General features: G+C 35.5%; 2 protein-coding genes and 1 pseudogene across 4 annotated transcripts; all 3 read left to right on the top strand.

Moving 5' to 3' along the window:
• The first annotated feature begins 5,402 nt into the window (after positions 1–5,402).
• On the top strand, positions 5,403–23,894 carry HAP6 (ribophorin II (RPN2) family protein). 2 transcript variants are annotated; one of them, XM_022299393.2, is made up of 20 exons: positions 5,403–5,512; positions 5,688–5,832; positions 6,845–7,034; positions 7,506–7,595; positions 7,829–7,891; positions 8,439–8,508; positions 9,419–9,483; positions 12,330–12,384; positions 17,690–17,817; positions 17,889–18,004; positions 21,182–21,251; positions 21,507–21,611; positions 21,762–21,851; positions 21,976–22,124; positions 22,262–22,373; positions 22,443–22,526; positions 22,786–22,866; positions 22,951–23,175; positions 23,372–23,494; positions 23,613–23,894. In XM_022299393.2, the coding sequence occupies exons 2-20, from the start codon at positions 5,690–5,692 to the stop codon at positions 23,727–23,729; spliced, it is 2,076 nt and encodes a 691-aa protein (XP_022155085.1). In that variant the 5' UTR covers positions 5,403–5,512; positions 5,688–5,689; the 3' UTR covers positions 23,730–23,894. The 2 variants fall into 2 exon arrangements, with proteins under 2 accessions (XP_022155085.1, XP_087973562.1); XM_088117436.1 differs by having other exon boundaries at positions 5,449–5,573.
• Positions 23,895–38,627: 14,733 nt separating this feature from the next.
• On the top strand, positions 38,628–44,937 carry LOC111022222 (NAC domain-containing protein 21/22-like). Of its 2 annotated transcripts, none has more exons than XM_022299398.2 (4): positions 38,628–38,678; positions 38,766–38,936; positions 43,431–43,696; positions 44,420–44,937. In XM_022299398.2, the coding sequence occupies exons 2-4, from the start codon at positions 38,768–38,770 to the stop codon at positions 44,744–44,746; spliced, it is 762 nt and encodes a 253-aa protein (XP_022155090.1). In that variant the 5' UTR covers positions 38,628–38,678; positions 38,766–38,767; the 3' UTR covers positions 44,747–44,937. The 2 variants fall into 2 exon arrangements, with proteins under 2 accessions (XP_022155090.1, XP_022155089.1); XM_022299397.2 differs by having other exon boundaries at positions 38,650–38,678; positions 38,755–38,936.
• Positions 44,938–48,515: 3,578 nt separating this feature from the next.
• On the top strand, positions 48,516–52,017 carry LOC148208929 (uncharacterized; annotated as a pseudogene).
• Positions 52,018–72,089: the final 20,072 nt, after the last annotated feature.

Genomic DNA, 72,089 nt, shown 5'->3' with positions numbered 1-72,089 from the left:
AGATCAAGTCTCACTTGAATGATCCTAAACATGCAAGATATCACTAGATTGCAAAATACATTAGCTCTTAGCTAAAAGAAAGGCTCAAAAGCTCATTTCATTTCATTACATCTCAATTCTATATTCTATCATCTCTGAGCTAACATACATCGCTATTTATAGGCTTCAAAATGGTCTTTAAAAGTAACATATGGGCATGTGAAGGGTTGGAACACTTAACTCCATCAATGCCATAAACAACCATTAACTAAATGTAACCTAAAAAGTAAATGGAAAGCCTTAAAACTTAAAATACTTAAAAATACACCATAAATCCGAAAATAAATATTAACCAGCAAACCAAGAGTTTTGTAACTCTAAAGGATTAAATGAAGCCTCATTTAATGTAGCATGAACTTGAAATCCATAATTGATGCTTTTGTCTTGAATGAAGCTTGAGTTGACTTGTATTTGATTTGAATTTATATTTGATCTCAAACAAGACGAAAAGAAGAATGGAAATGACACTTTTTTTGTATTTTAGATACGTGAACAGAATGTAATGAGATGAACAATAAGAACAAAAATTTCAAAACAAAGAACAAGAAGAGCAATACGAAAATGGAAACATATATCCGATCTAGAGCCTAGTGCTCTGATACTAAATGATAAGAAAACAATAGCAAATTGGATCTAAGAACCCTTGTACAGGATACCCTCACTCGCATGTCTCCACACGAACAACCTGGATCGAGTCGTCTGTAACCTTTACAGAGTGGGCCGTATCCATAGTGTTGCCAGGATAAGGTACCCAGCCTTATCTATATACTATAGACCCTTTAGGTTATTCACGGGATATTATCCATTCATATATCAGGGGTATATCAAATATATACTCCGTATATCAAATATAGACCCAGTATATATACTGTCCCGATTACATTCAAATAACCTTGGATGTTTAGTTTATTGGATTTGGACAATGTCATGCTATGTTTCAACAACAAATTTATTGAATAAAAACTTTATTGAATATACATTTGTTTTTACATAATACAAACTACGAGTTTAGGGCAACACACCCAACAATTACATGATGGTCATAACATCCACTAGCTAAAATGTAACTTAAAACACATAAATGAAATGTTTAAAACTGAAAATATAATAAAAATAGGTTTAAATCCGAGAATTGAAGTCTTGGTCACCCTTCAAAGTCTTTGTAACCTCCCAATTGTAAATGAAGCTTCACTTGAAGTAGTTTGAAGTGTAGTTCCATTAATTGACGTATGACTTGCAATAAATGAAGCTTGAGATGTACTTAAGTTCATTGAATGCAACTTGAGTTCAACTTTGACTTCCATGAATGCAACTTGAGTTGGCCACAAATGAAACTAGAGTGCATTTAATGCAACTCCAATTTGTTGTCAACTTGGACATTGGATTCTCATCCTTTAAATCCTTGAGCACTAAGATACTTTGGTTCATATCACCACGTAATGATCGGGCGCATACTGATCGACGGAGGTGCATCCGCTAACATCCTACCCCCCTTGTCGGTTTTGCAGGAGAATCAGTTAGCCAGGAAGGATGCGTAAGTCTCCCCATAACCTTGGGAGAAGGGGAGCACCGAATCTAGAGGATGGCAGAGTTCGTGGTTGTAGAACCTAGGTCAGCGTACAACGCCATATTCGACCGACCTATCATCCACAACCTGTAAGTCGTGCCATCCACGTTCCATCAGGCGATGAAATACCCGACCCCCAAGGGGTAGGGATTGTGAAAAGTGAGCAGAGAACTTCAAGGGAATGCTATGCAGTAGCCCTCAAACCAACTTGCAACGCCATAACTAGAGCCCCGAACTCCAGGCGAGCAAGCCATTCGACCAGTGAAGGCGCGGCGAGCCCTTAAAAGATCTGAAACTTGTCCCGCTACTCTGCCAGAGAAGTGCGCAAGTATCGACACGAAGTTGGGGGCAGCCGAGAAAGAAGAGCTCGTCCATTTCCTCAAAGACAACGCCGACGTGTTCGCCTGGTTGCATGAAGACATGCAAAGGATCGACCCCAGCGTTATGGTCCACCGTTGAAACATAGATCCTTCTGTACGACCTGTGAAACAAAAAAGACGACCTATAAACGGTGAAAGAAGCACACCGATTGTAGGAGAAGTCTAAATGACGTGCAACATATCTACAAAAAAGACCTGCATGTCAGCTAAAAAAACGAAGCAAAAGAAGGTGAGGTGATGCACCTTCAGAATGAACGGGGGAGAGAAGTGGAGAAATAAATATTGAAGGGCTCGGAGTGCAGGGGTTCAGGTCGGCCTTCGCAATGACGTGCAAGCTGCAGTCGAACAAATTATCGTCCACGAGGAGAGCTAGGTAATGACGAGCACCCCGAGGCAGCTACGGAATCCTCTGAAGGTACTCGAGGGTCAGCTCGTCTGGTTTAGGAACAAGTCAAGGACGAACTGCACAAAAAAAAAGTTAGACACTGAGAACACACGCAAACAGATGGCGACTAGGGAAGGGCTTTACCTAAACAGCTGAAGCTGCGCGGCACTCGACAGCTCAGCTCGCCCTCTGGTCCCCTCGCCAGCCAGTCTTCAAAAATGTAAAACTAGTCCTCCTTCCAGTGGTGAACCGAAGAGGGATCCCGAACTAACTTCCCAACACCCTAGCGAATTGTCAAGTACTACCGACTTGGGTGTTTAGGAATGAGTTTGTCGGTATATCAAGAAAGAAACTGAGGGATGGACAAGTACTCTACGCCCAGGGTGTCGACACCGAGCCCCCACCATAGCATCCAATAGCCGAGCAGGATTCCCCAGCCATTGAGGGTGAGCTGGGTTGGGGCCAAGTTCACGGCGGCAAGGAACTCCTAGGCGATGGGGTGAAGAGGGAGTTGAACCCCGAAGTCAAACATTTTTTCATAGAAGGCGACGTGCCCTTCGGGGGGTTCTCTACGGTCTCGTATCGCCTAGGGAATCTCAGGCCTATGGACTCGGGAATTTCGTATCTCGCCCTAAAGAAAGCTAAAGACCCCTCCTCCAGCTCGGAGGGGCTGTCGACTGGTTTTTCAGTGGGTTTTGGGGGGGAGAAATAAGGTTGGATCTCCATGCATACGGGTAGGTCGTCCCCACCGACATGGGAGGGAGACCTGTCACTAGAGGCGGCACCCAGCCCCACCTCTCCAGCGTACACCCTACTGTTGGGAGAAGTGACAAGAGGTATTCTCCCATCAGCGACGTAAAGCTCTCCTCCGAGCTCGCCTTCCTAGACCTAGAGCTACCACTACACCTATCAGAAATCGCTAAACTACGACGAATGTACAAAGAAGGGACGAGCTACTAACTTCGGTGCGAGAGTTGGAAAAGTTTTGAAAATGTGAAATGAAGAAGAAACCCTCAAATATATATTTACATATATATACACAATAGGGCGAAATTTGAGCCGTACACGTGTCTCTAAGCAAGCGGTGTAGATTGATGGACAGAGTGACGGTTGCGTGCTTGAGAGTTCCTCGAAGGCCGCGTCGCGCATGAGATCTTTCGGCGGCCATTTAATGCTCCTGTCGGAGCCCGAGATTGGCCTGCGTCATCCACTCCAGCTCGGAGACAAGAGCAAACCTAGACCACTCGCCTCCCTTTGGCATGTCTCTCAGGTGGGTAGCCCGCCACTCGATCTGAGAGGGGGCCTCTGTTAGGGGTTAACCGCACAAAGTTGACCTGGAGGCAGCGAGACCAGACAAGTCGGTCTCAACTACCTTAGCGAATAAGGAAACCGCCAAGCCTCATCATCCAGAACAGGGGACAGACCAATCATCGCCAAGGACTGACAGTCGCTCGATGGGCCCCTGTCCGAGCAGTGAAATACACCGATGGGACATACATCTACTCCATTTACCGCTATAAATACACCATTCATCCATGAGCCCAGGTAAGAAAAATCTGTCTGATGCTTTACCTATAGAGCTCGACTAGAATACTGACTTGGGCGTTGGAGTGGATACCTCTTTGCAGGTACCCTGGAAAATAATCTAAGTGTAGCCGGCCGACCTCCGAGGCCGCCTTCCATACCTCGGCTCGATCTTGCATCAATACTATATTTTTGTGCCATTTTTTTAATTCGAAGGTGGCAATTTTGTAAACAAACAAACACCTTTTATAAACAAACAAAAACCTTTTATAAACAAACAAAATCTATCCATTGATTTAGGAAGTGGCAGTATTGTAATAAAAAAATCAACGATGGCTCTCTTAAAATGGTGAATCAAATCAACTATGAGCATGATGGACCACAACTATTAAGAACCGAACCGAATCAAATCGGATTAGGTCTTATTATTTTCTAGCCCTATCTCAAGTTCTAACCAAGGTCTTAAATGTCAATGTGAATGAAAATATTGATAAAATGTCAAATGTCGATAGATATATTTTGAAAAGGTATATAAATAAAAAATTTGTACAAAAATGTTTTAATTAACAAAGGAATATTTCCCAGTTAAAAATGATTAATCTTAATATTACGTCTATTAGTGATATTTTATTGATATTTTTCATATTTTGTCGATTTTTTTTCAATACTATAGAAATGTCGATTTACGTTGATGTTAAACACACAGACACATGGAAATGTCGACATGCTGACAAATATTTAATACCTAGGTCACAAAGAAAATAATAAATTTACTAATACAGACTTTTAATTTTATTTCTATTTTTTTAAGAAATAACACTTGATACACAAAAAGTAAACAAATAACTTTGAACTACATATTTAATCCAAAAAGGAAAACAATCGTTCCATTCCACATCCCTTCCACTGTTCATTGCCTCCTTTGCCAACTCGACAGCAACTTCCTTCTAATATGGGTAATGGAAACTACCACTTTCTCCTCAGAAGGTTTGCCTCCGCTACGAATCACAAAATCTCCGTAGATCAATGCCCTCTTTCTTTAGCAATCAAATAACTTTAATTGAATCAGATACAAGATAAATTGGACATCGAAGTCTTCTACATGCTCTTCTCCTGACCATCATGAGTGACTCATTGGTCCAAAGAGATTGTGATTAATTAGGAGGGAATGAGTTCAAATACATGATGGGATCTACCTTAAAAATTAGTAATTTCTATGTGTTTTCTAGTCGGATACACACAGATCTAAAAAATAAAATATGGCTATTCTCTTGATGTTAAATAATTAATTTTCCTTAAAATTTATAAACTCCTGCGAAATTCGATGATTTTAGTTACATATATATATAGAGACAAATTTAACGATCCAAAATCACCCTAAATAAACAAACTGTATGCCATAATTTGGTTAAATAAAAATCGAATTGGGGCTGATTCGAACCGAAAGCGAGTTGGTCGACAGGCCAATAGAAAAATCGGTTTATGGTTCGGTCGAACCGAACCGACCGTGCACACCAGTGCATTTTATTGCTCGGGAGAGGCACTTGATCCTCAGTCCGACGCCCGCAGACTCCACATTTCGTCAACACTCAAAATTCTCTCTTCCAAAACCTCTCTGTACGATTCTTGATCGCAACTCTAGGGTTCTACGAAGCACATTTCTGTTTCCCTTTTTCTTGTTCGTTCGTTCGTTTGTTTGTTTGTTCAATTGAGCATGGATTAACTTAATACATTTTCAGGAATTGCTTGATCTGTGGTAGCGATTGGATCATAATTAATGTTTCTTTTGCAGCAATGGCCGGAAACCTAGTTGGTTTTCTGGTACTACTTCTTGTGGTTTCGATCTGCCAAGCTGCGACCGTTTTCCAGCCGATCTCAGATTCGCATCGATATGCAGCTCTGGAGCTCTTCCGGCCTACTTATGGAGCATTTGGAAGGTAGTCAACACATTTATCACTTTTGTTTGCGCCTTTTTTCTCTTTGGGTTAGTTACTTTCTGTGCAGAAAAAAAGTTATTGGGTGGGAAATTCTGCCATATTTTTCCTTTTCTTTTTTTTTTTCCTCCCTGTAATTTTCTTGCTATTATCTTTGGAATATGGTTCGTCTCTAGTTTTAAAAATAGAAAGCTGTTTCGAACATGATTTCCTGTTAGATCCTTCAATTTCTAACCAAATGCTGTTTTCGGACATTATCACTTACCTAGGTTATTGAATTACTACAAGGTTTCTATTGTTGGGTTAGATGATAATGTCATGATAGTGATTTTTGTGCGAATTTTCGCTTGAAAGGAAGCATGGCGTTCCCAATTGTAAAGAGTGAGACGAGGAAGAAGTTTTTGAGTTGACTTAATTTTATTGTTCTTTATGGAGTTCTATGTCTAAGCACTTTTATGATGATCCTCCATTTGTTATAAATCTTGATAGCGGTAGTCTTTCATTTTATCTCAATGAAAGCTTGATTTCTTATAAAAGAAAAATGATGCATTTCTTTGTAATTTGGGTTATCGTTTTTTACTTTTAAACTACTCATATGTGTAAATTTTCATATCATCAATGAAAAGCTTTCCTTCTTTTTTTTTCCCTCCTAAAAAGGGAAAAATAATGTAATGCAATTTATGAAGGTGTTGCGCATGCTGACATGGGCAAGTACCATTATTAAATTAAAAACTAAAAAGTAGATATTTAATATGCTACCATGCTTAAAGTCTATTTTTGGTTAGTTGTGGTGTATTTTTATTTTGCTTATTCTACATTGACTCCTCAAAAGTGTTTTTGGTTTTTGAAGACTATTGCTTTTGAATTGGTGGTTTTGGGTTTTAATTTTTTTTTACTTTTCTAAGCTGCTACTGTTGTGTGCGGTCTCCCATTGAACTTGGCATCTCTTATTGGAACTCTCTTTTTCTACAAAAATGGAGTTTTGAAAAATATTCCCCAATTTTTTTTTTCTCAGTCTGGAAGAGACACATGAAGCACTAAGAACATTTGACATTCTTGGAATTAAAGAGAAGCCTGACATAAATACGGTCACTTGCAAGTCTGTGTCAGAGGTTCTTGGTTCATCTGAAGTACTAAAGGATCTGTTATATGCTCTGAAAGTTAACAATGACCTGAAATGTGAAATTCAGGAGGAGATTTATGAGGTATCCATAGATTCTTGGTGCTTAGTTTATAAGAGGATGCTTGTGATTTTAAAAAAATTTGGTTTTGGAAACTGCTTAGCAAACTGGTTTTTAAAAACGTTTTCAACTGTTTTAAAGTTTAAAAACTATTTATAAAAACATTTTTTATTCTTTTAATTTGGTTTATTTTTTTCAATATATTAATTTAAAATATAACAGATTGGAGTCAAATTTTACTTCAACAATGGATGATAATATGTGAAAAGTTAACATAGAAGAACACTTTATATAATACCTGAAAACGACAAAATACTACTACCGTTTTCTGCGATTTTTTTGTTTTAAAAACTATCCTGTGGGATATATATCTTTTTCCAATAAAGAAAATACTATTTCTTTCTTCAACACTACTTCCAAACAGCCCCTATGTGATTTATTGTGATGCATGTTTATGACTTGTTATTAATGATTTTTTTTTTTCATTTTGTGAAGAGCGTTACTTCAAGACTTAGATCAGTTCTGAATGATGCGCGGTCACTGCTTGACTTCTACTATTCTATAGGAAGTTTATTACTTCTAAAGGTAAATTGCTATGCATAGTCCAGACTCCACCTTTACGCCACATAGATGACAATTTAATTCGTTTCCTATCTTATTTTTGGTGATTCAAAATTCAAATGTAAATTGCTTACAAATATTTTTTTTCTCTATTCTCATTTATCTGGTGAATGGTCTGATGAGGAGACATGCAAATTTTTAGAAGAATCTATCCTCCCATTTTGTTCTTTTGAATAAGTTCCTTTTATTACTTGCAGGAACGAAGTTCTGAAGTTGATCTAACACTTAAAGACGCTGATGGTATTTTCCATTCAATCAAGGTTAGTTTATTCAGTATTTTTTTTTTGGTTGAAAGAAGCAATTGCATTGATGATATGAAATTTCAAGGAAGTGGTCCCAATACAGGGGATTACAAAAAGCTATTCCAACTGGACATCAAGGTAGAAAAGCTATAAAGATGAAAAGAGGGGTAACATTTATACCAAGATATAGCCAGAAAAGATATAGATTAAAAAAACGGTCAAAGGATTGGTCCTTTCCTTTGAATAAGCTTTGGTTTCTCGATTGCCAAGTGATCCACAAAAAGGCTCTGAGTTAGTTTATTCAGTATTTAATATATATATTTTTGTCTAGGAACAGAAAAATCCTAGGGTCTAGTTTCCATTTGGGGCTTACATATCAATTAAAACTGCATCAAGCTCTGTAGATCAGATTGCAATATATTAGAATGTGCACGGTATTGAGAAATCAATTGTTGATATTCTACCTGGTGATGGTCACATTTTTTTCTACTTTAACATTAATGATTATTAGTGATAAATATCCATATTATTTATACTTGGGGTCTACTTCGTGCATAATTTGCAGGCATTGAGCCAAAGCGATGGAAGGTGGCGCTACAGTTCTAATAATCCTGAATCTAGTACCTATGCTGCTGGTACTAAATTCATACATAATTCCACATATTTTTGGTTAAAATGTTTTCTTTTGACGGTGTTGTTTGTATATGATTGTAAAAAATGATAAAGTCACCCTTCATCGCTTCAAAGAAGTTTCTTAGGTTTCTCACCATATGTTATCATTCCTTTTTGTTCAAGAATGACAAATATTACATGTCCGAATTGATGCAAAAGACAGAACCATAAATATAGATTCAATAAATGTGCTTGTCATCTTAGTTGTAATTATAACTTAAAGTAGCTTAAAATAAATAGTCATTCTAGAAATAAAAGGGTAGTTTCCTGTGTGACTGGAGTCCTGTTGGAAATCCTATATGAAGTATGGTTGCAAAGGAATGACAGATTTCAATGATGAGAAAAGTAGTAAGTGATAACTCTGTCCCATGGAGTTCATTCTTAAACTTCTTTATAAGCTTCAAACACAAATGAATCAAGAAACAACAAAGATTTATTTTTTCTTGATTGTTTAACAAGTGGGAGGCCTGTTTGTTGATTACCTTAATGTGATTTGTTTTGGGAGGCATGCCTGCATTTCTCATCTTTTTATGTAGGTTCATATTTTAAAGTTGTATGTCCTATCCAACTTGGAAATTTTTTTGGAATCTCTCTCTCTTTCTTTCTCTCTCTCATTGGAACCTCTTGTTTATTGCTGAAAAAAGATTTAATAACCATGAAAAGTTTTTGAAAATGAGGTTTGATTTAAGGAACTTGGGTTATGAAGGAGTTCACATTATTTCAATACGATGCTAGGCTATCATTCTTCACGTGATAAGTTAGCACTCTATAGGAGCTTGGTGTTTTCTATTGACTTTATGAACATATTTGTTTTTCTTTGTCTAGATTGCATAAACCTGGCAGCTTACATTATATAGTTTCGATTCTCTATAGGGTTGGCACTTGAAGCTCTTGCTGGTGTTGTATCGTTAGCATCCTCTGATATTGATCAAAATACGGTATTTTGATTTGTTCTCATATTTTTGTTAAGTGTCAAGTTTACATTCCTTTATTGTGTGAAACTTCTCTACTTTTTTTATTAGTGTGGCAACTTGTGTGATTATAGGCATTATTAGACCTCAATTGAGGGTATTTTGATCTCAATTGAGATTCCGGACCATTTGACAAAGCTTATTCTGTTGATCTAGTTCTATAGAGGTTTCGTTGTGAGGACAAATCTAGACCTTAAGTTTGGGAGGATGGATGAAAGGGGAATGATTCTCTCTCAATTACCTTCGCTGGACTTCATACCATCTCTAGTAGTAAAAATCTCTTCATTATTTAAGTTTGTGGATCCCCAAGAGCTTCTTGAAGACCTTAACTTTCGAATAAAACTCATTGATTTGGAGATTTAAGATTGAATATTTTCTCACCAATTTTGCTTTCAACCTCCTCAATGATAGATGGAAGCAGACTTGTGATTATTCTGGTAATTTAGGGTGCGTTTGGTTGGTGATCAAAAAACAGAAATCTGAAAACAAAGGGATTCAATGAAAAACAGGTTGTATTATTTGTTTCCAGATATGTGTTTGGTAGCAAATTTGAAAATTGAATCTCAATTTAAAAAATTGTTCAACGTTTATTTGCAATTTATTTGTAACTAGTAGTAGTTACTAACTAATTATTTAGTTCAATCCAAAGAATATTAATTAATTTATTAACATTTTTGTTATAAATTTTGATAATCATTATTTTACAATATTATATTTTACATGTTTTAATTTTAACAAAAATGAAATGAGTTTATACCCAGTATATTTATCAAATTTTTTATATTTTTTAGTGTAATTTTTCATTTTAAAGTTTCAAATTCAAAATCTGAAAACACTGAAAACATAAAAATGTTATTTTTAGAATTTTCATTCTTAGAATCATAGAATCTGAAAACAGTTTAAAAAAAAAATCTGTCAAACGCTGCCAAATGCATATTCACTGAATCTGAAAATAAGAAATAGAATATGGATTGCCAACCAAACAGGACCTTATTTGTTAAATCCCTATCCCGATATTTGAAAAAGCATACAACATTGTCCAAATTTATGCAAGTGGGTATCTCGAGGAAGAGATTTTTAGAACCCTGGTTTTGGAGTTTTAAGATATGGTAGGCTAAGCCAGAAAGGGAGAGAGTGGAGTTGGACCGAAGCTCATTTGGAACCTGCTTTTAGGAAGCATTAATGTAGATGACGAAATTCAAAGGAAAACACCAATATGGATGGTTAAATTCTTTGCTTGGTAGGTTTTACATGGGGTTTTAATGCTATGGATCGAATTTAGCGGCACTTTTCCTTTTTAGTGGTACATTCTTGGTAGGAAGACGTTTGAAGATTTAGGCCATTTACTTTGGAGTTGTCGGTTTGCTTGTTTGATTTGGGACCACCTTGTTCGAGGCCTTTGGGGTTTGTAAGACCTGTAACATGGATTGTTGTCTTATAATGGAGGAGGTTATGCTTCATCCTCCCTTTAGAGAGAAGAGGGGTAGTGTTCTCGGGAGGGCTGGCTTTTTTGTGGTTTTTGAGGACATCTAAATCGAGAGAAATCATATTCTTTAGGGGCATGGAGAGATATTGGAAGGAGGTCTGGTCCTTAGCTAGATTTAATGCCTTGCTTCGGCCGTCATGCCTGTTTCTAAAGATTTTCATAATTATTTGTTAGGTGTCATCTTTTTGGATTGGAGCCCTTTCTTACCACATTATGTTAATTCTTGTTTGGCTCCTTTTGGCCTGCCCTTTATGCATGCCATTTTTTTTGTTGGCTGGTTTGCTGGCCCCCGTTTGGGCCTTTTGTATTCTTTCATTTTTTCCCCCCAGTGAAAGATTGGTTTTTTGGGAAAAAAGGAAAAACACCAATATTTCTCTCTCCAAGCTACTGGTCAAGTGCAAATAGCGCAATGACTCACAAAGCCACCTTTTCGTTAACTACACTACAGTTTACCAGTTTCGGCTGCACCTAATCAACTCCTTTGAATGGATGGCCGGCCAATTTGTAGAGATACCAGAAGCCTTCTCCATTCTTCCTTGGTGGCCACTCTTTTAAGGACAGTGAAAACTCCTCGGGTGATCATGAGAGCTTCGTATAGACTTTTTGGAATAAAAGAAACAATTGGATTTTTATCGTTGGGAGTAAGATACGCCCCCCTCCTTTTTATAGGTTTAAGATTTTTTTGGTGGCTGCTTCTTGGTGCAAGCTTGGACTTCTGTGTAATTATAGTTTGTGCTATGTACTAGTTGACAATTACTTTTGTAATATTTTTCTGGGGACTATTTCCCCACTTTTGTAATTTAATCCATCAATGAAATTGTTTCTTACAAAAAAAAAAGAAAAAAGAAAAAATCCTTTTTTGGGGGTATAGTTTTTCTCTCCCCCTCGATTGTAATTTTATATTATCAATGAGATTGTTTCTTATAAAAAATGTGGCCAGTTTGTTGTCTATTACCAAAAATTATGATAAGTACCTAATTTCCATAAATTTTAAATTTAAGCAACTTGGAAAGCATTGAGAAGATGCTGGATCCTCCCAGTTTTTAGTATCTCTTTTGACAGTCTTAATTTTGTATTTTGACCGAGTCTTCAATTGTGCTCTGTGGCGAATCGAAGTGGTTTTGGAATACATTTGAAGAAAGCTAATTCCTTTCCTACCACAAAGTCTTAACATCAACACGTTTGGTACTTCTGTTTGGCTGTTACAGTTATAAATTTTGCTACTGTAATTTGTTTATATTATCATGTTCTCATTCTAATTCCACTGCTTATTGTCAGTTAATGTAGGTATTTTAGCCTACCAATCTTTATTTATTTATTTTTGCAGATTGGAACTGTAAAGAATGATATACTGAAACTTTTTGACAGTATTGAGAAATATGGTAAGTAGACCTTTATTGCTGTGTTGTTGATTTTGTTTAAAAGCATGTGTAATTTGCTTCCTCCATATTGAATTAATTATTTTTGTTCCAAATTATGGAGTATGGTGGGTGGCCCGAGTTTGTTGAATACACTTTCCAGTACGAAATTGGATGTTTGCTGGATTTTTTCTTACTGTTTTAGTAGTCCTTTATGTTTTGGGATATCATTGCTTTTGGGTTTGTGGAAATAAAAAGTATTCACGTCTCCCTTTGGGCCTGTGGTGTCCAAAGTCTTTTTTTTCCTAATTTTTCCTTAGGTTTGATCTTGTGATTGGAGCCTGTTGTTTTAGTTTGGCCTCCTCTTACTGAGCTGGTTTTTTGTATGCCCTTTTCTATTCTTTCATTTTTCTCAATGAAAGCTTTGATTTTCATTAAAAAAAAATGTATATACATATATATATATATTTTTTTTATAAGAAACCGAACTTTTCATTAAGAAAAATGAAAACAAAATAGAAATACAAGGGCATAAAAAAACACAACCCCGATAAAAGAAGCCAACCTAGAGAAAGGGCTTCCAATCCAAAAAAATATGACCTAACTGATAATTACAGAACAAATTCGAAACTGACCCCATAAAGAGACATTAAACCTTATGTGGTCCCAAACAAACTCCCACTCTCTTTCCACTCCCCTAAAGATTCTAACGTTTCTTTTCCCCCAAATTCTCCACAAAATCCCAAAGAACCCATCCCCCCAAAGGAATCTCCCTTTCTCGCAGAAGGGGGAATACAACAACACTTCCTCCACCATCGACACCCACTCCCTATGACGTGCCCAAGAAATTCCAAATATCTCACAGAACTGGCCCCACATCTTCTGGGAAAACTGGCAGTGCCATAAAATATGATCAAGGTCCTTGGAATCCCGCTTACCGCTTACAAAGAACGCACCAATGCGGTCTCAAGTAAGAAGAAGAGCGCTTTTGAATACGATCCATGGTGTTGACCTTCCCAAGTAAGACCTGCCATATGAAAATTTTAATATTCTTCGGGATCTTCATTTTCCACCGTGAGTAAACACAGGGGCCGCAGGGGGAGAAGCAGGGGAACATAAGAGTTTAAAGAAGGAACTAGAAGAGAAGCCCCTGGACGGGTTAGGGGACCAAGCACGGAAGTCCTTCCTATCGCAAGAGAGAGATACTTCAGAGAGCATGTGGCTCAACTTAGAAACTTCTCGAATCTCCCTATCAGTTAAAGACCGAGAGAAGCCCAGGGATAAAGACAACCCATCCCCCTCATTCCCCAACACCGAGGCCACCGAGTGTAACCTTCAGTCTGACAAATGAAAAATGCAACGAAACAAAGAACAAAGAGGCTTTTCTCCCACCCAAGTGTCTTCCCAAAAATAGGTATCATGCAGTGTTTTCGAGGCGCACTCGGGCGCTCACCTCAGGCGAGAGGTGAGGCTTTTTCGCCTAGGTGCGCCCCGCAAGGTGCCCAGTTGAGCGCCTTCAATCGGGCGCTTGCCTTTGGGCGCGACAAGGCAACCTTGCCTCCTTCAAGGGGGAGATCTGCCTTATTTATTTATTTATTTTTAATTTTTTGTGTTTTTTTTAGAACACCCTCCCCTGAGTGACCCAAACCCTATCTCTACCTCTCCTCCCTCTAGACATTCACCTTCACGGGCTTCAAGCCTCACCACCATCAATCTCCGCCGTTGCTTGTCTTTATTTGGAACTAAACTTATAGAATTTGGTTGTTTTATGTATCTTGTTGACATTTACTATTTTGATATTAATTTTTTTAAGGTAATTTATGCACGATATATATAATATTTACTTATTTATTAAGGTGAGCCTCGCTTCAATCGGATGTCGCCTTTGTATCGCCTCTCGCCTCAAGGCGATCAAAAGGCTTGTCGCTTTGCGGTGTGCCTTGCGCCTCAAAAATACTGGTATCATGACCATCCCCCACTATACAGGTTAGGAATTGAGAGAAAAAAGGAAAACCTGAGGAAATAGCCTTCCAAGAGTTATTCGCACTAGCCTTAAGCCATTCGCCAGCCACCCAATCGAAGGGATGAGGACCGTACTTACTCACGATGACCCTCCGCCACAAAGCATTAGGTTCATGGAAGAAACGCCATAACCATTTATCCAGAAGCGCATCATCTCTTTGCCTCAAGTTCCCAATACCCAAACCTCCAGCCTCAGTCGGCTTGACAACTATCTCCCAATTAACTACACGAGCCCCATCCCCCTCGTCCACTACCTCCACAAAAAATCTCATGATTTTTTCCAAATTCTTACAAACCGCCACAGGAGCTTTAAAAAGAGAGAAATAGTACGTCGGAATCCCACTTGAATGAGAGTTAATCTCCCTCCTTTCGAAAAAAAGCTTTTCTTCCATAATGACAAACGCTTCTAAACCTTCTCTAGCACTGGGGGTCCAGAAAGATAGGATCTTAGGATTATGCGCCAGAGGAAGGCCCAAATAAGAAGTTGGGAAAGTACACACAGAACAACCAACCGCAGAAGCCCAACGCAAAAGCAAAGAGGGATCACAGTTAATACCCAAAAGCGAACTTTTTCCTGGGTTAATCTTAAGCCCTGATAACGCCTTGAAAAAAGACACCAGACTGATCAAGTTCCTAAAAGAGGTTTCCTTCCTTAAGCAAAAGAGAATCGTGTCGTTAGCAAACTGAAGATGGGAAAGACTAATCTGATCTCTTCCCACCACAAATCCTTCTAAAATCCCCTTATCCACGCATGAAGAAATCAGGATGCTCAAAATATCCACCACAAGGATAAAAAGGAAAGGGGAGAGAGGTCTCCTTGTCTCAGCCCTCTTGTCGCTTGAATCTTTCCCTTGGGTCTCCCATTAACGAGGATAAAGGATAGAAAAATTGACCGACTGGAGGCAATTCCACATCCAAAATCTCCATTTGAAACTAAAACCTTTCTTTTCCAAGACTCTATCAAGAAATCCTTAGTCAACATGATTCTAAGCTTTTTCAAAGTCCAGCTTAAAAATAACACCCTCTTGCTTTTTTTATTTTTATTTTGTAGTCTTCAATTGCCTCATTGGCAATGAGCACTTGATCCAAGATTTGCCTACTCCTTGCGTACTAGAAATAGTGCTGGGAGGACTTGCCTAAGTCTATCCACTAAAGTTTTCGCAATAATCTTGTATAAGCTCGTTACAAGACTGATAGGCCTGCTGAATCCTAGTAACATTTTCTTTTTTGGGGATTAAACAAACATATGTTTCATTCACGGAGTTGTCAATAATACCCCTCTCAAAAAATTTCCGAAAAACCTAGAGAACCTTCGTAATGAATGGATATTTTTTACATATAGCCATCAGACCATATGGATGATGGTAAATCCTCCTTAATCCTATCCCAATTGTCGTGGTAGAAAGTCATGGAGAAACCATCAGGACCAGGAGATTTATTCCTTTCAAAACCAAAGACCACTTTTTTAATCTTCTCCAAAGAAAAAGGCTTCTCCAGCCCTTCTCTGTCTTGTCTCGAGATAGGGTTCCAATCCAACCTCTCCAAGAAGGGCCTCGATCCAATCTGCGGGGCATAAAGCTTAGCGAAGAACGAAACCACCTCCAATTCAATCTCCTTCTCCTCTTTCAAAACTCTCCCATTCTCGTTAATTAACTGGGTAATGACATTTTTGTTCCGTCTCCCATTAGCCACCGTGTGAAACAACCTTGTGTTATTATCCCCATCCTTGGCCCAAGTAACCTTGGCCTTCTGTCTCCAACTCACATCCTCTCCACGAAGGATATCTTCAAAGGCTCCTCTGATGGCCATCTTTTCCTCCCTCAAGTCCAACGATAACAAGCCCTCCACCTCCAGACAATCTAAGGTCTTTAAATGTTCAAGGATCTCAAGCTTCCGCACCCGAATATCCCCCAAAATCGAGACATTCCGAGCCTTCAAAGAATTCCTCAGAGAGCGTAATTTTCCCATAAAGCGATAACCCTCCCACCTACCTGGAACCACAACCTCCCACCAAGAGGGCATTGACACCTTAAAAGAAGGGTGCTCAAGCCACATGTTTTCAAATCTGAAGGGACAAGGACCCCATTTAAAAATACCGACATCCAAACAAACCGGCCAATGGTCGGAAGTCAACCTGGGCCCCAAGAACTGCTCACTTTAGAGAAGCTTTCCATCCAACCCTTAGAAAGAAGAAATCTATCAAGTCTGCAACTCACCCCTCAGCCTGTCCACGTGAACCTACCATTGACTAATGGTGGATCCACCAGATTGCAATCCTCTATGAGAGAATTCAAAGCTTTCATAGATTTTAAAAGGCGACCTCTGCTAGACTTCTCAGACGGGAATCTAACCACATTAAACCCCAGCTAAACACCATATATCTCCACATAAGCCAAAGAGGTTCCCTCACTCTTCCCAAAAGGCATTTATGCCTCTTGGAGAGGCAGGACCATACACCCCCGTAATCCAACACATACCTTTAATAGGAACTTCAAAGGCCACGGAAACAGGTAAAGAACCCCTAACGACCTCCACGGCTTTTACTGCTCGCCTATCCCACAGTAAAAGGACCCCTCCAGATGCTCCAATGCAGCCAATACCAGCCCAGTCCACAAATCTATCTCTCCAAATACTCTTGATAAGATCTCTACTATACACTTCCTTTTTAGATTCCACAATGATCATCACATCCGGCTTTTCTAACAGCAGAAAATTCCCCCCCCCCCCCCCCCCAAACCTCTAACATTCCAAGCAACAACCTTCATTGGTTAACATTTAATACCCTAGCTTCCTTTTTTTATTTTCTAAAGACAATCTTTTCGTTTATTTAGAGAAAATGTACAAGCAAGAAAAATTCCAAACACACCTTTTACCCTTGACAGTGTCCACTCTCCCTAAGTGATGAGACTTATAAAGACTATCACACTACACCCCAAGGAGTTCACAAAAAGCACTTCAATTAGAGTTAATCACAAAAGGGTGTAGATGCAAAGTTTATTTTATAGTGAGCACCGTTTAGATTTGAGATGCATTAAATCTATGGTAATTTAAAAGTGAGAATTTGAGTTATAATTGGGAAGAATTAGTCTTATGGAAAGGAAAATGACAATTATGTCAGGTACTGTTTCCTTCAAAATTCAATTGTCATAGAGCAATAATATCCACTTTCTGTCCCGGTTTCTACTTTACATTTGGAGAAAGATGGTCATCTGAATTGAAAAGTTCTCACTTGGTTCTTCGTCTCTTTATTTTTTGTTCTTCAACTGTCACTCCATATAGGTAATGCTTTGAAGTCTCTGTCTTGCAGATGATGGAGCTTTATATTTTGAGGAGAAAGTTGTTGATGCAAATGAACATCAGGGGCCTCTTGCAACTACATCGTCAGTTGTTCGAGGGTTGACAGCATTTACTGCTGCTACTACAGGAAGTTTAAATGTGAGTGGACAAATAAAATTGCAAATTTTGTTCCTTAATTTAATATATAACAATTTTGTTTTTATCTGTAGCTTCCTGGGGATACAATTTTTGGTCTGGCAAAATTCTTCCTTGGCATTGGGATTCCCGGCGATGCTAAAGACTTGTTTAACCAAGTAGACTCCTTGGCTTGCTTGGAGACGAATAGGCAAGTATTTTATTGATAGTGATGGTTAGCTTTGGTTTATCTTTAGATTTTACATTATGATAATAAACTTTTGTTAGAAAGTTAATACTCGGGTTCTATAATTTTTGCATTACTTGTGTCACTTATGGTGTGGTTGGGAAAAACGTCAGACAACTTTATCAACAAAAATTTCATGTTTACTGTAGAGAAAAAGTAGAGAGAAGAAAGAAATAGGGGGTTGAGAGTAATTCTTATGATCTTGGGATATACTTTGTCTCTAAGACTCCCCTTGGATTGTGCTATTGAAGTAGTTCCATAGTTACTCTCTCTTTTTCTATTTTTAATTGTTTTTTACAAGAAATAGAGAGAAAATATATAGATCAAGAGGGAGGAAAAAACAGCCTAGGGGCCGGGTAGAGGAAACTTGCCCCATCAAGCTTCAAAAGAACCTTTCGTTAATAATGGTGAGAAGGTTGTAGTTACAATAATTTTGTTTCTGTGGTTGGGACACCCTCAAGACCAGGTATGTTTTTTTTTTTTTACCCCCTTCCTTTTTTATAAATGGGTGTCGGAGTTTTGCTCCCCTATATCCAGGGGCATCCGCGCCTGCCCCGAACCCCGGGCCTGAGAGACATCAAGGGTTTTTAAGTCACCGGAATGTTTAAACTTGAGACCTCTAAACCAATATGACCAAGAGACTCCAAGCCCTTGCCAACCGGGCTACCCCTTGGGGCGTTAGACCAGGTATGCTCTTCACTTTACAAAATAGTTCCTCCGATCTTGTCTTGAAAAATCTTGTGGTTTCTCTCCTTCCAAATAAGTGAAAGAAGAGCTCTAACCACACATTTCGATAGAACTTTTTCCTTGCTTTTGAATCTCATGCCCACAAGGATTCCAAAAGCCAAGCGTCCACCTGATTGGGGAAAAGATTGACAACCCAAATTGGTTGAAGAGAAAGGACCGACCCTTAAAAGCAACAGAGCAGCGAAAAAAAATGTGATCTAGAAATTGAGAGTCACCATCTTCCTACAAAGGCAGAAAACCAAGGGGATAAAAGTGGGGGAACTTCTTTCGAAGTTTATCAGCAGTACTGAGACTTGTGTAAGAAAGCAGCCAAAGAAACACCTTGACTTTCTTTGGTATCTTGAATATCCAAATAGGATTCACCAGGGGGACCTCAAAGTTGCATTTGAATCAGGTGAATGAAAACCGAATTGGTAGAAAAAGTACCGGGAGGCTGAGGCTCCAAGGACAGAGCTAAACCAGTTTTTATTTTTTTTATTAAGGTTAAAATTACATCCTGGAATTTTAAGATTGTGTCTAATAGGTTCTTGCCCTAGACTTTAAAAAGTGTTTGTCAGGATCCTAGACTTTAAAAAGTTTTTATGAGGATCCTAAACTTTCATTTTTGTATCTAATAGGTTTCTAAACTTTAAAAGTATCTAATGGGTGTCTAAACTTTTAATTGTGTATCTAATAGGTCCTTGACATATATATATATATATGTATATATTTTATATTCGTGAGTGTTCGGGCCAGCTTGTGCACACCTCAACTAATCTCACGGGACAACTGCCTTGACATATATGATAATTTAAAACATTCACGGACTTGATTTTGTGTCTCACTAAGAAGCACACATACACTGTTTTAGGCGAAGTTTCCATGTTGCACACGGATTCATTCGGACATGTGTCCGGTTTGACCTGCCAAAAAACTTGCCAATTTCTTTTATTTATTTATTTATTATTTTTTTTCTTTACATTTTCGAACATGCCTGGAAACACCTAGGAAATGCATTTAGAAAAATAAAACAAATATCTGGAACGAGTAAAATCTAGCCCATTAAGCCCATCATCTCAACCTAAAAAGTAAGAAAAAAACACAGAAACCCTTAAAATAAAAGACCGTAAAAACTAAGTGGAGAAAAAAGGAAACCATCATGGACGGACTGTGAAAGGGTATGTTGCCAAATGATGGCGCTTACCGACTTTGCCACCAGCTATTGTAAGGTTCCTCACTTTCTTGTCTTTTCTAAACTTCGTAAAAGACAGATGTTCTAGATCTCTTCTAGATTCTGATTGTTCTAACAAGTCCTATATGTTGATCATTTATTAACAATTAGGATAACCTATTATTTTTTGATCAAGAAACAAACTTTGCATTGATGAAAGAAAAGGAACAAGGATAACACATTCTTCTAGCCATTCGAATCGTTCTATATTTTTTAGCTTCTAATGTTGAATACAAATAAGAGCATATATCAATATGTATGCATATTCTTTAAAAATAAATGTCCCCCAATTTGTGCATGTCCTACATTTTAAAAAAAATACGTGTTGCTGTGTTCATGCTTTTTAGTATCTAATAGGATCTTGATTTTTCAATTTTGTGTCTAATGTTGAATAAGAATAACAATATATATCAAATGTCTGATCTATTACTCGAGGTGAGCAGACACTCACGAATATAAAAAAAAAATCGAAAATTTAGGAACCTATTACACTTTTAAAGTTCAAGAATCTATTAGACATAAAATTGAAACTTGGGGACTTATTAAACATTTTAAGTTTAAAAATCTATTAGAACCTTGGAAGTTCATGGACTAAACTTATAATTTAACTTTTTATGAACATTGATTGTCTTTTTTTGTAATCTCCTCAGCCAAGGTTAGAAGGATACTCTATCTTTTCTCCTATGATTTTCTTTTTCTATTTATGATGTTTTTCTTATATAAAAAAGATGGGGCTCATCCGGATATTTTTCTTTTTGCGGTCTTCTTTTGCTTTCCTAGAAAGAAGAGGAAAATTAATGCTTCTCTTAATATTAATGCTTCTTTTAATATTTTTTTTTTTATGTTTTTTATCAGAGATAAAAGTTTTAGTAGTTGTTGCCTATTCCTTTCTGTTTATCTTTTTTAAGTGGCGTGTCCTTTTAGAATATTTGTTTCAACGTAGAAAGGGGCACACTGTTCTTTGTTATTTTTATTGAAGGTTCACTTATTTTTGATGGGAAGAGCCTCTCATGGGCTTCCTTGAGAATAGTTCATCTTATTATCAAACTCAACTGTTGAACCTATGAATTTATGCATTTGGGTTGGGTTTCTTATTCACGACTTACGATATTCTCTCCTTTACGTGATAAAATATGTAGTTTCTTATAATGTTTTTTCATTTCAACTTCCTTTTCCTGCTACAGGGTTTCAATTCCGTTGATTTTATCTCTTCCAGCTACTGTTCTTTCATTAACGAAGGAAGACCAACTAAAGGTTTGTTCCACTGCCAAACTTGCTTCCGTTACCAGGGCACCTTTCTAGCAGTTCTTAACAGGCCAACTTATTCATTCTTGATATCTCATTTGTTTTAATCGGAAGTATTGTAGAGAATCTGGTTTAGAATTGTGTTATAGTCTTCAGTGAGGTTCAACACCTCCCTTATCTTCCCTTTCTTGGCCCATCTAAGAGACTTCATAATACAAGTCATTGGTAAAGTTTGCTTTATCTGGAATGTCAAATGTTTATCAGGTTAGAGTGAATACTGTGCTTGGTTCGGCTGCACCTCATTTAACCGTGAAGATAGTAAGAGCTTTGCTCTCTGGTTCAAAAGATGCTTCCATCATCGAGGGCCAGGTCTGATAGTTAACACTCTACAGATTTACTTCGTTCTATTTAAATTTTGTCACCTGAAAGCTTTCCATTTAATCCAGCTGTTGGTTTTATGACAAACTTGCATCACTTCATTTGTTAATGTATATCATTTTTCTTTTTCTTGAATAATAGGAACTCAAGTTTGATCCTCAGACTGGGTTACATATCTTGGATGTTTTTCCCAAGAGCTTTGATGTTGGAAACTATGAGTTTGTATTTGAGGTACCATTTTCTCTTTATATTTATTGTAGCACATCTTTTCAGAATTCATCTTATGATATGTTGAAAACGTCTTTTCAGAATTCATCTTATGATATGTTGAAAACGTTATTTTCTCCTTTTCTAGATTGTTCTTCATGATTCAGAGCACAAGGATATTTATACCACTGGTGGGCAGACTCGAGTGCCAATATATATCACAGGAGTTGTCAAAATTGAAAACGCAGAGATTGCAGTTCTTGATAGCGATCTAGGGAGTATTGAGACCCAGAAGATGTAACATTATTTTTCTAGAACTTATATTTCCACTGGTTTTTTATTAAACTGAGTCATTTGAACACTTTCGATCCTCGTTTATGCTTCTAAGCGTGTAAGTAAACAGATATAATTTGTATGAATCTCGATTCATTCAGGCTTCATTTAGCTGGTGAGAGTGTTGTTTCATTGTCGGCAAACCACCTACAGAAATTGCGTCTGTCATTTCAACTGGCCACACCACAAGGACACGGTTTTAAGCCGCATCAGGTTTGTAATTTTGTCTTGCCTTTTCGTCCTTGTTGTCTTACAGTTTTTGACAAGTTTGTTTGCTTGCAGGCTTTTCTCAAGTTGAGGCATGAGAGTGGTGTTGAACATGTCTTTGTGGTTGGAGGCTCTGGCAAACAGTTTGAAATAATTCTAGTTAAGTTTGTCCAAATCCTATTCCTCCCTGTTTTCATGAAACATGCTGCCAATTTGCAATTATTTTGAGACCTGTATAAGTGCTGGTCTCTGCGTTAAGGTTTTAACTTATTTAGTTGACTATGGCACATCTTTGGATCCGAATATGTTTATAATATTTACAAGTGCCAGCTAGTTCCCATTTTTGTCAACTGATGAACTGAGTTATGTAGATTTATAATTTTGCTCATGTCTGTATACAATATTCTTTTTTCTGTAGAACTTTCTTGGGTTGGTCGAGAAGTTTTTCTATCTCTCAGGTCAATATGACATTCAGTTGACTGTTGGTGATGCCATCATGGTAATCTCAGTTTCTTTTATGATTTCCCTTTTAAAAAATCCTCCCGAAATCTTTAGTAGAGTTGGTGGTTTTTCCGTTCTTCAGGAGAATTCTCTCTTAAGGGATATTGGTCACGTTGACTTGGATCTACCTGACGCACCAGAGAAGGCACCTCGTCCACCTCTACAGCCCATCGATCCTTACACACGCTATGGACCCAAAGCCGAAATAACTCACATATTCAGGGCTCCGGAAAAGCGCCCACCTAAGGAGCTCTCTCTTACTTTCTTGGGTCTCACATTTTTGCCATTCCTCGGATTTTTGGTCGGGGTGAGTTCTTTTACATCTACAATCAGCAACCACTTGAGTAAACCGTCGTATATATTCGTATTAACACGTCCACAATTTTTATTCTATTGACATCTAGTTAGTTGTCTGGTCATTTTCTGGTATATGCTATACTTCAGTCATCATCAATCCACTTAATTACTACTTGTTAAGTTTGGCTTTGTTTATCTGTCGATAGCTACTGCAAATGGGCGTGAACCTGAAGAACTTCCCGACTTCAGGAGTACCTGCCACGTTCGCCTCCCTCTTCCATCTGAGCATTGCAGCAGTCATCTTGCTTTACACACTTTTCTGGTTGAAGGTAGGTGCACAGATGTTAATTGTAAGGATTGGTTTGGTTTTATGAAAAATTAGATGAAATTATTTGACTTGATATTCAACATGGATGCTTGAGTTGTAATTGTGTTTGTGTTTCACAGTTGGATCTGTTTACAACATTGAAAGCACTGGGCATCATGGGGGTTTTGTTGGTGTTTATGGGACACAGGACCCTTTCCCATATTGCTTCAACTTCAGCCAAGTTGAAATCTGCCTGAGGAGATCTTTGGAGGATGAGGAAACACTACTTTTTTAGGAAATTTTGGTTTGAAAATGTATTTTTTTATGGCTGAATCCAGATTTTGTTCACTCACTGATAAATTATGTGTAGACATTGCTCAGCTCACACTTTGATTAGCTAATTTTAGAGAATGTTGAGTACACTTGTTGGCTTTTCAATAAGTTTAAAACTTGTTTGGTTATAGGGTAAAAGTGATTCTGAAATTTCAAAAAGCACATGGAAATGCTTTTGAAGCAAGTTTTTTTACTCGGTAGTGTTTCTAACTATTTTGTTTTTTGTTTTTCTATTTTAAAACATTGTGCTTGATTTATCACAATTGGTTTGGTATGTTTTTCACCTTCCTTAAAATCATATTTGATTGCTTACCCAAATTTTAAAAACAAAAATCAGTTTTCAAAATTTACTTTTTTTAGTTTTCAAAATCTGACAAATTTTAATAATATTTTTAAAGTAGATAATATGTGGGGATGAAAATGTTCTTAGATCTAATTTTTAGAAATAGAAAATCTATGATAAAATAGTTATCAAATGAGTATAAACAATTAGAAATGAGATTCAGAATGGAAGAATTATGTGTTTATTATTGTGAAATTGAAAGAACAAAACTACTGACTGCAAATGGGAAATGTATATAAAAAAACACCAAAATAATAAAAGAAATTCACAAGATTTTAAATGGAACTTTCCACCAATTTTTCATGAACCAAAGAACTACACACTGCCTCTATTTATAGGTAATTGAACAACCATGTGGTGTAACTAATTGACACTAGCATTGAGGAAAATACGACACATGGAGCACTAAGGCACATGGAGCAGCACTGCGCAAACCGGATTTGGCTTTACAAAGAGCATGCGTCAAAAAAAAATTATCAATTTTGAGAATCCAAAATTTGCTCATTTCTATTTTTCGTTAGTTAAGAGAGATGGAGATGAATACTCCATTTCATCTCTCACTCATTTCTTATCTGACTTTGAAAAAAGAAATAAAAAAGATATGGATTCAACACATGGTGTATACAATTGGGACACATGTTCTTTTGGTACATATTTCATATAATCTAATAAACCCAGAAGAATACAATATATCTTGCTCTCCCTCATGAAAACATCATTTAAGATTTCTAAGTCATCGTATTGTAATGTCGCGCACTAATTTTTCAAAGGTTGTTGTAGGTAATACTTTTGTGAATAAATCTGCGAGGTTATCCTTCGACTCAATTTGTTGTACAATGATGTTGTCATTTTCTTCAAAGAAAAACTTTAGTGAAATATGCTTTGTTCTATCCCCTTTGATATATCCTCATTTGATTTGGGCTATACATGCTGTATTGTTTTCGTATAATATTGTTGAAATATTTTTAGAAGATAAGCCACATGTTTCACGAATGTGCTGAGTCATTGATCTTAGTCATACACATTCTTGACAAGCCTCATGAATTGCAAGAATTTCAGCATGATTTAAGGAGGTGGATGTTATGGTCTGTTTCACTGATTGCCATGATACAGCAGTTCCAACACATGTGAACAAATAAACTGTTTGAGATTTAGTTTTGTGTGGATAAGACATTCTACATAGAGGTTGACAAATAAATTAGTGCATAATTAAAGGGAAGGAAACATAAGAGAAGTAATTTCCATTGAATTAAAATGAATAATAACGACATACAAGGAGTTCTAGCTTAACCTTCTTCTCTTTCGAGCTTGAAGGGAGTGTAAACTCGCTTAAGAACTTTAAAAGAGCATAATAGATGAAGAATGAAAGAAAGAACTTGAATTAAAAGTAAAACAAGTACAAGCAAGAAAATAATAACTAGAAATTAACTCTAACGAACTCTAAAGCTAGAAAACGTAAACTAAAGCTAAGAGTGACTAAATTTGAGATGAAAAAGGATTGAAAAGGGATGATGAACTGCTGGGGGAGAGACTCCCTTATATAGGCCTTCAAAGTTGTAGAACTTCCGACCAAAATAGGGGAATGAGTTGAGATCCTTCAAACAAACTCATCTTGACTTGGGCTGGCCGATTTTGATCCATTTAAACATTTGTAAATCGACACCCTTGCCCTTCATTAAGTGAAATGCACGTTTTGAAAGACTTGACCACCCAAATTGCGCCAGACGCAATTCCTACACAAAGGAAATCTGTGATTTTCTTCCAACTTCGACCACACTTTTCTTACATTTTTCTCAAAATACCACATATTTCAAATTATCCATAAATGTTATATGCATGTTCTATTTTAAGAATATGTAAACATTTTTACTTAAAAATGATGGGAAAGGGTTCGTTTTTATGGTGAAATAGGTCTACCGAGTCACATTTTTGCAGCAAAAAGTCAATCCTAACAGCCACCTATCCAAAGCTAGCCTTATCTTTGTATAGCTAGCCTGAACCTCTTGTAAATCCCCATAGCATTTAGCGTGCCGCCCCCTACATATTAAACTATCCTCTTAGTGGTAGCCTTGTACATCTTATACTAGTTTCGCTTTAAGTTTGGGGGAGTGCTGAAGCATTTTATTCGGTTGTACTTAGCTGCATTGAGGACAATGCATTCTTCTAAATTTGATGGAGTTGTCATTTATATCCTAGAGCCTTTGGTAGTTATATTGTACAACTATGAATCTTTCTAATCCTGTAATTCAACCTTAAATAAAAAAAGCAAAACAAAACAAAAGGAGAGGCTATTAGGCCGCATCTATTATCAAAAAAAGACTACAAGATTCGAAAGGGCTAGTAGCCCATAGTTGAAGAAGCCCAAGTTGGTGGTACAAAGGATAAGTGTCTAGGCAAGTGAAATGGGGGTTGGAGAAATGAATCACTAGGGAAAGTTAAGCTTATGAATGGGAAGTATAAATAAGTTAGAACTCAGTGGAAAACAGTGTCTTCTAGATTGAGAGCAGGGTTGAAGTTGCTTTCTTTTTTATGCTCAAGCTAAAGCATTGTAGCAAGATTATGTAAGCTAGCTCCAGTGTTTTGGGAAAAAGTACAGTGCTTGAGCATAATTCTGGATGTTGGATCCGCAAGCTGCTGATTGTTTTTTTTTTTTTAATAATGGGGTGTAATGCTTGCTATTGTTTGTCAAGTAAGATTTTAAGTTTGAGGTGTGATAACTCTCCAAAAGGGAGTTATTCTAGCAATTATTTGGGAAGATTGGTGCTAATTAATGTTTAATGTTAATGTGTGTCTACTCTAGCTCTTGAAAATCATAATTGATAATAGATTCTTTGATTTGAGCTTAAGTTCCTTGTATTGGATGCTCTATTAAGTACTTGCTGATTTCCTCTAGTATTAGCCCTTTTGAACATAATTAAAAGTTGAGGACTAAAGCTTGAGGAAAGTACGAACCTAGGAAGATATTGTGAAGCATTCTTAAGCTGGGAGTCTGAGAAGCTGGAGCATTCGCATGCTGGAGCATGGTTTCACTGTGCAGTAATTATCCCACGCGGGGATAGTTTACCATGTCTGTATGATTTCCAATTGGGTGCCCTAAAATTAGGGCCCCATATAAAAGGGACAGGATGACCTAGCCGACACACACAGATCCCAATAGAGAACATTCCTTGCATGCTGAAAAAGACAAGGAGCAGGAATTCACCATTTTCGGGAAGGAAGTTGACGACATAGAGGAGTAGCTGCCGAAAATCGCATGCCGGTGTCACTTATTCTGCATTTTTTGTCTCATTCTCTATAATGGGTTGTATTTTCTGTTTACCCATTTCATTTTCTTCTTTCCCCATGAACTAAACCCCATTTTATGGGAGATTTACATGCTGGAACTACTGAACAACCAACATTCTTATTGTTCTCATTTTGTTATATAGTAGAGCTGTGCATATTTCTTCATCTTGCTGAACATTGTTGGCCACCTTGTTTAGTTTGCTAGCTTCTGTATGATCCAAATGGATATATGGTTAATTGATATGCTCTACTTGTGATTAGCTACTTTTCTTTAGTGGGTTCGTGGACACTCAGAAATCGAGTTCCTTAATCATGCTTAGAACTGGTTTTATTATTGCGGTATCTAGCAACGAGAGTTGTAGGTATTCATGTTTGGGTATCTCGTAAGGGAACCGTGTCAAGTTGAGCAATAGCAATCTATTTCATGCTAGAGTAGAGGTTGGGATTTAGTGAGAGCATAAGAAATCTCCCCCGCTTTTCCCATGTCTGTTAACCCCTTTTTCCATTATTGTGCTAAAGCTTTTTCGTGCCTCAGTATCTGTATGTTGTGTTTACTGTTAGATCATTTATTGTTTTCGTTATTGTACTTTCTCTACAGTTTTTATTATAGGAAAATCTATTTTATTTTACTTGCCTTTCTGGTATTCTTTACCATTTCCTTAAAATAACACACCAAGTCCCTATGGATTAAACCTCGTTCGTACTACAATCGACATATATAGTGTACGCTAGCACTTGTATGCTTGTCCACTTTTTTTTATGATTTTCACAATTTTCTCTTTTTACAGCCATGGTGTGCGGGTTTGCTAATGCTGTGAAGAGAAAGCTCCCAGGGGGCGAGCGCCAGTCCAAATCAAGGTTGAGTTCAAGCTCTGGGATGACTGGAACGACCTAAACGGCAACCATAGTGGGAGAGCATGTCTAAGACAGCCCCATAACTGACAGGAGGGAGGAGGAAGCCTCGATGGAGGTATTTGAGGTCTCTCCTATAAATATAGTGCACAAGAGGTCTTCTTCTAAGAAGATCAAGAAGAAGACCACCACCTCCCTTGAAGGTATCGAGCTTGAACAAGGGGTCATGGGAGTTGCCGACCTGATGAAGGACTTGAAGCCATAATGAGGGTGGGGGGGGGGGGGGATCTCTGACATAGAAATGAGGATTGAATCCTCAAGTGCTGGAGTGAAGGAGAAGGTGGCGCAGATGACAAGTGCCAGTCTTGACTGCTGCATGCGATGAGCTTCCAAGTTTGTTAGCGTTCTTGGGTCGGCCATCTAGAGGATGATCAACTATGTGGCTGAGGTGAATTTTTCTTTTTCTTTCTTCAATTAATTGAAATGATACTAAGAGTTGCGCTAACCTTGCTTTTGGTGTGCTTATGCAGACACACGTTGCCGTATGTCATGCCGCTGTCATCATGAAGGCTGAACTAGATTGCCATGACTGCCTTACGGTAAACGAGAATGAAGCGTCTTCTACTGCTATGGAGACTGCTGTTGCTCTCGAGGGAGAGCTAAAAAAGGCTAGGGCTGAGGCACTCAAGTCTAAGTCTGAGATGTTGGAGGTTGAGGTGAAGAGTGCCCAGAAGGAGTGCGATTGTAAGCAGAAGCTGCTAAAGGCGGGGCACGCTGTCTTAAGAGGGTTGGAGATCGAGAAACTCGAACTTTCTAGGCACAATGACAAGCTGGTGCGTGATGCCGAGGATCAAAAGGTCAAGATGCAGAAGTTGAGGGTTGAGATGGAGCAGCGAGAGGCCCGACTCAACAATGGCGTATTCTTGGAGAAAGCCTTCCGTGCTCATCCTGATTTTGATGGGTTCGCGAAGAATTTCAGCGACGCGGGCTTCAAATTTCTGATGAACGGCCTGAAAAACCTAGCTCTTGATCTCGACCTCCAGCATAAAAAACTGAAGTATACTGAGAAGTGGGTCGAGTCCAAACAACATGCCTAGCCCCTAGAGTTTAATGAACAGGTATCAGAAGGACCTCAACTCCGGGGTCGAGGAGGAGAATGATGAGGAATTGACCCAAGAGAGCGATTCTGTCCACACCACTCAAGGTGAGGATGGAACTGTTCCGCCCGCACCTGCGGCTACTTTATCACAGGAGGCCGGTCTTGCTGACTCGCCATTGCTTAACCTACTGGCTTCACAAAGGGAGCTTGATTCGCACCTTGGAAGGCTCTGATCGACTTTGGACCTTATACAACTCGAACCATTGTCTCGTCAAATCCTTCAGAACACATAGCATACATAGCCAAAGACTTTTCATTCATTTGTGCTGCTGTAATTTTTTCTTCAACTTTTGCTGTACACCTTGGTCTGTTGGACTTAATTAGTTTTTTATTTTGGAACAATTAGTTATGTCTCTTTGGTGTACTCTGAATAACTTTATGCTTTTGTCTTGGTTGTTCTTTATTGTTTAATTTTGGTCGCCTTAGTGTGCAAGTATTGAAATCGCACCTTGCACCTCATGCCTTTTGAGTTGAAATAATAATTTAACTTCTCACGTCACACCTCGAGGTCTCTAGCATGTGGGCCCTATTTGATTCCAAGTCGAACCCATTACAAAATAAGACATGGGATAAAATTAACAAAATACCTTTATTACGATTATGCCCTGAATATTTATACAAGTTCAATAGACTGAAATATTCAAGGGTAATAATGCTTTAGGTGTTTTACATTCCATGGATGTGGGAGCAATTTCACTTCCAGGTTGGTCAGCATGTAGGTGCCTGGGTGTATGACCCCTTTGACTTCGAATGACCCTTTCCATGTTGGATCCTAGACATCAACATGTCTTTGAACCTTGTGAAGGATCAAATGTCCGACCTGAAAACTTCTTGGTCGGACTCGTGCGTTATAATGGCTCGCCATTTTGTTCTGGTACTCGACCAATCGTAGTTGTGACATCTCTATCTTTTCGTCCAGAAGGTCGAGGTTGAGGAGCAATTCTTCATCATTTTTGAGTTGATTGAAATGATCGACCCTTTCTGTTGTCATCCAATTTCAATTGGGACTACGACCTCGAAACCAAAGGCTAGAGAGTGGAGTTTCTCCAGTTGATTCATGTGGACTGGTGCGGTAGGACCAGGGAACTTCAGGGAACTTTTTGGCCTATTTTCATTTCCTCGTGTCAAGTCTCAATTTAAGGCCTCGCTTGATGATCTTGTGGATAACTGCTTTAGGATGGAAAGGGGACGAGTTGAGATGGTTGATACCGAGCTTGGCGCAGAACTCCTTAAACTTGGAGTTATCAAACAACTTGCCAATGTCTGTCACAATGGTGTTTGGAATATCAATAATATTTGTCCAGATGCAGGTCGTAACCTTAGCTTCGGTTATGGTTGCGAGTGCTTCGGCCTCAACCCATTTGGTAAAGTAATCAACGACCACAACTGTAAACTTGGTTTGCCCTTTTTCCAAAGGACAGGGTCCGATCAAGTCTATTCCCCACTGGGCAAACGGCCAAGGCATAGTGATTGGAGTCAGAAACTCGGGCGGTTGATGGAAGATTTTAGCGAAGTGCTGGCAGTTGTCACATGTCTTTACAAACTGTTGCGCGTCCCTGTCTAAGGTTGGCCAATAGTAGCCTTGGCGGACTACCTTGGCTACTAGCGACTTGTCCTCCGAGTGGTTCCCACATACTCCATCGTGAATTTCTCTAAGGACATAATTGGCATCCTCTGAGTTTAAACATTTCAATAGAGGCAAGAGAATCCTCTTCTGTATAGGGTTCCATCTTTGAGTATGTATCGAGCTGCCTTGCGATCGAGTTTCCTCACTTCTTTTAGGTTCGCTGGAATGCTGCTTGAAAGATAATATATGTTGGGATCCATCCAAAACAAAGGTTGAGAATCAATCTCCATCATTCCGAGCTCCAGAATTGAAGGTACGTCAAGTATCTCGATAGGGACCGATCTGGCAGGTCGATCTCGTAAGCAGATGATATTTTGGCTAAGGCATCTGCATTTGAATTCTTAGATCTCAGTATTTGACTGATATCGTAGCTTTTGAACTGGGCAAGCTGTACTTTGACCTTGTCGGGGTACTTTTCTATCCGAGGGTCCTTCGTCTGGTATGCCTCCTTTATTTGATTTACTACCAACTATGAATCACTGTACACCTAGATGCACTGTGCACCAAGTCCTTTGCCCATACGCAATCCTGCCAACACTGCTTCATACTCGCCCTCATTGTTTGAGGTGCGGAAGTTGAAGCGCATGTCGTCTGGTGTCAGTAAGAGCACACTTGCTCCACATCATTTGTCATTGGAAGACCCATCGACGAATATGGTCCACTGGAGGTCGTTCTCTGAGTTCGAGGTGATTGGAGGTGTGAACTAGACTATGAAGTCAACCACTGCTTGGCCCTTTATGGCCATCCATGGTTCGAACTGGATATCGTACTCACTTAGCTTTACTGCCTATTTCATCAATCGGCCAGAAGCATCTGGCTTGTGGAAGACTTGCTTTAATGGAGTGTTGGTGAGCACTATCATTGAATGAGCCTGGAAGTAAGGTCTGAGGTGCCATGATGCTATCACTAGGGCGAGAGCCAGTTTTTCCAATTGTAAGTACCTGATCTCAGCCTCGGTCATGATCTTACTTGTGTAGTAATTAGGGCTCTAGCAAACACCTTCCTATTTAATCAAGGCCGAATTGACCGAACTGTCAGACATGGCAAGATACAGCTGCAACCTGTCGTTAGGCATTAGTTTAGCCAACAATGGGGTCAGGCATAGGTAAGCCTTGAGTTGTTCAAAGGCTTCTTGTCACTCCGACATCCATTCAAAGGGTCATTTCTTTCGCAAAACTTTGAAGAAGGGCAAACATTTATCGTTAGACCGGGAGACGAACCTGTTTAGGGCGACAATTCTCTCATTCAAGCATTGCAGCTGCTTGAGGTTTTTAGGTGCTTGCATCTCGAGCTTAGCTCAGATCTTCTCTGAATTCACTTCTATTGCTCGGTTGTTCATGATAACTCTCCAAAAGAGAGTTATTCTAGTTAATATTTGGAAAGTTTTATGCAAATCATTGTTAATGTGTGTCTATTTTAGCTCTTAATGATTTCGCGGTCCGATCTTATACAAACTCATTGCATAGGATACCCCCGCTCGCATGTCACTACATGAACAACCAAGATAGAGTCATTTGTAACTGTTACAATGTGGGTCGTATCCAAGGTATCCAACCTTATCCGTGTACTATAGACCATTTAGATTATTACTGGAACATTATCCACTTATATATCGAATATATATTGTTTATCAAATATGTACATTGTATACTATATATATACTGTACATCAAATATATACATTGTATATTAAATATTTACTGTATATCAAATATACACATTGTATATTAAATATATATAATGTATATCAAATATATACTGTTCCAGTTACATTAAATAACATTAGATCTTAGTTTATTGGAATACGAGTAATACCAAGAAATAATAAGGTAACTCTTTATTGAATAAATAACTTGTTCATAAATTACAAATACACGAGCTAAGGTCACCAAACCCAATAAGTTGAGATTGACCTGGCTGGCAACCTTCTAAACCAGAGCCGAGCACTCCCCATCAGAGCAATCTGGTATGCTAGGTATTTGATGGCATTGGACGCGGCCTGGAAGTCCATGAGGCCTTCAAATACCTCAACATAGTACTTTGGATCCTTAGACCCATCATACTAAGAAAAATGATGAATCCTTGATTGGCTTACAAAAGAATAACTATTCTTGTTTATTTTTTTCATACAGAGAGGATTCATCCTCTATTTAACTACACAAGGGTGAAGATAACGAGTAAAGTAAAGATAATAAAACAATAGACAAAATCCTTAATTGCCTAAAATACAAAAGGTAAGAGGACAAATTAAGAATGTGTGTCAATGATTTTAATTACAAAATATATGCTAATTAAATTAAAAACAGAAAGGCACTGACCAATTCGAAGTGAACCAAATCTACACAATTGCTACTGATATGGACTAAGAATTTGCTAACAGATATGAGGAATTTTAGGAAATTCCATCCAATTCCAAATTTCATTAAATTTTAATGAAGCCACAATTTTAGAGATTGTGGAATTGACACCTGGCTTCAACGTGGCTTCAATGTGGCAGCTTGTGGAGCTTTCCATTCTTCTTCAAACTAGAGGTAGGATGGACCAAACGCCAAGTTTGCTCCTTAGTGTTCTGAAGGTGACCTTGGCTAGTGGCTTTGTGAGGATGTCAGCCAGTTGATCATGAGAAGGAACATATCTAGTAATTAGTAAGCCCATGGCTACTTTTTCTCGAACAAAGTGGTAATCAAGTTCAATATGTTTAGTTCTAGCATGAAACACTGGATTTATAGACATATACAATGCACTCATGTTATCACAAAAGAGTTGAGGAGGTTTTAAAAGAGGAATATGCATGTCTCTTAGCAAAAAGGATATCCATGTTAACTTAGACGTTGTGTTTGCCATTACTCGATATTCTGCTTCAGAGTTAGATCATGACAAGGTAGGTTGTTTCTTTGATGACCAGGATATTAAATTTGATCCAAGGAATACACAGAAGCTTGTGGTGCTCCTTTTTGTTGTTGGACATCCTCCCCAATCTACATCACAGAATGCATATAAGTTATTTGAGCTATGTTTGGAGAAGGATATACCATATGTCATTGTTCCTTTGAGATAACGAAGTATCCTCTTAATTGCTCGCATGTGTTGAAGTTGGGGTTGTTGAAGATGTTGGGAAACTTTATTAACAACTTGAACAATATCGGGTCTAGTTAGGGTAAGATATTGAAGAGAGCCAACTAAACTTCTATATGTGGTTGGATCAACTAACTTATCATCTTTTGAAGTTTTTGAGTTTGAAGTGGACATAGGTGTTGCAATGGAAGTGGACTCGAGCATATCGACCTTTTCCAACACTTCTTTTGTGTATTTTGTTTGAGTGACGTGAATTCCTTGAGCTGTTGTCTGAACTTCAATACCTAAAAAGAACTTTAAATACCCTAAATCCTTTAATGCAAACTCTATACTTAGTCTCTTTATAAGATGAGTCAAGAAATTAGTATCAGTTCCTGTAAATATGTATCATCAACATATACAAGCATAAATGTAATGATCTCATCTTGCTTAAAAATGAATAAAGATGGGTCATATCTACTAAATACAAAGCCATGAGTTATGAGATATTGAGATAAGCGATCAAACCAAGCTCGAGGAGCTTGTCTCAAACCATATAGAGACCTTTTTAATTTGCAAACATGGTTAGGAAAGTTAGGGTGTATATAACCTGGAGGTTGGGACATGTAAACTTCTTCTTTTAGATAGCCATGGAGAAAGGCATTTTTGACATCTAACTGTCTAAAAGACCAATTTTTAAATCCAGCAAGTACAAGTACTAACCTGATTGTGGTGTGTTTAATGACAGCGCTGAAGGTTTCATTATAGTCTATACCTTCCACTTGAGAGTATCCTTGAGCAACTAGTCTTGCCTTATAATGTTCCACCGATCCATCTTCCTTTAGTTTGGTTTTGAAAATCCATTTGCACCCTACAATGTTTGTGTTTGAAGGTCTTTGCGTGAGTTCCCATGTTTGGTTTTCATAAAGAGCTTTAATCTCGTCATCCATAGTTTCCTTCCAATGAGTAATTTTAAGGGCACTTTTCTATCCTTTGGGCTCTGTTGTTTGTTTTACAGCCATCATGCAATTAACAGTGACATTGCCTTGTATTCTCTCGCTTTGGTTTTGATCACAAAGAACACTTGCTTGGTTCTTCATTGCTTTGCTTCGAGTAATCATTGAGTGTATGTTGGTTGTGGCTCCATGTGTGTCTGCACCTGTGCATTGAGATTCACCACTTCCCTGCACTTCACTTGATAACTCATTTAGAGAATTGACACCTAATTCAATGGGCAACTCAATATAAAAGTCATCACTATTATTAGGAGCAAGTGGCAAGTCAATATAAAGGTCATCACTATTATTGGGAGCAAGTGGCAATTTAGATTGCGCTTTTAAGATAGTTGTAGGAGACTTATCTACTAACATCTCACTGTGACTTGTCAACACCCTTATAGACTCTTGATTTATGGGAGTTTGAGTGGAGGAGTAGTCAATCGGCTCTTCAATATTAGTTCTTGGATTGCTCAGATCATCATATCTATTTCTGATGTGATTTTCAAAGGTGTATTTTGTGTTAAAGGATTGTTCCATCATTGCTCTATCATACGAGTTTAGTGTGCTGGAGCTAGGCATGTTCCATCTTTCTTCATCTGCAAACACAGTCACATCTAGGCTTTGGGAGATGTTAGTAGTTGACAGAGAGCTTTGGCAAAATGTAAATAATTGTTCATCAAACACAACATGCCTTGAGATATACACTCTACTTGTTCTAGGATCAAGACATCTATATCCTTTATGTATAGGACTATATCCAATAAACACACAAAGATAAGTTCTTTTGGAAAATTTATCTTTGGTGTAATTTCTTAAGTATGGAAAGCATCTACAACAAAAAATCTTTAGATTATTGTAACTAGGTTTCTTTTGATATAACTTTTCAAAGGGTGTGCTCATTCCTAAAACATTTGATGGCATTCTATTTATCAAGAAAGTAGCAGTAAGAAATGCATCTACCTAATACTTCATGAGAACACTAGATTGAAAAAGTATGGCCAAACCAGTTTCTACAATATGTCTATGTTTTCTTTCCGCAACACCATTTTGTTGTGGTGTGTGAGGACATGACATTTGGTGTTTAATTACTTTGTTCTAAAAGAGTTTTGAGATTAAGGGACATGAACTCACCTCCTCCATCATATTGTAACACTTTAATCTTTCTTTCAAATTGATTTTCAACTAACCTTTGAAACTTAGAGAAGCAAGCATATAAATCAGATTTCTTCTTCAAGGGATATATCCAAGTGAACCTAGAGTAGTCATCCACAAAACTCACATAATATTTAAAGCCTTGACATGAAATAATAGGAGCAGGACCCCACAAATCACAATGAACTTTATTAAGAGGACATAAACTTAGTTCAACATTAGAGCTAAAAGGTAGCTTGCAACTTTTACTCATTTGACAACTAGAGCAAATAATGTTTTCCTTTTTCCAATTTAATACATGGATCATGTGTTGATTGCAAAAAGTTTTTAAAGCAACTTCATTAATGTGACCAATTCTTCTATGCCATACAGTGTAATCAACCTTATTTTGAGTAGAAATAGCAAAAAAAGTAGAATGTGGAGCAACATGCTGTGATGCATCTTCTTTTGTAAATCAATCAAGGATTCATCATTTTTCTTATGGTATCAAAGCCCAAAACGCTCAAAAGAGCAACCGGTCCAAAAATGGAATCCGGCCAAGATCGATGAGCCAAAAGAGCCACGATCTTGAGGGGGCATGTTAAGGATCCCACGTTGAAAAGAAAATGGACCTAACAATGGTTTATAATAAACATGGGCTACTCCTCTCATTGCCAATTGGCTTTGAGATGGAAGCCCATGAATATTAATACATATGGCTTCATGATAGAGCTTCGACTTGTATGTCAAATGAATTTAATCACCTTCATTGTCAATAGGGTGATCGTTATTTTCAAGATGTAGTGGCGGATATCGGGTCTCTCCTTCGAAGTATTGCTCGTCTTCCTCTTCTAGGTTCCGAAATTGGGACCTGTTCCAGATTGTTATATGACTACTCCATAGTGCGCACCCTAGTGCGCATATCATCGAGATCCACCTCATGCAGGAGGCCAGGGTCACCATTATCATTGCAACGACTTGGGTGGCTCGAACTAGTAGATACAATAGGATGTACCATTTTAGTTCTCGGAGGTAGGAATGACTTCGAATGTCCTTCCCCACAGACGGCGCCAAATGTTTATGCAAAAAATGGAATGAGGTCAGACCTGGTCAGAACTGAGTGGATATGCCGATGGATGACCTGCATGAGAGGGGCAAACTCACCGATGTTCAAGTTAGTTAACAGCTCGAACTCAATATAAAATTTGAGGAGAAAGTCGATACCTTGTGTAAAAATGGTGCCCTCAATTTATTGGTTGGGGATGTGACAGACCTTTCGATTGGCAATTATCGATAGGTCGGACATGTTGGGCTCGATATGTCGACCTTTGGAGTAGATCATGCCACCTGCATGATTATCAAGGTAGAAAATTGACTAAGTGTTCCACCTCGTTCGAGGTGGACCTAGTTTGTATAAGCTGACGTGGGCGTATGTTTGTCTTCCACGTGGCATAACGATTTTCACTCCAAACAACCCTCATTCTTGAACACACACTAAAAGTGTACAAGTCAAGCGAAGGCACCTGATAGGCTATCAGTCGGTTGTGCATGAGTTTGGTTTTTATTAGTTTCCATGTTTTTATTTTAGAACTTTGCCACTCTAAATAATAATAATAATAATAATAATAATAATAATAATAAATTTAAATTTATTATTATTATTATGGGATCCAAAATAGAAGTTTTTAATTATTTCATAAAATTATACTATGAAAATATATTTTGTTCTCGACTTTTAAATGCCATTAGTATGTGCCAAGAGTAATTGGTGTCTGTCTCTAACCAAGAGGTCATGATCAAGTTCGAATCGCATTATCTACACTTGTATTAAGAAAAAAAATGTCATTGGCAAATATGTAGTAACGTCCCAAGTAAGTAAAGAAAAAGTTTGGTCGTGAGTAGCACCTCGCTTGGTCATCTCATTCAGCAGAGCACTACACCCATGCTAGATTTTTGTGTGTACGCAATCAAGACCTTGGAGACGACCGTGTTCGTAGCACCGACGTAACACTCACGCGACGACACTTGCCCAGAAATCGACATCAACAGATATAATTATGAAAGGTAACATCATCACTTAGAATGTTTTAATGCAAGTCAATAGGAACAAAGTTCGACAACTGATTCACATTAGTATTACATAAAATATCTGTATATAGTCAATCTTGGAGTTTTATCCACAATTTTCTTTATGCTTGAAGTAGACGTTTCTCTTGTGAAAAGGAATTTCGTATACCATTGGTTTTTCTTGGAGCTTCGTATTTTAACCAAATTTCTTCCCAAACACGGCTCTTATGAAATTTCATGCCAACTTCTCTCTTTCCCTCTCTTATAATTATCCTCCCTACATATATAAATAGAACTACTTTAAGCAAATAAACTCAATTATTCTTTGGACACAAAATTTGTCTTCAAAACATCTGAGGTTTAAGATTTATCTTTCATTTTTTTATTTTCAGGTGTATTCTTTGAGAAATAGAAAAAATAATATATCGATCCAGTGAAATTACAGAAATGGGTCTACGAGACATCGGAGCAACTCTTCCTCCCGGGTTTAGGTTTTATCCGAGCGATGAGGAATTGGTGTGCCATTATTTGTACAAAAAGATCACAAATGAAGAGGCTTTGAGGGGGACGTTGGTCGAGATTAACTTGCATACTTGTGAGCCATGGCAGCTTCCTGGTATGTCACCTTTTTCGCTCTCTCACTCTGCAATTGTAAGTTTACACGTAGTTGAACTCGAGACGAAGTTTCAAAATAGTGCCTTTAAGCTAACACACTTTTTCATGAAGTATTAATTAAGTGTTTCCTTTGGAAACATTTTTTATCATGTTTAAATAAATAATATAAAAAAAAAATTTAATTTACTTTTTGTTTAGCTTAGAAACACATTTGGCCTTGAAGGGATTGATATTTAATATGCAGCCATTTTAGTAATTCTTGTCCCTTAAAATTTGTAGTGATTTAGTTGTTAGAATTTTAAGAGGTAAAATTTTAGTCCTAATTTAAAATTTCTAACAATTTAGTCTCTATAGTTCAAATGTAATGAAAATTTTTGGCTTATATGTAGAATTAAATCACTCTAACCAAATATGTTTTTATAGGAGCTAAATTGATAATTCACAAATTGATGAAAATATTTCATTTTATAGATGGAATCGTTACAATTTTTAAAATATAAAGACCAAATTGTTATATATTAAAGTTTATTAGATTACGAGAACTGTATAAAGATACGAAAGTTTGACTAAATTATTACTTTAGTGAAAGTGCATAGATCCATAGCTTTTCTTTTTTAACTTTAATTTATTAAAAATAATTTTCACTGTTACTTTAGTAAAAACGCAAAGACCCAGCGTTTCTTTTTATTTATTTATTTTAATCTATTAAAAATAATTTTCACTATTTCAAAAGCTATATTTCGAAGTTGTCCAGTTATTACTTGGCCAACCAGTTAAAATATAGCTTGTTGATGAAGCTCCATAAAATTAGGGCTTGGCATGGAAAATTTGGCCATCTAATCTCATATTACTATTTTATATTTATCTATATCATCATTGTTTAAAAAATAAAAAAAAAATGAAATCCACTAAATAAAAAATAAGTTTAAAACTATTACATACTCCTCAATTTCTTTTTTATTATTTTCATGCTTATTTTATATTGGTTTCTAAACCTTCAAATAGGTCAAATACTTACCATAAATAAAAAGTGTTCATTTGTTAGGTTATTTAGCCAATATTTGTTATGCAATCTGGATTCTGTTTCTTGTTTTTATATCTAGTCAATGACGTGAACTCAATGAATATTGGTTTGAAATATTTGTTTTTGAGCTATTTTCGGATTTTTGATCCAAATAGTATAAATTCTAAAAATATCACTTTTTATGTTTTCACTATTTTTAAATTTTGATTTGAAACTTTAAAATACATAATTACATTTGAAAAATATAAAAACTCTGATAAATATAATATTTCATGTTCTAAATCCGTTTCATTTTTTAAAAAATTAAAAAATTAAAAAATATAATATATTATAAATTACATCAATTCTACAAAATTTATAATATATATATATATATGATAATAAATAAATTAATATTATTGTAGATTTAGGTAAATATTTAGTTGGTAATTATCACTAGTTTACAAATATAATACTAAATACCTTAAACAATTTTTTAATTTGAGATTTCATTTTCAAATCTACAACCAAACACATATATGAAAATATTAAAAAATAGAATACAATTCTATTTTTCATTAAACTCATTGTTTTCAGATTTCTATTTTCAGATCACCAACATTTTTATTTTTTAAAACATTTTTACAATCCAAGCTAAGATTTAAAAACCAAAAAGAAAAAAAAAGTCTTTCTTTTAGTTTTTGAAATTTAGCTAAAATCTCAAATATTGTTTTTAGAAAATATGAGAAAAAATACCAAGGAAGCCAGCATAATTTTAAAAAACATAAATTTGAAAATGAAATAGTAGTGAAATGCAACATCAAATAATAATTTTACAGGTGTAAGGACTAAAATCGAACAAACTTAGCCAAAGCGAGCATAGCTCAGCGATAATTGACATATATCTCAAACTAAGAGATTGTGAGTTCCATCGTCCATCCTATATGTTGTATTAAAAAAAAAACAAACCTAAGAATTAAATTCACGACCCCAAAGTGAGACCGAAACCAAAAAATTAAAAACATAACTAGAGAAACAATAATTGTATAGGTAATTTTATATTTATGGTAGTACTATAAAAATTATTATTTGATAAGGATGCTTTCTAGAGATTCTATAATTCAGTATTTGACCTATTAAATTGCCCATTTCAATCTGATTCCTTATTTTTCCACACCACCATCATTGAGTACGTACTATTTTCCCAGCTACATCAAAATAATCATCAATCTTGTTAACCGTTCAACATGTTAAAATACCTATATTTAATTATAAGGTCGTGAATTCGAGTCTCCCGCTCCATATATTGTATTAAAAAGAAGAAAAAAAATCTTTTGTTCTCTCTTTCTCAAAACCACCCTCATTTTTCAACAATCCAATGATTTTTCCAAAGAGATATATATATATATTTTAAATAATAACAACTTTGATGAGACTCGAATATTTTTTAAGATATTATTGTTACTTACTTTTGTTTCTTTATGTTGGTTATAATTTGTTACATTTGATACTTTTATATATAATTCATCCGTTGCATTATTGTCGAAGTCGTTTTTGATTGACTTCTCATCATTTTAACTTCTTGTTAGATGTGAAAGTTATTTTAAGGAATTAGGAAAGATCGAACAAATTTTCAAATTTAACTCTTATGTTTGCAAAAAAATTGTCAAAAGAACATAGTATAAGATAGAGGGTAAAATTACAATAGAATTCTCTCTCACTCATTTTTCTGAATAAAATAAATGTGTATTAATATCTATGGAATGTCGTCTCAAAATCAATTAGTAAGGAGATGAGTAGTCCATTTATAAGGATCTTTAACATGCCCTTTTAAGATGGCGCCTCTTTGAGGTTCGTTGAATCTCATTTTTGGACCGAATGCTTGTTTGATCTTTTGAGCTCTCATACCATATTAATATTATGAGGTTTCCTGACATTGAGAAGAGTATCTCATTTATAACGAACGATTATTAACAATATGAGAGGTGAGAATTTAAACCTGAGATCTCAACGAGTAGACTACCCAACTATTGTGGAGCAAAATTACGATATAACTTGAAGAGAAACTTTCTATCCCTTGTGACTAAATTATGTAAAATTGTTGAAAATTGGATAAGGGTGAAGGATATCTTGAATAGTGAACTTTCTTCTCTCTCATGCATAATTGATGTAAACCAAAACTAGGATAAGGGCGAGGGATAACTTACATAGGAATTATTGAAGTATATAAAGTCTTTGGGTATGTACGGGTATCAGGATAAGTACCCATACTCCAGATATAAGGACAAAAAAGTTAAAGGATCGTCGACTCTTGGATAATAAAAAAATATATATACATACATATATATGTAAATAAAGTATGAATAGTGAATTTGAGATGTTTTGGAGGAAATATATATATATATATATATATATAGTGAATCTGGGATGTTTGGAGGAAAAAAAATATATGTACACATCTTAAAATTAAAACATTTCAAAATCACTTTTCATTGTTTAATTTAGAATTTTGAGGGAGCTAGAATCATTTTTACTAGTAAAACTCTATTTTAAAATATAAATGTTTGTTAATAGTTTAGGAGTAATTTTGAAAAGATAAAAATTACTTTAATGATTCTCAACCAATAATCTAGGAGGTGATTCTCCAAGTATTTCTAGATCAAAAACTTAATAGGAATTTAGTTTTAAAGTGGTTATTGTTTTAAATTTCAGAAGGGTCCTATTTAAGCTTCTATTTTCGCCTTAATTTTTTAGAAAAATTATTTTTTTTTCCAACGTCAAATTTCTGCCTCTCTCTCCCTATTTATTTTTTATTTTTTTTTGTTCCCTCTAATTTTTTTCTCTCTAAAACTTTTGTAATCCCTATCTAACTTTTTATTGAAATTAATTATTTACTTATATATATATATATATATATGAAAAAACATGATATATATATATATATATCTATCATGTTTTTTCATCTTAATTACTTAATAAACAGTGATAAATAATTTCTCAAACATATGTTGTTAATTTGATGATACTAAAATAAATTTTGAAATCAAACATTTAATCATTCAAATCACTTTTAACTATATCAACACTTTTGAAAGGTGTATAACCAAACATTAAAATAATTATATAAATTAAAAATCACTCCCACATAATCACTTGTCTTTAAATCTATTCTACTAAAATCATTAATTTTAAAATCATTTTCAAACATGTCCTATAGTGTTACTATAGTAGTTTGGTATTCTATAAGAGCAGGTTTCATTGTAATGTTATATTTTTTTTCTATGTTGATACTAATAGTTAACATGCTCAACTTAGTAATTCAAATGAATATTCAAGTCCACATGTAACAAGAGTGTTAAAAATACATATAAGAGATTAAATTTTACCGTAAAAGTATTAGTTTATGCTTTTGAGTTCAAATACAATATCAATCTGAGAGGTCTTGTGTTCGAATTCTCTCTCTTGATCCTAATTCATTTTGATGGAGTGTAGAGGTGGCTAAATTGAACAGAAACGAGTGGTACTTCTTCAGTTTTCAAGATCGAAAATACGCAACGGGAGTGAGGGCGAACCGTGCAACAATCGGTGGATACTGGAAAGCGACCGGAAAAGATCGGACAGTGATGAATCCAAAGACAAGTGAGGTGATGGGGATGAGAAAGACTTTGGTATTTTACAGAAAAAGGGCTCCTAATGGGATCAAAACTGGTTGGATTATGCATGAATTTCGCATTCAGACTCCGCATATGTCCCCAAAGGTCTACCTATCTCTTTTTTCTTTCCTGTTTTTAGAAATTAAGTTTAGAAACAATATTTTACCACCCGGTGTTCATTTGTATTTTGTTATATAGTTTTTATGAATATTTAAAACATATCGGCTTAAATTTGGGAGGAAAAATGACTTTTTAAGACTGGTTTTGTATTTAAATATTTACTAAAATTTCAAATGCGTGTATAAAGAGAGGTGAAGAATTTGTTAATTTTTAAAAAACAAACATAATTTTCAAAAACATAAAATAAAAAACGAGAGGCTTATCAGAAGAGAAATTATTTTTATTTTTATTTATTTATTTATTATTATTATTATTATTTTGCGTTAGTAACAATCTACTTTTGAAAATATTGGTTATCCTTTTCTTTATGGTAATCTTAACTTTATTTTACAATATATATAATGGAAACTTCGAATGTACTTTCATTTTCAAAAATATTTGCAACGACTTTGTATTTTTATAAAAATAGTTACAAATAAACATTTTCTAAAAACAATTTCAATTATAGTTTTTTTAGAAAACAAATTATTAACCACGGATTATCTTTAATAATTGTACATAAATAGATGTTGAAATCTGAACAATAATCATAATCATCACTTATTATCTATAGTCATAATAATAAGAAGTTTGATGGCTTCTATTTTTACTGTATTGTGATGGTTTTTTAGATACTACTTTCCCGTCTAAATTATTGAACACCTACAGGCGGACTGGGTTCTCTGCAGAGTTTTTCCCCAGAGCAAGCGAGACGAGATCACCACACAAACAGCTACACATATCTATCGGCCGATTACATTCGATGCAGCCACCCCCGCTCCATCGTCTTTCTATTCACTCCCGAGCCACGTCCAGTTTCCGCCTGCAGCGGACGTCAATATGCTGCCATTTAACAACGTCAACTTGGAAGTAGAAGCTGAAGCTGGAGGCTTGATATCAAATGGAGTTGATGATTCAACTACACAGCAAAGGAAGTTTGAGTCTGAAGATTGCATCCAAAATGGCTTCTTCCATTTTGACTATTTTGTTGCTTGATGGCAACCAATCATTCAAGTGAAGAAACAAAACAAACACCTTCAAAAGTTTGATTGATCATTTGCATATATTTAAATAATTTTCTTTGGTAAGTTTTGCTAGTTTGTGTTTGTGAGAAGTGATTTTGTTCAAAAGTTGCTCCATTCATTAAAGATCTTGCTCCATTCATTAAATATATTGTATATTATTTAGTGGATCTAATACATCAAATCAGTTCAAAATTTTATTTCAAATCATAAATGATTTTCCCTAGCTGTTGGACTTGTATAGATTATGAACTCCAATAAAAAAAATTAATTAGGTATTATTTGATAACTATTTCGTTTTTTCGATTATCTATTTTTTTAAATTGAACTTGTAAACTATGGTACAGTGCGCATAACCTCAGGTATAGGGGCAAAGAGATCAAAGGGTCGTCGACTTTTGGATAATCAAAAAATAAAAATAAAAATAAACTTGTAAACACTACTTTTACCGTACCCGTGTATTTTTTATTTTTTATTTTTTATTTTTTTTGCATCTACCTGCTCGTGAGGAATTCCTGAGAAGAAAAATTTGAAATAAATAAACTTGTATTTGTATTTATGTATAGGTGTTACAATCTATAATATGTAATTCTTAAATTGGATTATTTGAATGCTAATGAGCTTGTTCCCGTATCAAGAAGATTGGTGTCTTCAGCTTCTATCTTGTTGAAGAATCTTTGAAGTCTTCGACTTTGAGAGCTTGTGAATATCTTAGGCTTTTGATAAAGTTTTTTAGGCTTGTAGCTTGATGAAGTTCTTCGACTTGTTGAAATTCTCCCACTTGTAGCTTGACGAAGTTCTTCGATTTGTAGCTTAATCAAGTTTTCGACTTATAACTTGACGAAGTTCTTCGGCTTGTAGCTTGATAAAGTCACTACAACAATTCTGCCCTTCAGCGACGAAAACAAGCGATGAAATATTTTTCGTCGCATAAAACACGACGAAACAACGAAACGCATTTACAACGCCGTTTGCCAGCGCTTAACTTAAAACGCGCTGGCAAAACGACGTCGTGGGGCTAGCTTATTCCCTTGCCCTAAATCCTCCCCTCCCCCTTTCTTCCCCAGTTTTCTTTTCTCCTTTTCTCTTTTCTCCCTCCATCGCTGCCGCGCCCCCTCTGTCTCATCTTTCTTCCCCAAGTTTTCTTTTCTCCCTCTGTTGCTGCTGCGCCTCCCCCCTCCCCCCTTTCTTCACATCTTTATTGCTGTCGCGACCGCCTCCCTCTACCACCGGTGCCATCACTTTCTCTGTCGTCCATCGTCGCCTTCGCTTTCAGTATTGTCGCCGTCGTGAATAGAAACTTTGCATATGTTTCTGCTTAAGAAGGTTGGGTTAATCTTGATCTGAATGTGGCTTTTAACTCCCTTTTTATTCCGTTTTCTTTTGTTTGATTGAACTTGCAATTTTTTTGGGTGTTTTTTAGAAGCAAAAGAGGGAATCTGTAGCCATATCCCATTGAGGGATTGAGAAGCATTTGAGTGTTTCCTTTGCCGTCTCTTGATCCAATTCGTAAGCTTGATCTCTGTTTTTCTCATGCTATTTAGATAATTGTTGTTATTTACTGTGTTAATAAACATCGCTCAATTTTGTTGTAGTGTTTAGTTTGATTTTGAGTTACATTCTAGGGAAAAAAAATATTGATTTAAATCTAATTTCTCTTCTCAAAACCTAATCTCAAGCCAATGTTGCAATGTTTGGTTCAATATTAGAATTAGCGAAAACTCATAAAATTGATTTTGATAAATCTGACTTCTAGCAAGTAAGGAATTTCATTTTCTTTGACACATTTTGCCCCCGGTCTTTATTTCAAAATTTCTCTCCTAAAATTGTGTTGAGTTGGTAGGAATTTAAAGCAACGAATTAAATATTTTAAAAGAATAAAATCATTAAAACTCTTCTCCTTTCATTAGATTAGTTCGTCTCTAAATTTCTTCGTATTTATTATATTGTATTCTATCATAGGCCAAGTCAAACAATCATTCTAAAAATAGTATATGCTGATTATTGGTTGATAAATATGAACTAAAAATAGTATCCGTTGATTATTGGTTGATAAATATGAACTAAAATGTTTGGTAAATTTAAATATTAACAAAGTATAAAAACCACCATGGTACCATCCTTGAACTTTCAACGGTGAAAATCAAACTTTCACAAATGAAAAAATTAGACCTATAAATTTTCACAAGTAAATCTCATATTCAACTTTCAATTTCATGTATTTTCCATTTAACTCTTTAGCTTATGTGATATGTTGATCATAATAATCTAACTTGCTTAAGACAATTAGTATTAGTTAAAATTGACAAAACTAAAAGTAGGAGACTATCGTACACAAAATTAATTGTTTACGAACTTATTAAAATATTTTAAAAATATAGTGACTAAATAGACCATCTTAAAAGTTAAAAAGATAGTGACCTATTGAACATAGAATTAAAAATCAATCTATTTTTATATTACATACAGATATTTCATAAATTCAATATGATTTTTTTAAAACTTGTATTGACTAAATAAATGAAAACTTAATTTGGTCTGTGATTTGAATAATCATAGCTTTTAATTCTACCATGAACAAAATTCTTCTTAATTTAAAAGTTTACAATTATGACATAATTTCAGACCTCTGTTATGAACTAAAGTGCAGAAATTTAATTCCATAGATTTATTTTTCAATATATCTATATTTATAACCATAGTAGGGAGTGAGCTCTTCTTATAGGTACAATTTCAGTCACTAAACACACACATGACATGTGTTGTGAATACCGAATTTTTAGATGGGTCTTTCTTTGAATGGTTTTGTTATTCTTTTGAGAATTAAGTTTATTTTCATATCTTTTTGAACTTGTTATTGCTTTATTGATCCATTATATTCTACTATTGATTAGGAAAATTATGGATCGAACTTGGATAAAAGACCTGAATAGGTTAAGCAAAAATATAAAGAATGGATTAGGTCATTTGTTGAATTGTCAAAGAATCACATTGACGAGAGAGGATTTACACGTTGTCCATGCAAAAGATGTCAAAATACTAAATGGAAACAACCCTATGATGTTGAAGAAGATTTATATAAATATGGAATTTCTCCATTTTATAGTAGATGAATTTTTCATGGAGAAATTCCAGATTTATCTGCTTATGTGACTCGAAGTGAAAACACCACACGTAGTGTAGAGGGATCGGATGGAATTACTGAAATGTTAGACGATTTGACTAATGAGGAATATCATGGTCAAGATTACTCAACTGAGATTGGATCAAGTGATAATAGTCAAAGTGGAAGTAATAAGTTCCTATCGATGTTTGAAGAAATTAATCAAGAGCTATACCCTGGATGTACATCAATTTCCTCGCTAACCTTCTTGGTTAAATTAATGCATATCAAAGTACTCAATCATTGGAGTAATAAGTCATTCGATATGCTATTGCAGTTATTGAAAGAAGTTTTTCCTAATGGTTCTAAAATTCCAGAATCTTCTTATGGTGCAAAGAAGATGTTGTGTGACCTAGGTTTAGGATATGAAAGTATACATGCTTGCAAAAATGATTGTATGCTATTTTAGAAAGAAATTGCGCAAGTAGATAGATGTCCACAATGTAATGAATCTCATTACAAAATTAAGAAGAGTAAAGGAAAGAAAATACGGCACAAAATATTGAGACATTTTCCATTGAAGCCGAGACTGGAAAGATTATTTCTGTCAAAACATACTGCTAGAGACATGAGATGACATATGGAAAAGAGAAAAAATATAGAAGGAGTTCTAAGACATCCAATAGATGCTGAGGCTTGGAAACATTTTGATAGACAATATCCCTGGTTTGCAAAATATCTAAGAAATGTTAGATTAGCATTGGCCACAGATGGATTCAATCCATTTGGCAATACGGGTACGACCTACAGCACGTGGCCAGTAATGTCGATTCCATACAACTTGCCACCATGGAAATGTATGAAAGAAGTATATATTTTCATGTCGTTACTCATACCAGGGCCAAAGGCTCCAGGAAAGGAGATAGATATTTACTTACAACCACTGATAGATGAGTTGATGGAGTTGTGGAGTAGCGGCTTTGAGACGTATAATGCTTGCAGTGGTGAGAACTTTCGACTCCATGCAGCTTTGATGTGGATAATCAATGACTTTCCTGCATATGACAATTTGTCAGGATGGAGTACGAAAGGATATAAGGCATGTCCAATTTGTAACGAAGACGTTACATCTGCCCCATTGCATACTAAAATATGCTATATAGGACATCGTCGATTCTTGCATAAAGATCATTCCTGGCTTAAAAGTAAACAGTATAATGGAGAAACCGAACATAGACTTGCACCATGTCATTTTTCTAGATCGAATGTCTTTCACCAATTAGAATCCATTGAGTTTCTGCCACTTGGAAAAACTGTAAACATCTTACAATGGAAAAGGAAGCGATTGTATGCTAAAGTAAATTGGGTGTAGAAAAGCATCTTTTTTGAGTTACCATATTGGTCAAATCTTAAGATTCGACACAAACTGGATGTTATGCATATCGAGAAAAATATATGTGATAATGTCATGGGCACATTATTAAACGTCGAAAGGAAAACAAAGGACACTGATAAAGCACGTAGAGATTTAATGAGGTTGAATATTCGTAAAGAACTACATCTTCAACAAGTCGGTAAATCTCAGTAGGCATTCTTCTTTCAAGATGCTGTCACCTACTCCACTATCTAAGAAATTTAACTATTTAATAATTATTTGGTTAATTAAACGCATTCAGGGAAATGACACTTGTCATATGGACAACTATATTTTACACTTAGATTATTTATTTTTATATATATAAGAAAAACTGAATTTAAAATGACTGTTTTTATCACATGGTGATGGTCTAAGAAAATTGACACTCATATAAAGAGTATATTTAAAAATTTAAATATATATACTAATTTATGAATTAAAATTGTTAAGTTCAATAATATTAATTTAATGTGAGCCAAAACGAACATAGCTCAACGGTAATTGGCATATACCTCCAATAAGTTGTGAATTCGAAAAAAATATATTTAGTTAGTGAGATCAGGTTTTAAACTATTTGTTTATACAACATAGTAATATTCTTTGTCTAACTTGATTTTTTAATCAATGAAAAGAATAAAACAAAAAATCATACCCATAACCCATGTGCGGTATTTGAAACGTCTTCCTAGTTATACCCATGTGTGAAACCGCATGCGAGCTACACTTTAACAGTAGAAGAAAGAAGGAAATTTTGCAACTTCTTGAAAACAATTAAATTTCCTGATAGTTTTGCATCAAATATATCGAGATGTGTTAATGGTAAAGATGGACAGATATCTGGACTCAAAAGTCACGACTCACATGTCTTGTTGCAAAGACTTTTACCAGTGGGGGTTCGTCCTTTCTTGCCCAAAGTTGTGAGTTCGGCAATTGCATAATTGTCAGATTTTTTCAAGGATCTGACTGCAAAGACTTTAAAAGTCGAGACTTTGAATAAGCTACAAGAAGCAATCGTATTGATTTTATGTAAATTCAAGATAATATTCCCTCTAGCATTCTTCGATGTCATGGTTCATCTTGCCGTTCATTTACCAGAAGAAGCCAAACTTGTTGGACCTGTCGGTTATAGTTGGATGTATCCAATAGAGAGGTATGATATGTTAGTGCCTTCATGTCTAGTTTTCAATATATTTATCTATTTGGTCATAATAACACTTGCTCATAGGAGATTTATGACATTGAAACAATACGTAAGAAATAAAGTGCGCCCTGAAGGATCTAGAGTAGAAGCATTCATTGCAAATGAATCGTTAACGTTCTGCTCGATGTACCTAAGTGAAATTGAAACAAAATTCAATAGGCCAGTTCAGAATGATGATCAGCGAGACTTGAATGAAACAAATAAAGGATGTCTGTCTGTGTTTTCACAAAATGCACGTCCAATCGGTGGTTCAAAAATGAAACAACTTTCAAATACTGAGTTACAAAAAGCCCACTGGTATGTCTTAACCAATTGTGAATCAGTCGATGAATACAAATGGTATGTTTTTTTTATATATATTTAGAAAATTATTCTTACTTCAAACATCTATTCATTGTTCGATCATTGGGTAGAGAGCATGAAATGGAGCTTCAACATGGAAGTAGTGGTAATCTCACAACGCTTCAAGAGATCTTATTTCCAGAATGGTTTAAAAAAAATTGAGTTCTCAAGTTTGTTCGACATCAAATAAAGTTGTGAATGAGTTGTATGCACTTGCTTGTGGCCCAGACCGTCGAGTAAATTCATATCAAGGGTGTGTTACTAATGGGGTTTGGTTCAACACAAACGAGAGGGATGGTCGTTGCACCACTCAAAATAGTGGAGTGTGTGTATTTGGTGGAGATCATAATGAGAGATCCGACTTCTACGGTATTATTAAGGAAGTGATTGAATTGAAGTACATTAAAGACAAACGAGTTCTTCTATTTAAGTATGATTGGTATGATACAAATCCTAAGAAGAATCATGTTCGTCAAAATAATAACTTTACAAGCATAAACACGTGTCACTTATGGTATAAGGATGATCCGTTTATACTTGTTTCTCAAGCATAACAAGTATTTTATGTTGATGATCTCCAATTAGGTAATTGATGGAAAGTAGCTCAAAGAATTCAACACAAACATTTATGGGATGTGCTTGAAGTAGAAGAGATTGATTTAGTCGAAGCTGATATCAATCAATGTGCAGTGGATGATGTGGATCTAGAGATACAAACATTTCATAGACCAGACATAGAGATCCAAGTATAGTATCTGACAATACTGGTACAATTGAGATAGTATTAAATTTTGATGAAGTACAAGACAAAATAGAGGATAAGGACGAGGATGAGGACGGAGATGAATATGATGAAACAACATCGTCAGATGAAATGGATGATGACTCTGACATTGATGAGTAATTCAATATGGTATATTATATGTTTTGTTAGTTTATAATTTTTATTTTGGACTAATCCTAACAACTTGTGTTCTATTTTCTTATTTTCATTATGTAGACAGAATATCATCAGACAACGAAGGTGAGGATACCATCGCTGGAATCACACGAGCTCGAGGGGAAATTCGTGGCGACTTCTTGTTACGTATCTTAAATCGAGTTGGAAAAATCAAGCTCGAATGGACGGAGCAACAGGGTAGACCAGTGGACTTGGGTCAGCTTCGTTTCACAGCGAGATAGGCTATTTGGCACGCAACTAGATTTATGTGAAGCGTGCAAAGAAAAATGAGATAACAGTCTTAGAGAGTAATAAAATCATTCAGATGTTACTGGTAACTATTTTTTCTTATATTGTATTTGTTGACCACTAATAATTGAATATATTGTTAACTGGTTTTAATGACTACGTTTTGTAGGAGACGTTTGTTGTCGATATATCTCAGCCACATGTGCATAGATATATTTTATACAAGATTGGAACTTGATTCAAAGATTATCGAGCGAAACTACATCCTCATTACAAAAAGTCACGTGATCCAGCACATGCCCGCCAAAAGCCATATAAAGATATAAAATAAGAAAACTGGAACATATTGTGTGATAGATGAGAATCTCCTGCATGGAAAGTAACTAATATATGATCTTAATTCTTTGTTATCATTTTATAAGTATCGTTTATTAACTAAACATGTAATTTTGTAGGAAAAATCTGCCAGAAATAAGATGACATATAGTAAATTGAGGTTCAATCATCGAGGTGGACCAACTCAATGTCATCGAGAAGATTCGGTATGAACCAAATAATTTATTTGAATTGTCTTGCTACTTTAGATTTTAGGTTCTTACTATTTTTACTACAACTTAACATTTTTTTTTAATAGAGAAAAGAAGATGGGACATATTTAAGTCCCATTCATATATTCTTCAATATGCATTATTCGGAGGAAAAAGGTTGGATTAACGAGGAAGCGAGGAATTCATATGTAAGTATTCATTTAATTTTGTCATACTTAAAGTATTGATGTAAGATATATATATCTTAAAGCTCTTAACGACACATTTATTTTTTTTTTTAGAAAGAAATGATTACCTTAAAGGCGTATCATGCTTCTCAAGGAGATGAAAAAACAGAAGAAGAAATCATGGAGACGGTCATTGGGAGAAGATCGAACTATATAATAGGAATGGGATATGGACCGAAACCCACCAGTAACAAAGGATCATCATCAAAACACTTTGATGAATATGTGGAGTCATTAGAGGCTCGTCTTTAGAAGCATGAGGAAGAATTGGCAACTAAACGTAAAGTCAACGAAGACCAACAAATTGCCACCCAAGAACAAATACAAATAGCATTGGAGGCTCAAAGCCAGGAGTTTAATAGGAAACTTATCGAAATGCAACAAATGTTTCCTTCGGGGCGAGGAAGTTCATCGAATAGTAAGGTATGTCGTGAAATTAGTTTCTTGATGTTATGGTTATGTGCACAAGTGTTAAAACTTTACGTATTTTTTCAGAGTATATCTTCTAGATTATGTTTTTTTGAAGTATGATATGATTTACGTATGATATTGAGTATGTCTGATTTTCTTTGGAATATATTTTACCTTTGGAGTATGTCTGAGTTTATCTGGAGCTCTGTTTTGGAACGTTTGGTTGGAGAGTAAAAGAGTTTGTGACGTTCGTGACATTAGGGGGGGGGAGGTTGGATAAGATTTAATAAGTGTTCTAATTTAAATGGTTGATCTCGTGTGATTTTTAGGAAATGAAGATATGGGTGGGTGTTATGCGTTTATGTGTGTGTATTGAGTATGTCTGCTTTTCTTTGGAATATATTTTACTTTTGGAATATGTCTGAGTTTATCTGGAGCTTTGTTTTGAAACGTTTGGTTGGAGTGGAAATAAGTTTGTGACGTTCGTGACATAGGGGGGGGGGGAGAATAAGTTCTAAAAGTGTTCTAAATTCAATTGTTGATCTCGTGTGATAACTTTTTTGGGAAGAAGATATGGGTTAGTGGGTATTATGCGTTTATGTGTTTGGTATTGTAACATTGAGTTATGATTTTTTTCTTTTTGGTATTGTGACATTGGATGGGTATATGTGACATTGTGTTATAAGTTTATGTGTTTGGTATTGTAACAAAAAGGGGCGGGTTTCTGACATTTGATGTATTTGGTATTTATTATGCATTTGGTGGTTGTTTTATTATCATGTTAGTTAGTATAGTTTATTGGTTTGATTTTATTTATTCGTGTAGAATCTACTTTTATACTTATACTACAAAAATAATTGATACAATTCTTTGTGCAGGATTGATGCTACAAGGATGGTGGAGGCTTGGACGTTGGGGAGGATTATTTGTGTGAATTTAGTTAGATGCTTGACATTATTTTCTTTTGTACTCTAATTTTATAATGAGTTTTATTTTTACACACTTGCAATGTTATGAATGATACAATTGTTCAAAGATATTTGCTATATTTTTAAAATTTAGCAAAACATTTTAAGGTCAAATTTTGTTATTATGGAAAAAGTATATTCAATAAATTTCGGATGAGAAATGAAGAACATTAAAATGTTTGTATGGAAATCGTGGAAATTTAGGATTGAAATTAGGAAACACAGAAACAATGAAATAATATTATTAATACAAAAAAAGCGACATTTTTCAGATTTTCGTTCCCTACCAAAAAAAAAAGTGACGAAACGTTTTGGTCACTTGCCAATAAAAAAGGCGACGAAACATGTATCGTCACTTTATCGGCAACGAAACACGGTTTCATCGCCTGCCAAGAAAGGGAGCGACGAAACCTTGTTTTCGTCACTTCTGTGGCGACGAAAAACGTTTCGTCGTTTATGCAGTGACGAAAGGAAAGCATCGCTAAGGCGACATTTTCCCATTTTGTCGCTAATAACGGGGTTTTTTGCTGAAACCGTTCAGCGACGTAGTCCGTTTCGTCGCTGAAACCCGTCAGCGACGAAATTTAGGCTTCAGCGACGAAAATTTTTCGTCGCTGAATGTCTAGAATTTTGTAGTGAGTTTTCGATGACTTCACGAAGTTCTTTGGCGATGAAATCTTTGACTTGTAGCTTGATGAAGACTTCGACTTGTAGTTTGACAAAGTCTTTTCGGCATGTAGCTGATGAAGTTCTTAAGCATGCAGCTTGATGAAGTTTTTTGGCTTGTTGCTTATGAATGATTCAGAATTCTTCTATTCTCTGTTCTAGAGTCTTAGTGGGTGTTATTTGAGCATTATCCTCATAGGCTTACGTGGGTTTGAGTCCAGTCTTCGCATGACCTAGTTTAATTAGCCAAGGGATTAGTACATTAATAGGCTATTTAGAGACCACAATTAATAAAAAGATTGAACGTATAAAATTTACAGTTTTGTCATGAAACATCCCAATTTAAGATGGTACCCATCACCCAATTTACTAGTATATCATTTTGTATCTACACCTCAATATTAATTAATTTTTAAAATCCAAAATTGGTTAATTGGGGAGTTACATTTTAAATCCCTTAAATTTTGTCTAATTAGATTTTCCAAAAATAAAAAAATACCAAATCCTCAAAATCTTCCATTATTGGAAAAATTCGAAAACCTCTTCCTCCGACTTTTCTTCTTCCTCTCTCGTTCGATTTCCATCCGTTCTTTCGTCTCTGGCCACCATCTACGTTCCTCAGTCTCTAGTCGTCGTATGTGTTCCTTCGTCTTAGGTACTTGTTTCCGTTCTTCTTTATCGCCGTCCGTATAAGTAAAGGAGATAATTGTAAGATATCGACATTTATATGTGATTTAGATTATATCCAGATAAATTTTATATCTCAAAAAGTTTAGTGATAATATTTCATAGCTCTATTCTACCTTTTTATGGAAACTAGTACTCTTTTATGCAGACATTATTTCTCTCGTTGAATTTGCACACACTAGCAGACCAACATCAAACGTGGTAGAGAGGCTCTTTATCGAGGAAGATATATTATAAAACAGTATTAATAGGTATATATATTATATTCACCGTATCCATAATAATATTTGATTTCAAAAGTACAAGTAGAATATATGATATAACCTTATATATAACATAAACATAAAAATGAAATAACGAAACAACATGAACATAATTGAATGAATGATAAGAACTATATATATATATATATATATATATACATACATACATACATACATACATATATAGTGATAGATAAACTGTAATTTAAAAAAAAAATAACATTTATTCATACCATGTTTCCTTCGATGTATAGATAAACTGTGTTTTCTTCTCCTTTCAATATTAGCGTCAATCAATTCGTGTTTCTCGTTACTTATCTTCTGTTAAAGGATAAATAACAAAAAATAATAATAATAAATAAATAAATCAGCCATTTGAAAACCTGCGAGAGCCATAGACGACCTCAAAAATGTAAAAAAAAAGACCTTGTCAAATTTTTGAAACAAAGTTAATTAGCAGCTAACCACAACCCAAATCAATTAAACCTCATAAAATTTCAACCACTCCAACAATAAGATAGAGCAGCAACAAATCTTTTTCAAAGTTAAGGAACAAGGGGAAATTAATGGTTAGGGAAAGAGAGTAACCTGTTGAATAAAATCCATCCGAATGGCAGTGGCCTTCGATAACCAGTGGGAAATTACACAAGGAGGGAGACAGATTTTGATATTTTTGTAATTAATAATATTGATTATTCACGGAGACAGATTTTGATATTTTTGTAATTAATAATATTGATAAATCAAGTGAATAAATCTTTTTGAAGAGGTCAATTAAGGGATTAGTGTTGAAAATTTGTATGGGCCTACAATAATTAAAGGATTATGATTACAATTTACGGATTTAAATATTTTATATTTCAAAAAAAAAACAAATAACTATAATAAATGTAAATGCAATAAATAAGGGTAAAATCGATATTATAAAAAAGTCCTACATGCAGAAATCTAAAAATGTAATATTGGAAAACATTAGACATTTGTATAAATAAGTTTCTACAACAGCCGAAAACATTAACTCATTAGTCAATTCATCGGATGATCATAAGAAAGACACGTGACATATATTGATTTACTGAATTTAAAATTAATTTGAGGACACATATGTAAATATGTGATTCGTCTAAAATATAATTTTATCATTTATTTAAAATAATGACGTGCCATTTGGTTATTGGGTAAAATTTATATCATTTGATAAATGGCTCCTTTCAAGATTTATGGACATAGTTCTGTGTGTCTCCAAAAAAAAAAGTAATATGTGGCATTTAACTAGAATATGAAATTGGTCCATTTTGGCCAATAAATTTTTTCGACATCTTTTTGTGTCAATTAATCAAAATATCGATTTTGGGATAAAATTTTTTATTTTTTTACATCTTTTATTGCCAATTAATAAGAATATAGATTTTGTACAAATTTTTTATTTTTGAAATTTTTTTTAAATAAAAAGAAAACCAAAATATCAATTTTAGCAAAAAGAAATTGATTTTTATATTTGGCCAAATTTCTTCTCATAACTTGAATCTCGAATTTAGAGTAAGACTTTTCCTCTAATTTCAATAAAGTATCTTGAATGCATTTAAATTTGATTAATAAAATCAAAACCCTCCATGTATATTCTGTACAAATAAACCTTTGTTGTCATTATTATTTGATTTGGACCAAAGAGTTGACAAAATCAAAGACAATTCCATATATTATGGCCAAATTTCTACTGGATATAACATCTAATATTTTGCATGTCAAATTCTTATTTGATTGGCAAAAAGATAAAAAAACATAACTTTCCATATATATGTTGTGGCCAAATTTTGTGTTTGTGGGTTGGAAAGGTATTTCCATATAAAGAGCTTTTAGGTATATAAATATATACCTCTCCTTAGTCCATTTTCTTCCTCCTTTAACATTGGTTTCCTGTGCCACACGTTTCCTTTGTGCCCATAACTTATCTTCATTCATCCCATTTGCATCGAAGTGAAAGAATCCAAGAGATAGTTTCTTTTTTTTTTTCTCTTTTAATCTTTAGTAGCCGTAATCTTCCTTCATTCGTCTCATTTGCGTAGGGAGTAGGTAAAAGAATACGTGAAACCACCATTTTGACTTTTTCTTCGCTCTTTCGAATTTAATTCATGATCCAACAATGCAGAATTCAAACACAGGAACTCCTGCTCTGATACTATCTTAAGGATGAATAAACCACCACTCAACCTAAAAGCTTAAACTCATGAGTTTGGTAAATTTAATTCATTTATTAGTATTTCAATAGTTACAAAGTTACATATATTTGTAACTTTATATATTTTACATATGTAAAATAGTTACATATGTGTTAAAGATACTTGTCAGATATTACATATTTTGACAACCATGTATAGTTGTTGTATTCCTTCGTTTCGAGATATCTAAGCATACCACAATTTGGTATTTTCCACCTCTCACAAGAATTCTCTCTTGTTTTGAATTGTTCTTGTTTATGTTGAGAACAAGTGTGTAAGAGTCTTGCTAGATCCGAGTAGTTTGAGGTTGCAGTTCTATCGGAGTTAGTCGTTGTATCCTGTTGAGACGATCGTTGTAATCTGCTAGTAACTTATGCTAAGCGAATAATTGTCTTCAGGTCAGTACTATTGAAAACGTGTCTCGATTATATTTATCAAATTATCAGAATCTGTATTATTTGTAGCCAATTACGTTATAATCTATTTGACAGTATTACATTTACCCAACAGTACGAAAGTAAAGTAAACAAAAAAAAAGTGAATCTTCTGTTTAAGTTTCTGTCTTTCTTTCTTTCCTTCCTTTTTTTTTACGCATAAAGGATTTTATTTTTATTTAAGAAATAATATGAGTGATGGCGGCTGCGTAAGCAAAGGAGTAGCCGCCACCGCCACCGCCACCTCATTTTAGGGCTTCAGGTTTTTTCTTTCTTTTTGTTTTTTTTTTCAGAAAATTTGTTCTATTTTAGGGATATCTATTAGAGGTGGATGACGAATCCAACCAAATCGAACCAAATCAAATTGTAATCGATTTTACAATTTAGTTCAGTCTGAGATAATGAACCAACTTAATTATACGGTTCGGTTCGATTTGAGATGGTAAAACCAAATTTCAAACTAAACCAAACCGATTACATTTAAATATATATGCGTGACATGAAGGATAAATGTCTTTTCGTTATTTATTTATTTTTTCTTCTCGTGCATCTCTTCTTCTGCCTACGAATTTCTTTTTTTCTTTTATTTTTTCTTCTTCAAAATAGTTACGAGTCTCTGTCTCTTCTTCTCTCCAATATCCACCAATTTCTTTTCTTCTTTTCTTTTTCAAAATATTTTATGAGTCTCTTCTAATTTTCAATACCCACAAATATCTTTCATTCTTTTCTATTTTTTTTTAAATAGCTAAATATAGCTCACGAGCAAATCTTTTATTATTCTCTCAGTTGTCACTCTCATATATACCTTTGTGATGCCCCACGACCCATGACACAACAACTTTAGTTATATTAACAGATTTGACTACATACGCAATGGCCGGTGCACCACAAGGAAAACCCACAACACAGTAGCTCCGACAACGTCAACAAATCCGACTATCTATGCCATACCCAACGTTAGAGACAACCCACGCTACCATTCTTCTACTCCAACGAGATTTGCAGACTTGCATGTACAAGACCAACTTTTCAGCTCCATTTGCTAAACCTCCTCTAAACCGAACCGATAAACTCGATTTTCGGTTTTTTGTGGTTTGGTGCGGTTTTGTATTTTTTTTCATTTTTAAAATTTCGGTGTGGTTTCAGTTTGGTCCTACAAATGAAACAAACCGAACTGTGAGCACCCTTAGTATATTTTCTTTTGTTGTTCTTTTCTTTTTTCCGGCTAGTTTTTAAATTTTTTTATTTAAGTACTTTTTGTTTTATTTTTATTTTTATATTTACTGTGCACCGAAAAGGAAGTTTTCATTTTATTTTATTTACAATGTTTCTTTAAGAGACATTTTTTTTCTGAGATTTTGTTCACGGTTGCACCTGTACCTTAATCTACCTTAATCGATAAGCAAGCGTACACTACCAACAAGTAATACAGGGAATTGGTATTCCGAGTTCGTATTCACAGGGACTTTGATCTAAAAGAGATGTTGTGAAGAGTTTCAAATTGAAATTGGATTTATTGGTAAAAATGTTGTGGTTTGGTTTTAAAAATATCAAGCTACTAATTAAGAACAACTCCTTTGCTTCCTCAATTAAGTTTGAAAGAAACAACACAAGTATGAAAAATGTGCAAGGTGCTTTTCTGACTTTTACTAGAAATTGAGTTATACTCCTATCACAAACCGCTTTTGGCTGCTTCAGAGCCTCGGGCAACCACTAGTCATATGTCTAGGTGTGATTACAACCTAGACCAACTCATCTTATTTTATGGGTCACATGACCTATATCTCTAAGATCATATTTTATTTGCTTATGTCTAAGCTACATCCCATATTTACTCCCTATTAAACACTTAATCCAACCTTTTCAGTACTAGGCTTCAGTTTAACAAAATTTCTTAGCAACCAACTTAAGAAAACATGTTGAAGAGTTAACCGAAGCGCTAAGCATTACCTACAACTTTTCTCTCATGCTGTGTTTTGAGGAATTTTCTTAAGGTATTTCACAGAGAGGTTGAAAACTAATTTAGTTCATAATAAAAGTGCTGAAAAGACTAATAGAAATAAAGGAAATGATTGTCGTTGATAACGATTGAATCTCAACAAAAGAAACAATGAGTCCTAGCTTAACCTTTCTTCTTTTTCGAGTTTGAAGGGAGGTAAAACTCGCTAGAAAGAGTTTAGAAATGAAATAAACGATGTACATGAACGATGAAGCATAAAAAGAATCGAAACAGGACTTAAATGAATGTAATTTGATAAATTACTATAAATTCTAAAACCTAGAACTAAAAAGAATGATGAACAAAGATTAATCATAAACTAAAAAATATGCTGAACTGAGATGCTTTTCTGTTGAGGAGGCCCTTGAATTTATAGGAGTTGGTATGTTCTCAACTGGCCACCAAAATAAGAGGAGTTTGGAGCAAAAGTCATCTAATTTAGTTCCACCCAACTAAATCTGACTCCAACAGCATCAACTTGACTTAAGATGTTGACTTTAGAAATGTCCTTGCTACCTTCAACTCGAAACGGGCGTTTTAACAAAATCTCGAAAAAAGTGCTAGGTGTTGGGTGTGTTGCCCTAAACTCGTAGTTTGTATTTATATATTCAATAAATTTATTGTTGAATTCATTGCAATTGTTTAAATCCAATAAACTAAACATCCAAGGTTATTGTCATGGAACCGAGATAATATTTATACTGGGTATATATTTGATATAACCTCGATATACAAGTGGATAATATCCCGGGAATAACCTAAAAGATCTATGGTATATGGATAAGGTTGGGTACCGTATCTTGACAACACTATGGATACGGCCCACTTTGTAAATATTACAGATGACCCGATCCAGGTCGTTCGTGTGGAGACATGCGAGTGGGGGTATCTTATACAATGAGTTTGTATAAGACCGGACCACGATATAGCCAATCTTTACATATATCGCCATTTGACTAACAGATTGCTATTCCATAAGATGACCAGGCAACTCATTCTCAATCCTAATAAGTGAGTTATGGACTCTTGCTCGTCAAGGCTCGTTCTTTGATCTGTATAGGTGAGAGTGGCCCGAGTCGCGAACTCAACATTCCCACCATTTTGGAGACGAGACCGAGTGGGGAGCTGGAAACATAACTACACAAGATGGAATTCACTCCTCTCCGACTTTAGGGGAGTAGATGAGTGTTCCCTTTAGTGCTGACTCCAGGACTTGAACAAGGGGCTCCACCTCTGACTGGCCCAAGAGAGACTTTCGATTATTGGTCAGACCATAACAAGGTTGTTCATTAGAGGATCAGCGGTACTTAAGGTACAAGATGTAAAATTGTCCATTGCCACATATTATAACTATTAGATTTCACAAATGGACGTCAAGACTATTTTTCTGAATCTTGAAGAAAGTATTTATATATCTCAACTCGAAGGGTTCATAGCTCAAGGTCAAGAGCAAAAGGTTTGCAAGCTTAAACGATCCATATACGGATTGAAACAAGCATCTCGATCTTGGAACATAAGGTTTGACACTGCGATCAAATCATACGGTTTTGACCAAAATGTTGATGAGCCTTGTGTATACAAGAAGATCTTCAGCAACAAAATAGCCTTCTTAGTATTGTATGTGGATGATATCCTACTCATTGGGAATGATGTAGGATACCTCACTGACATAAACAAGTTGCAAGCTATTGAGTTCCAAATGAAAGATTTAGGGGAAGCTCAGTATGTTCTTGGCAACTAAATTTTAAGGGATCGTAAGAACAAAACGATAGCCCTGTCTCAAGCAACTTATATCGACAATATGCTTGTTCGATATTTAATGCAGAATTCCAAGAAGGATTTATTGCTTTTCAGGCGTGAAATTCATCGTTCTAAGGAACAATGTCTTAAGACACCTCAAGAAATTGAGGATATGAGACACATACCCTATGCTTCAGAAGTGGGCAGCCTGATGTACGTTATGCTGTGCATGTTGGGTGTATTGCCTTAAACTCGTAATTTGTATTTACGTAAAAACAAATTTATATTCAATAAAGTTATATTCAATAAATTTGTTGTTAAATTCATTGCAATTGTCTAAATCCAGTAAACTAAAATCCAAGGTTATTATCATGGAATCGGGATAATATTTATACTGGGTATGTATTTGATATACTCTCGATATACAAGTGGATAATGTCCCAGGAATAACCTAAAGGGTCTATAGTATATTGATAAGGTTGGATACCTTATCCTGACAACACTATGGATACACCCCACTTTGTAAATGTTACAGACGACCAAATCCAGGTCGTTCGTGTGGAGACATGCGAGTGGGGGTATCCTATACAACGAGTTTGTATAAGACCGAACTACGAAATAGTTGATCTTTAAATGTACGCCATTGACTAACAGATTGCTATTTCATAGGATGACCATGCAACTCATTCTCAATCATGAGTGAGTTATGGACTCCTTCCCGTGAGGGCTCGTCCTTTGATCTGTATGGGTGAGAGTGGCCCGAGTCGCCGACTCAATATTTCTACCATTTTGGGGACGAGACCAAGTGGCGAGTTGAGAACATAACTTCATAAGATAGAATTGACTCCTCCCCGATTCTCAGAGAGTAGATAAATGCTCTCTTAAATGCTGACTCTGGGACTTGAACAAGGGCCCCACCCTTTCACTGGCCCGAGAGGAACTTTCGGTTATTGGTTTGACCATAACCAGGTTACTCATTAGAGGAGCAGTGGTATTTAAGAAACAAGATGTAACTCAAGCGTAAAAAGGTAATTTGACCCAGCTTGAGTTATGAGCACTCGTGAAGGATTGACTTGTCATTAATGGTCGTATATCCGTTAACACGAAAACATTATGTAGTGAGAAGGGTGCAACTGCGGGTCTTTAATGGAGTGACCCGTAGTTAATGAATATTGATTAACTCGATCAATGAGTTTGACCGATTAATCTCGTATCGTTGGAGCTTCTGATTTGTATGTCCATTAGGTCCCCTTGCTAGCTCACATCAAATAAAACGAGGATTAAGTATTTGGAAAAAATTTGAAATGTTCAAATTGCTCAAGAGAATATATGTATATAGATACATTATAATATATAGTTAATTCTAAATTGAAACTATATATTATGAGAGACATTATTTGGATGAGATTCAAATAAAAGATCAATATGAATAGGATTCATATTAAAACTATAAGTTAAAAATAATGTGAATAAGATCTATATTACAACTATAGGTTATATGAGAGAATTGCTTTAGAATATGATTCTATTTTGGGATTAAATAATTAAATGTTAAATATTTATTTAATTAATTATTAATTAGATTAATAATTTAATTAAGATTAATTAATTATATATTATTAATTATTAATATTAATATAATTAATATTTATCATTCCCCTGCAACGAGGGGTGGGTGGTTTGTGATGACGTAGGGTAACTCCCCACGTCATCTGGTTTTTTGTAGAACTGTTCTGCACGCAAAAAGAAAAGACAGGAAAAGGAAAAACCACCCCTGGATTTTATTCTCTCAAGTCCTCTCTCTCAATTCCCTCCAGTTTTCCAAATCAAAGCTCCCACAAGCGAGATCGTCGTTCCCATAATATAGTGGGAAGATCGATAGTGGTGTTCGTTGGTGATTCCTTGAAGAACGGTTCTTCAAAGGTAAAGGAAAACTTTCCCCTGTATTTTCCTTTTTCATTTGTGGGTTTTGTTCCCCAAAAATTCAAGAACAAACATCCCTATTTCCACTGTGGGATTTACATCCTTTCAATGCACTAGGCCAGACATTTGTTACGCAGTAGGAATGGTCAGTAGGTATCAATCCAACCAGGATATGATCACTTGACTGCTGTTAAGGAAATCTTAAAGTATCTTAAGTGAACAAGGGACTACAAGCTCGTGTATGGCTCTGAGGATTTGATCCTTACAAGATACACTGACTCTGACTTCCAAACAGACAAGGATTCAAGTAAATCTACGTCGGGTCGGTGTTCACTCTTAAGGAGGAGCGGTAGTTTGGCGAAGCATCAAACAAGGATGCATCGCAGACTCCACCATGGAGGTTGAGTACGTTGCAGCTTGTGAAGCAGCAATAGAAGCGGTTTGACTTAGGAAGTTCTTGACCGATTTGGAAGTCATTCCAAACATGAACTTGCCCATCACACTTTATTGTGATAACAGTGGTGCTGTGGCAAATTCTAAAGAACCTCGAAGCCACAAGAGAGGCAAGCACATAGAAAAGAAGTACCACCTAATACAGGAGATAGTGCAACGAGGGGATGTGATCATCACAAAAATCACTTCGGAACACAGCATTACTGATCCTTTTATGAAGGGCTAAAAAGTGTCACGCACTTTTTTTACATGTATAGCGAAAAAAAAGGTCATTATTATGCAATAATGATGTGTCCTCACCAATTATCAACATTATGTACTTGATTTATGCAGTCTATGAACAAGAATGAAACATTTACACTTTAAAACATGCATAAAAACTATCTTTGAATTTTGGAAAACAAGGTTCATCACACCCCCAAACTTAGCTATTTGATTGCCCCTAAGCAAAAACAACAAACTCAATTCCAATAAACAACATACAAAATAGATGAATGCATCACAATCCATGATGAACTAAGTGAGAACTCATATATTGTCTCTGGAAAGACGTCAAAAGCTAAACTCTCTATTCTTATTCTCAAACCAAATTAGCATAATCTACGTTTGTTTCAAAAATAAAATATTTCTAACTCCTCTTCTTTTCTAAGCCAAAAACATTTTACGATATTAATGAATTTGCAGGCTTCCTTTTTGTTTAAAAAAATTTACATCAAGAAGACATACAAACTTGACTACTAGCCCTTGAGGTTTCTGCCACACTATTATAAGCTTTCTACCACAGCCATATCTAGAAGCTCTATAGGTAGTAGCTCAACCATAACATATCTATAGGATTTCACGAGGTTATAGTAGGATGTAAGACTATTACCCTTGAGGTTGCTTTTGCCACTCAACCTAAACTACATGAGTTTCTGTAGTGGAACTCACAAATATATATATAAGTGCATTTTCTTGCCACTCTATTTTTTTTACCGCTCTTCTTTTTCTCACTTATTTCTCTTTTTCGCACTTTGTTTTTCTCATAGCCAACCATTGACTCTTTTTTGGACTTGATTTTTCTTGGACTCTTTTTTCTTTTGCTGATTTGTTTCTTTTATTTTGCACATAACCTTTTTTTATGACTCTTTTTGCAAAAAGTAAAAAAGTGTCATATTTTTAGAAATAAAAATAGCATTTTCTTTCAAAATAAAGAAGACACACTGACTTGTCAAACTTGAGGACGACAGTGTCCTCATTGTGGGAATATATTTTTGAGAAATGAAAAAAAATTTCAACAACTAGGATAAGGAATTCCTATATAACATTGAAAATGTTTTAATTTAGAGACCAAAGGGGTAAAAACAATTTTTATTAACAAAACAATGTAGAAAATGACACATGACTCGATCAAAAAATAGGAAACTTAGCTAATGCATATTTTTTGTTATCTTCATCGACATGAGACACAAACACAAAGAACAACAAAGAAAGTGACTCATTAAAAAGATAAGCATGCAATTCCGTGGAACATCGCTATTGTAGAAACAAGTAGGGGTGACATCGGTCGGTCGGCTCGATTTTCAGGCCTAAATCGACGCCGACCGACGGACCAACCTTTGTTGCTGTTGTTCCACCGACCGACTGAACAATAGATAGGTCGGTCGGTTTTCGACAAACCGACTGGATTGGGATGTTGCAACAACGAGGCGACGAAGACGTCTGACGAGTGTGCCATTATTGTCATCGAGAAATAAGAAGATATAGTAAAGAAAATAGATCTAAAATGGTAATGGAGGAAGAAAGAAAGAAGATCTAAGGAAGAAGAAAGACAAACATGAAGAGTCTGAGGAAAGATTTTGAGAGAGGAGAGAAAAGAGAGAGATAGTAATAAATGAAAATGTAAATAATGAGTGATTTTGGGAAATGGGAGATGAGAAAGGAAACATAAACAATTAAAATAATATAAAAAGGTTGGGTGGTTTCAAGAAAACCATAGGGGCACATGGTCTTTCTAAAAACTACCTTGAAAAACCTACATCTTCCTCAATCTAACATAAAATCGGTCGGTTCGGTCGGTTTTCCTTCATTTGAAACCACCAACTGATCGATAGATTGGTTTTACAAAAGGTAAAATCGACACCGACCGACCTGCAGTTGAAACCGACTAAACCGACTTGGTTCGGTCGGTTTCGGTAAGTCGGTTCGGTTTTGTGGGGTATTTTGTTCACCCCTAGAAACAAGGGACAAATAAATAACAAAGCTAAAAATGATGATGCACCCATTTTACATGATAGATATACACATTAATGCTAACAAATATTTTCCACAACAAACATGCATCTTAATCCAAAAACAAAAACACATCTAACTAAGAAATAGAAATAAACCTAACTAATTTGAAAACTAACCTACCCATGAATTAACTAGTTCAAAATAAAAATTAAAAGCAATAAATAGAAGTAGAAGGGGACTCCCCTAATCATCATTGGAATCGTTCTAAAAAATTGGGTTGAGATGTATCCCTTCCAAAATGACTGGGGCTGCTATTACCTTGTGAAGGTCCTGGAAGTGATTCTTGCTGCGTAGCTAATCAAGCCAAAGCAGCTCTGGTTCTCAATCTATAGGAAGTAGCGTCAAACACTTCAAGAACTTTCTTCTTTCATTTCTTGATTTTCTTAACCAAATTCGCCCGTGAGATACCATCACTGGAGCTTTCTACCACAAACACATAACGAGGGTCAAAACTTGAGAAACTAGAAATAGAGGGGCACAAACCTATAGGTGGCAAAGATGCAGTAGGGAAAAATTATAGGGAACGTCCTCAAGACTGAACTGCTCCTCTGTAAGGGCTGAATTAACATTTTCTTCTCTACCAACAACCTCTTGCTTTTCATGCTCGAATGATCTCTCAGGAGATCACATCCAGATCTCGTATTGCAACCCATCATCTTCTCGCTCCTCCTCATTTGTCGATCCACATACCATTTGTGGACTTGCAGGATCCGGTTCAGAAGTAGTAGGCGATACTACTGGTTGTTGATCAATGTAAACCTTTACATCACAGCCCATCATTTCATCCCTACATTTCTCAATCGCAATGTTTGTTTCGCATCCCCAATGTAATCTTGGTCTTTTCGGTTCTCCTATGCTACATTTAAACTCATGAGCAAAATACTAACTTCTTGTATAGAAGGTTTAGGAGGTTGAATACTGAGAATGGACACTGGCATAGTGAAAAAGGCAGAAATGTCAGGTGCTACTACACTGCAAATCCTTCGTCATCTGAATTGCTGTGAATTATCAGCTATTTGTTCTAATCCTCTTAATTGTCATCTTGCCCTAACTCAACTTCAGTAGATACATTAATAATATGAGAATAAATGAGAGTTTGGATAGGTGGAGCCTTAGGTGATAAAGGTGGTGATTCTAGAGGAGGGCCTCCTTGAAGGGCTTCAAACGCCTCTTTATATATTTTCACATTTAGGTTTAATGTTTTCTCTATCGCAGCCTTCCATTCCTCCATTAATTTTTTAATGTTTTCAAAATTATATTTTCCAATAAGCTCTTCCTTAGATTTTTGCCTCTTCCTTTTTACCAAAATGCTTTCTTTCCCTTCTCGATTTTCTTTCTATCCTAATCCCTTAGTTTCACTTGATCCCCCAATTTCTGGATATCTAAAGAGCTAGGTGAATTGGGCAATATTGTACGTGAGGTTCGGCTAGTGCTATGCGTAGGAATTGTATAGACGAGGGGAAATGCGACTGGAGGGGTGGGTGGCGGTCCTACGGATGGCTAATACTCCCTTCGCTCATGCTCTGTACCTTCCTTCTCTTCCGACTTTGTTGAGGAAGAACCTCCTTGGACTCTGAATCAAAAAATCTCACGGTATAGAGGAGAGAAAATCGTGGGTCTTTGTCAATTTAAAGAAAGAATTTAGGGCTTTTCAGGTGGAGTTTCAGCAATAGATGTTTGGGTATTTAATAGGTTACGAAATTTGCCCAAATAGCCACTGGAAAAATCGTGCAGAAACCAAACCCTTAGAAATGTTCTATTTTTGGCCTCTAGTAGTGCCCGACGCTTTTATAAAAATCCCAAGTTCTTGCTCCTACAATATCAAAAAAAAATTAATTTTAGAAATAAAGAAATCATCAAAAAGCAAAATGAATGGCATAAGTCAAGCAAAAACAATGGAAAATTATTTTACACATAATTCCCTTAGCAAGGCAACCAAGACTTATAATTTTTAATAGTTACACCTACTTAACAAAAAGATAGTAAATGATGTTGTAGACCGACGACATAACATGAAGTAAGATAAGGAGAATTTCATAGAGAATGTGTATTTTTCGCTTACTGAGAGGCCTTATTTATAGGAGCTTAGAACTGAATCTTTAGTCAGTTCAAATATTTATCTTTTAATATCTCATTTATATGAATCTCTTTTAACACTAATAGAAAAGTGATCTTCCATGACAGTTGTGAACAATAAAAAGGTTTGGAGGAAAAGAAAACTGTCATAAATGATGGGAGCGCGTTTTTTGCGGGAAAAAAATGCTATTTTTCGAATTTTGTAAGTTTTATGACAGTTAAAAACTATAACGAAAATCGAATTTTCAATGACAGTGAAAAACTGTCACGAAATGGTGGAGGCGCGATTTTGGCGGGAAAAAACGGCAATTTACGATTTCATGCTCTATGACATTTTATAATTGTCAAGAAAAATAAAAAAAATTCACGTATTCCATGACAATTACCTAGACCATCTTGAAAAAGTATGACATACAAAAAGTGTCACGAATGATTTTGAGCGCATTTAATTTCTGTCGGAAAAACTACAGCTTTATTAACGATATTAATTCTTTCGGATTGTCCGGTCGCACCGAGTATAGATTTATGCTTAATAGATTCCCCCAAATACTCCATGAAATAAGTAGAAAATGGTATTTGGTATTGTGGTATGCTTATCCTGCATAATTGTGTCCTTCCTCTCTTCGGTCCCAAGTTTGACCCATATTAACTTAAATTATTTTTTCAACCCTCTATTATTATCTTTCTATAAAAATAATATAAGTTAATTCTAGTTTCACCAAACATTTCATAAACAAAATATTCATATTTAAATTATACCCGAGTTTTTTTTATTGGAATGAAATGTAGTCAACTTAATCTAGTGGTTAGTAATTATTTTGCATTTAAATTGAAACTAGTTAGGTTTGTTGGAAACTATTTATTGCCGGCCACGAGTCGACAAAAGAAATGTATTGTTATTTAAGAATATCTTTGATCATGATACTCTATGCAAGTCTCTTCAGGTCGGAATGTTTTGCTGAGCTAAACTGTTCATTATGTTTTATCGACCGACCTAGAAGGTTAGAGCCGACCTACGCAAAGATGTCTGCATGAGTGTTGAATAACACATTAACCAAACAACACGCTGCATTTTATGGGCAGTCGTATGACCGTTAAGCCATTGTCGGGAGTCTTGTCGGAGATCATCTTTATAAATAGAATTCAAATTTATTATTTATTGGGTGTGCATTTTTATTTTTTATTATTTATTTTTGCAAGAATTCAATACTTTCTCTTATCCTCATTTGCTAGCAAGAATGTTCAAGAAATGATTTTAAATTTCGTGATTTAAAGTCAGAGATATGATTGAAAATTCTTTACCTTGTTTGGAACAAAATAAATTTGAAATGAATATAATTAAATTTAGTTGTTTGGATGTTCATTGGATAGTTGAGTTTGATTTTTCGATTCACACAAAATAGCTAGTTCAACTGAACCGAAATTTTTTATTCAAATATCCTTTTTCATTCAAATATCCTTTTTAAATTTCAAATATCCTTATGGAATGAGTGACATTAACGGTAACGCTTGGAGTTTAGAGTAGTGCGACCCTCGAACTTTCGTGGACGAAAGTTTTTTTAAGGTAGGTAGTCTGTAACGCCCCGCGTTCTCTGGATTAAGCTTTAGATTGTGCTTTTAGATTTCTCCCTTTTTCGTTAAGTGAAATTCTTGGATCTTCTTATTTTGGAGTTTTAATTCTGGGATAATTAGAATCAAGTTTATTTTCGTTGGATTAAGATAGATTAAGTTTCGAATTTTGAGAAGAGATTTTTAATTAAATCTTATTTTAAGAATTTTGAAATTTAATTTTCCTTTTGGATTTTTTTATTGGGTTTCAAGCTTAAGTTAATCTCTTAATTTATTTTCTCAAATCCTTTTTGAAGTAAAGGATTATGAAAAATCTCTAGTCTTTTAAAAGGGCTTAGTCTATTCTTCTTTGTTTCTATTTATTTGGGCTCAATCCTTTTTTATAAAAGAAAAAAAAATTTAAGGGAAAATGGCTTTCACATACTCGCGTATGGAGCCTGTTTGCTTCAGGCTCATCAACAACACACAAAAGGAAAAGAAAAGAATTAAAAAAAAAAAAAGAAAAACCCTAACATCTCTTTCTTCCTTTCCCTTCTCTTCTTCCCCTTGCCCTAGCCACCGGGAAAATAACTCATATTACCCTCCCAAGTTTCTATTTGGCTCAAATAACCCTGCCCTCCAAAATTGTTTTCAATGACCTACTTTATTATCTTAATTAATTTTTTAAAAAATGAAAGTACATTTGTGCCCTTGAAGTAAAAAAAAAAAACCAACAGTTAGCCTTTGCCCCTCTTTCTCTTCCGTTTCGTTTCCTTTTCTTGCATCTTCTTCTTCTCCTTTTTGATTCCCTCCATTTCCTTCAACATAGAAAGCTTCGATTGGAGGTTCGATTTCGTTTTGAAAGTAGCGTGGACATTAAAGGTTCGATTTCGTTTTGTTTATTTTTTGTTTTCCTTTTCGATTTCGTTTTTTTTTCATCGATTTCCTTTTAGATTTTAGGCGTTTTAGTTTCCGGCGAGTATTTCAATTGATTTCTGGTTGTTTAAGGTGTATGAGAGGTTGAAGATGACCGTTGTTGTAGATTTCGTTGTGGGTTTTTTTAATGGGAGGTATTCTCGGGTTATTTCGTAGGAAGTGGGTTAGGGCTTTGATTGTTTAGAATCTGGAGAATTCTCGGTGGGTTTTGGGCGAAGTCGGTTACAATTACCAACATTTTGGAGTGTGTTCTTAGGAATCTGAAGATTTCTCGGTGGTTTTCGGGCGAATTAAGTTAGGGATTTGGGAAATTATAAATTCTCGGGGTCTTTCGGGCTTGGTGGATTTGCATTTGGAGTGTTATTTATCGTTTGGATAAATTCTCGGGGCATTTCGGGCGTGGTGTGTTGGAAATCCCTTTTTATTTATTTCGCCCGAAATGCCCCAAGAATTTTTCCACACGGATAAATAACACTCCAAATTCCCGGGGTATTTCGGACGAGCTAAATTGAACTTGTGGGAGTTGTAGGCTCTGGAAAAATTCTCGGTTCTCGTTCTCGCCCGGGAAAGTCCGCCATAATTTTTACAAAATTAATGATTCCTGAACGAAATGTTCGAGTTCATTAATACTGCTAAAATTCTCGTGCACGACTTCGCCTGAAAATTGCCCTGAGAAAGTTGACAGAAATAGTT

The sequence above is a fragment of the Momordica charantia genome (assembly GCF_013281855.1).
Source record: "Momordica charantia cultivar OHB3-1 chromosome 9 unlocalized genomic scaffold, Mcharantia_2.0 BLBB01000009.1, whole genome shotgun sequence".
Lineage (NCBI taxonomy): Eukaryota > Viridiplantae > Streptophyta > Magnoliopsida > Cucurbitales > Cucurbitaceae > Momordica > Momordica charantia.
This window is presented reverse-complemented; position numbering and strand designations above follow the sequence as displayed.

Bases quoted from the DNA above. Each gene is read 5' to 3' on its own strand.
- HAP6 (XM_022299393.2), top strand. From the start codon at position 5,690: ATGGCCGGAAACCTAGTTGGTTTTCTGGTACTACTTCTTGTGGTTTCG. The intron at 8,509-9,418 runs GTACTAAATTCA...GATTCTCTATAG, and splicing joins ATCTAGTACCTATGCTGCTG to GGTTGGCACTTGAAGCTCTT. The intron at 21,612-21,761 runs GTCTGATAGTTA...CTTGAATAATAG, and splicing joins CTTCCATCATCGAGGGCCAG to GAACTCAAGTTTGATCCTCA.
- LOC111022222 (XM_022299398.2), top strand. From the start codon at position 38,768: ATGGGTCTACGAGACATCGGAGCAACTCTTCCTCCCGGGTTTAGGTTT. The intron at 38,937-43,430 runs GTATGTCACCTT...GATGGAGTGTAG, and splicing joins TGAGCCATGGCAGCTTCCTG to AGGTGGCTAAATTGAACAGA. The intron at 43,697-44,419 runs GTCTACCTATCT...GAACACCTACAG, and splicing joins CTCCGCATATGTCCCCAAAG to GCGGACTGGGTTCTCTGCAG.